At 33.2% G+C, this 72,089-nt stretch overlaps 4 protein-coding genes and 1 non-coding gene across 6 annotated transcripts; 4 read left to right on the forward strand and 1 right to left on the reverse strand.

Moving 5' to 3' along the window:
* Positions 1–29,755: 29,755 nt before the first annotated feature.
* Positions 29,756–31,723, forward strand: LOC116114256 (60S ribosomal protein L35a-1). 2 transcript variants are annotated; one of them, XM_031400427.1, is made up of 5 exons: positions 29,756–29,903; positions 30,009–30,044; positions 30,961–31,189; positions 31,281–31,323; positions 31,540–31,723. In XM_031400427.1, exons 1-4 carry the CDS (start codon positions 29,872–29,874, stop codon positions 31,320–31,322), a joined length of 339 nt encoding a protein of 112 aa, XP_031256287.1. In that variant the 5' UTR covers positions 29,756–29,871; the 3' UTR covers position 31,323; positions 31,540–31,723. The 2 variants fall into 2 exon arrangements, with proteins under 2 accessions (XP_031256287.1, XP_031256279.1); XM_031400419.1 differs by having other exon boundaries at positions 31,544–31,723.
* A 5,006-nt stretch (positions 31,724–36,729) lies between these two features.
* LOC116114206 (probable serine/threonine-protein kinase At1g09600) lies at positions 36,730–37,936 on the reverse strand. Its single transcript, XM_031400367.1, has 2 exons — positions 37,685–37,936; positions 36,730–37,207 (listed from the first exon to the last, which is right to left on the reverse strand). The coding sequence occupies exons 1-2, from the start codon at positions 37,715–37,717 to the stop codon at positions 36,974–36,976; spliced, it is 267 nt and encodes an 88-aa protein (XP_031256227.1). The 5' UTR covers positions 37,718–37,936; the 3' UTR covers positions 36,730–36,973.
* Positions 37,937–43,217: 5,281 nt separating this feature from the next.
* LOC116114273 (WAT1-related protein At4g08290-like) lies at positions 43,218–46,399 on the forward strand. The gene is made up of 7 exons (XM_031400434.1): positions 43,218–43,435; positions 43,783–43,845; positions 44,170–44,286; positions 44,690–44,930; positions 45,400–45,558; positions 45,683–45,834; positions 45,930–46,399. The coding sequence occupies exons 1-7, from the start codon at positions 43,254–43,256 to the stop codon at positions 46,105–46,107; spliced, it is 1,092 nt and encodes a 363-aa protein (XP_031256294.1). The 5' UTR covers positions 43,218–43,253; the 3' UTR covers positions 46,108–46,399.
* Positions 46,400–48,546: 2,147 nt separating this feature from the next.
* Positions 48,547–51,150, forward strand: LOC116114237 (WAT1-related protein At1g44800-like). The gene is made up of 7 exons (XM_031400397.1): positions 48,547–48,839; positions 48,958–49,020; positions 49,139–49,255; positions 49,900–50,140; positions 50,225–50,383; positions 50,468–50,619; positions 50,714–51,150. The coding sequence occupies exons 1-7, from the start codon at positions 48,628–48,630 to the stop codon at positions 50,949–50,951; spliced, it is 1,182 nt and encodes a 393-aa protein (XP_031256257.1). The 5' UTR covers positions 48,547–48,627; the 3' UTR covers positions 50,952–51,150.
* Positions 51,151–67,858: 16,708 nt separating this feature from the next.
* Positions 67,859–67,966, forward strand: LOC116114293. Its single transcript, XR_004125530.1, has one exon. It is a non-coding gene; the product is annotated as a small nucleolar RNA R71 (small nucleolar RNA).
* The last annotated feature ends 4,123 nt before the right edge of the window (positions 67,967–72,089 follow it).

The raw sequence follows: 72,089 nt of genomic DNA on the forward strand, positions 1-72,089 counted from the left end.
GATATTTAGTATTTTTCTCCTAAATTTAGACTTTTTTTTTTTTTTTTCACAAAGTAATATCAGATATGTGCTGAGTGTGTGGATATTTCACTACGCTAGAATTGAATGAAGTAACTTGTTCTATGCTTGACTTACTGATAAGACGATTGCTTCTGCTATTTTTCAATGTGGTGAACCAATTAGGCCTTTGCAAGGAGTTTGCAATTATGGGGTCAGTAGTTTCACTTCTAACTTATAAATTGTCTCTCTTTTATTTAGGTGACAACTCCATTTGGAAATAATGTTCACCACAATGAAAATGTTACTCATGGTCAATTTGCATTTACAACCACTAACAGGGGCGAATCTAGAGTGTGTGGCCCACCCTCAATTAAAAAAAAAATTAAATATATTCTATTTGGTTTGACTTTAGCCCACCTTTAATTTTTATTTTCAAATACTAAAAAATGTGGCCCACTCTCAATTTTAGCACTAAAAGTCTAAAAGTCTAGGCCCACTCTCCATTTTAATACTAAAAAACTTGGCCCATCGCCCACTTTCAATTTTTTAATAAAACTTGTAAAAGTTAACCTTCCTCTGCAGTTACAATTTGCAAACCCTCATTCTGTAGTCACTCACGTCTTCCACAACTCCTCTGCTGCTCTCCCTAATTCTTCATAGTTTAGACTTTAACAAAATTCTATCAACTCTTTTCTCTCTAGCTAGTACCAATGTTTTAAAACCTGGCCTGGCCTGGCCCAACTGGTTGAACCGGTTCAATGGAGACCCGACTAGCGAGTCGGGCTGGGTGAGGCTTAAACCCATTATTATTAGTCTACCTAGTTGCACCTACGGTTGGACCAGTGCACTGTAGCACCTGCCAGTCCAACCGTTATTTAAAAAAAAAAAAGCAGGTCAACTAATTTAAAATTTTTAAATTTAAATTAAACTCATATTATATAAATTAAACAGTTAAACCCCCTATCCGAAAGCAAATATCAACGATTCCCCCCCCCCCCCCCTCCCCTAAAAAATTTCAGGGCATTTCCCTAACTTTTGGTCTGAAACTGAAATCTTCCATTGGAGTCTCCCCTTCACCGTCGAATCTTGTTGCTTAAACCTTCACCATCAACTGCTTAGTTCGTCATCAGTTGGGGTACCGCGAATCTCCTCCCATTTCGCAATCTTTTCTATCCTCTCTTCACTTTTCTTCACCGTCGATCTACTCTGTTCATCCATCATCATCGATCTCGGAGCTACACTGTCGTTCTCATCTTCTTCTTGCTCAGGAAATGTCGCCTCTTCCTCACATTTGCTTGATCTCAGCAGTCAGCTCTTCACACTTTCACAACATATTTGACACTATTCACAGTCGAGCTCCACCTCTCCGACAATCAACTGTCAACGGCAACTCATCTTCACTAGCACCAAGTAACCATACTTTTCACATTGATTTAGTAGTTAGTACTCTTCTTGTAGTTTTGGGTAATTACTGACTCATCCAATCGATATTCTCTGTAATATATGTGTGTACAGAAGGTTGTGACTTGTGAGTCAATGGAAAACAGGCTGCGGATGATAATGGATGTGCGTGATGTAGCTAAAGGTTGAAGCCTTGGTTTTATTATATGAGAAGCCTGAAGTAGAAGGGAGATATATATATGCACAACATACAGTTGCAGAGGACAAGAATTTGTTGATAAACTTAAGAGTATATATCCTAACTACATATATCCTACAAAGTAAGTCTCTTTCTGATGAATATCAAATCAACTAACTGTATTTTTATGGTTACACTATTAATATTCTTTTTAAATCAGACAAAACATATTAAAAAATTTATCTCAAGTATCACTTATAGCTATTTCTAGTGATATCATGTGTTCACAAGACAACAGTTGTTTTTGAGTTGGCAGCTTTACTGAGGGAGGGGAGGAAAAAGTGCTAACTTCAGCAAAATTGCAGAATCTGGGTTGGAGTTACCGGCCTTTGGAGGAAACTCTTTTTGACTCCATAGAGAGCTATAAGAAAGCTGGAATCTTAGATTAAGAAAGTAGACATTTTCATATCATTATCCAATTCTATCTGATGTAAATTACACTCTGTTAATAATTATGTGAGTCTGTGTTTACACTGACTGGCAACCTTATTTGTTATTTGTGTCGCCAGGGTAGAGATCAAGATTAAACACAAAGAATATGTCATCATCTGGGTCTTGTCAACAATTTGCTTTCATGGATGTTTCACAATCTTTTCAAGGAAGAAATGATATAGCATAGGGACATGTTAATGAGGGCGTGGATGAAAATGGGAAGAAGATATTAACATGTCTTTATTGTGGCAAGACAATCAGAGATGGAGGAATTTATTGAGTGAAATTGCATTTAGCGGGTATAAAGAGAGAAGTTGGAAAGTGCTCTAAGTTCATTTCAATGTCAAAGTCAAGATTGAAGAAGCACTAAATGAAATTGGGGCCAAGAATAAATAAAAAGTTGAACTTCGTAAGAATGTCAATCCTTATGGAGTTAGTGTACAACAATTTGAGGGTGATATGTTAGATGAAGATCAAAAGTGTGAAGAGGTTTCTCCATGTCCAGCTCCAACTTCAACTTCAAGCACTAAGAGAAAAAGATCTATTGGGATAGGTGACTATTTTGCTCTGAGGACTAAGTCTGGGTCTCAGCCCTTAATTAAGAGTGTTTTAGCCAGAAAAGAAGCTAAGTGGAGAGTGGACGGTTGTTGCAAGGTTATTTTATGATTCTTGCATCCCAATTAATGTTATTAATTTAATTTATTTTCAACCTATGGTGGATGCTACAACTGCAATTGGTCCTGAGTATAAAATCTCAACTTATCATAATTTGCGTGTAAATTTATTGAGAGATGCTAGGAAAGAAGTGCAATTACTTGTTGATGGTTACAAGAAAACTTGGGAGGATGTTGGATGTACTTTAATGGCTGATGGTTGGATAGATAATTCACATAGGTCGCTAATTAATTTTCAAGTGTATTGTCCTAAAGAAGTGTGTTTTGTGAAATCAGTGGATACTTCAGATGTTGTAAAGGATGTTGCAACATTGTTCGGCTTGTTTGAGGAAATAACTTTATGGGTTGGACCAAACAATATTGTCCATCTTGTCACTGACAATGGAGCAAATTATAAAGCTGTTGGAAGAATGTTGTCTGAAAAATATAGTAGTATTACTTGGTCTCCTTGTGCAGCACATTACGTTAATTTGATGTTGAAAGACATAGTTGAGATGAGTCACATAGTTAACCTTTCGAAACGTGCATCTGAGGTTACAAAGTTTGTGTATAATCACTCCTTTATGCTAGCTTTGCTGAGGAAAAAACAGGTTATATACCTTTACCTCATATGTTTATAATTTACATTGTCAAGTCATATTATATATGTACATTTTTTAATAATTTACTAAGTACTAACATCTATTGTCTATCACTTGAATAGGGTTGGACAAAAATTATACGCCCAGGTGCAACCCGTTTTGCCACAACTTTCATTGCATTGAGCAGCCTACATCAACACAAACATAACTTGCAATCTACAGCGACAGATAGAACTTTTGTGGAGTTTCGATACACAAAAACTAATAAAGGCAAAGCCTTTATTTCCATAGTTCTAGATAACTGATTTTGGGATGACATTGGTATAATTTCAAAAGTTGTGAGTCCATTGATGCATATGCTTCGGATTGTAGACTCAGATAAGAGTCCTTCAATAGGATATGTGTATGATGGCATGTACAGAACAAGGATGGGGATCAAGAAGCTATTTAAGAATAAGAAAAATTTGTACACGCCTTATACAACAATTATTAAGATGCGCTGGGATAAGATGTTGCACTGTGATATTCATACAGCAGCATATTACTTGAATCCTGCTTTTAAATATGACGAAGATACTTTTTTTCCAAAAAACCTGAGGTCATGTATGGTTTCCTTGACACTATTGATAGTAAAGCAAGTGCATTCAAAATTAGCAAGACAACGTTGCTGGAGGAGAGTAGATTATATCGAGATCGTCCAGAAAACTTTTCTTGTGAGCTTGCTCTTCAAATTGCAAAATTACACGGCCGGGTATGTAATAGTTATTAACTTTTTAAGTCTAATTTTTAAGTTATGAAACTGTGTTTATTTCTTATGTAATTTATACTTTTATTCTCAATTAGATGAATGGTGGAGGATATTTGGGTTTAGTGCTCCAAATTTGCAAAAGTTTGCAATCAAAATTCTAAGTCAAACTTTGGCCTCTTCCGGATGTGAGCGCAATTGGAGCATTTTTTAACGCATACATACTAAAAAGAGGAACAAATTGGAGCATCCACGGTTAAATGATTTAGTTTTCACTCGTTATAACTTGCATTTGCAAAATAGGTATAAAGCCTTCTTCATTTTGTTATTTTCATTGATGTTTTTATTGGTCATGATTTGAATATTTAATTTTACTATTTCAGGAGTTGTTACAAGAAAATTACTTATGATCCTATTGATTATGAGAGTATTGATAAAACTAAATGGTGGATAGTTGATGAGGAAGAAGAGGTTGGTGAGCTTAATTATGATGAATTGGAACAATCATTATATGGAGAATGAGCTATTCCTATAGATGGTGGTGATCACCTTTCTTATTATGACTCAACAGATGCTTCAGAAGGTTTTTTCCAATTTTTTAAGCAATTTCAATATGGTAGTAGCTAGTTTATATTCAATTAGTTTAAATGGGAAGATTTAACTTATAGTTTTCCTTTTTTGCTAGAATTTTTTGTAGATGATGTTGCCGATGTTAATAATGATGACGATTATTTGTTAGATGGTGTGTGAACTGTGAATTTTAATTGAGGATGGAATGATGGATTGGAGACCATTGGGTGAAGATCATTTTTTTGTTAGAATGTTGAAGTGTTGAAAGTTGAAACAACTATTATGTGATTTCTTCCTTCATTTTGTTATTTTGATTTATAATTTGTTGTATTATTGATGTAATGATGTTTAATGATGCTTTGCTAGGGACTTTTTATTCAGGAGTTTATGATTTGGATCCAAATTCTGGAATTTTGCATTCTATGAACAGTAACATTGTCGATGTCATCATGATGACGTCATCGGTTGAACCAGCTGGTTAAACCGGTTGACCCGGGACTTGGCCAGCTTGTCTGGTTTTGTCCCGGGTCAGTTTTTAAAACATTGGTTAGTACTTTTTTTTTTTTTTTTTTTTTGTGTGTATAATGCTTTTCTTTTATTTGTATGTATTACCATAATAACATTGTGCATTGAATTTTTTATTGAGAAAACTTTTAGGAAAAAAGGGTAAGTTTTTAGATTCCAATATTTTGTGATAGGTAAATGATTGTTTTGTGGTCCCAAAATTTGAAAGAAAAATAATATATAGATAATAGAAATAGAAATATAGATAGAATCAAGGCGGCTTTTATTTTTATGTATTGTTTAAGTCTTTAAGACTTTAAGTTGATGATTGAAAAACTTTAAGTTGGAAAATTTAGAATTTCTATAGTTATTATAGAATTCAATTCGTGAGTTAATTTATTTCTTTGTATTTAGATATGGAAAAATATTTTAAAAGAAAGTCAATTGCTAAGACATCTCAACTTTGTTCAGGTTTCAATGATAATGAAAACCAACCTTCTTCAAATAAAAATTGCTTCGAAGTTGACTTGGAAAATCTTCCTTTTGATCTTAGATGTCGACCAAGAATTACGTTTTATCATCCTAATGTTCGAGACCAATAGCGAGAAGATTATCGTATTCGATTGAAAGGATCAATTCCTGCTAGTCGGCTTCTTCTTCGACAAGGATTGCTTTTTCGTGGCCATGATGAGTCTGATAATTCAATGAATCGGGGAAACTTTCTTGAACTTTTACACTATACAGCTGAGCAAAATGAAGAATATAGATTAGTAGCATTGGAGAATGCTCTTGGACATGATAAATTGATTGCTCTTAGTATCCAAAAAGACATAATCAATGCATTTGCAGTTGAAACCATCAACAAACTAATTAGTGGTCTTGGAGACGCTTTTTTTCTATATTAGTTGATGAAGCTCGTGATGGATCCAACAAAGAGCAAATGGCAATTATCTTACGTTATGTAAATAAAAGAGGATGTGTTGTTGAGTGTCTATTGAGCATTATGCATGTCACGGATATGACTGCTTTGTCACTAAAGATAGAAATCGAAACATTGTTCTCTAAATACAGTTTGAGCATATCAAGATTACGTGGACAATGTTATGATGGTGTGAGTAATATGCGAGGTCAGTTTAAGGGGTTAAAAGCACTTATATTGAAAGATAATGAATATGCCTTCTATGTTCATTATTTTGCTCACCAACTTAAACTAGCACTTGTAGTTGTGGCATAAAATGATACAAATATTGAGAAGCTTTTTTTGAAAGTTTCTTGTGTGATAAATATTGTTGGATGGTCACCTAGACGTAGGGATCTTCTTAATGAGAAACAAGCTTTGAAGGCGAAAAAAACTATTGAAAGTGGTGAGCTTTCAACAGGGCAAGGCCTTAATCAAGATACTAGTCTTAAGCGGCCAGGGGATACACGGTGGGGTTCACATTATGGGACTTTATTGAGCTTGACTAATTTGTTTTCATCTGTTATTGAAGTGCTTGAGGATCTTACTGAAAATTCTAATAATAGAGTTGAAGCAAGTGATTTGGTGGATTACATAACTTCTTTTGATTTTTCTTTTAACCTGCATATGATGAAAAACATTTTGGAAATCATATTTGAACTTTCACAAGCATTGCCAAGGAAGGATCAAGATATTATAAATGCGCTATGTCTTCGGTTCACTTGTGGAAAAGAAGATTATTGTTGATAAGAAATAATGGATGGGATAATCTACTTGATGAAGTTTCTCATTTTTGCATTGCTCATAATATAAATGTGCCAAAAATGGAAGAGAAATTTGTTGCACGAGGGAGATCGCGGCGTAATGTTTAAGAGATGACAAATTTATTTCATTATCGTGTGGAATTGTTCTATGCCATAATAGATTTGCAACTATCAAAGCTTAACAGTCATTTTAATGAAGGTAATACATAATTACTTATTTGCATGGCCTCCCTAAATCCAAGTGATTGCTTTCAAGCATTTGATAACGGAAAATTAGTTCGTTTTGCTCAATTTTATCCACTTGAATTTTCTTCTACTGATCTTATGGCACTTGAACTTCAACTTGATAATTACATTGATGATATGCGCTCGAATAGTGATTTTTCAGAATTAAATGATATTACCAGTCTTGCTCAAAAAATGGTTGAAAAGAAGAAGCATCTTATTTACTCATTAGTATATTTGCTCATCACATTGGCTTTAACCTTACCAGTTGCAACTGCAAGTGTAGAAAAGGCATTTTCTGCTATAAAAATTGTGAAGACTCATTTATGCAATCGAATGGGAGATCAATTCTTGAATGATAGCATAATTTCATATGTTGAGAAAAATATATTTGACAGTGTTGATAAGGAGATGGTCATGCAACGATTCCTCAATATGAAGCCCCGTCGAGGACAATAGTAAATGTAATTTTTTTTTCTTTTTGTGATAATATTGACTGGAAAAACAAAATATGAATGTTATATACAATTAGTTTTTATTTGGCCCACCCTAGCAGAAATTTCTGGATTCATCCCTGACTACCGAGGCTGACAATTATTTGGCATGTTTCTTGTTGGGCAACCAACAACAAGGTGCAAGCACAACTCTAAGTCTTTACTGGAGAATCAAAATTGCTGCCAAGGATTGGGACTCGGTTGCAAAGAAGGACAAGATCGAGGCACGATCCTTAAATTCTCAGTTTCCTTGGAACTACAATAATCTGAGTTACAAGAGTTACAAAACATGAGGTTATCTTACTCTTGGATCACTTATAGTCTTAGACCTCTCTACAGAACATGTGATAGAACTGGAGTGAGTGGTGCTATATGTTATTTTCGGCTCCCAATATAGGTGTGAGTGCAGTTACTATTATTATTATCACTATTTGTGATTAGCAGCAATGGTCTCGATGAGGCTTACTGTTTTTCCCTTAAAGATTTGAGTGAGTTAGATCCTCAAAGTAACTCTTACATGTAGTGGGTTGGGCCGGTTGGCTAGGATCTCCGTACCTACAATAAAGTACATAAAATAAACTAATAGTACATCATTTATTATGGACATATTTCAACAAAATATTTCCTTCGCATCTGTGACACAAATATTGTCAACTACATTTTGCGAAAGCAAGCCTTTTGGTTTACCCATCAGAGGAAAGCAACATAATGTCCTGTTACATGACAGTTTTCTGTTATAAAAAGAATAAATCTTGTTAAAGGGAAAAGACATTTATTCTGCCTAAAATTTGTAATAATGAATAATTTTATACAACTATAGCATATAAAGTTGTAATGGTCAAATTAAAAAATAATGGTTTCTAATGATACTCTAGTTTCCCTATCTCAATCTCCTTTCTTCCTATCAAGCATGGCCTTAGGGTTTCTATTAATGCTTTGAGACTTGTGTTATAGATATTCAATTTGAGTTTGAGGACCTTATAAATAAGGAGTCCTCAGATATAAAGGAGCACTCTACTTAAGCAGAATTTACAATTGACTGTTAGATTTTGTTAAACTGAACTTATTTGGCATACTGAAAGCAAAAGAAAAGAAATTAGTTGTTCAGAGGTCGATGAAGCTCTAGAATTTGCTTCTTGTACGAGTGACTGAAGGAAATGGAAGAAAATGTGGACTTAGTGACACATCCTAATAATGCATTTCGAGGTTGATACTGGTTTATATTCTAGATTTAGGTGATTTGATGATTAAGTTGCAATGGGTCCATGGTTGATTTAATGCACATAAAATTAATCACAAAGATGAAGAATCAGTTAAACGTATGGCTGTGGATAAGTTTCTAGTTTGCCATAGCATTCGGAGTTTTAGGCTCTGATTCACTATGATTTTGACTGTCATGGTGACTTTTCTTACAGATTTGGTTCACATGTGGAATGATATTCAGGACATAAGCCTTTGACATGAAAATCAATTGGAACAATGCATGAATTATACTTTGATTAGATGATGGAAGAGAAATCACCTCTGAATACTGGGTTTTGGGAAATCGGTCTAATGGAGGATCATGCTAATTGATATCTTTCATATTCCAGTCAACTTTGCAAAATTCACTAGTCTTAAGAAGACAGACATCGAACAATCTGGTATAAAGGAACTAGGCAATATAAGACTTGAGATGCCCCAAAAAATTATGAATGGGTGCTAATAGCTGACCTCAACTAGCTTACTATTGAGGCACAATGACTGCCATAAGTGCATCTTAAAATCAAACCAATGGTCTTCTTTGATTATTCGTGGACATTATTCTATCATGAAAAATAACATAAAATAAGAGTTAAATAACTTGATTTGTTCTTTTTTCCCCTAAAACAACACTAAGAAGATACTATATGATATAAAAAAGCTGAGAATAAAGTATGACCAAAAAAAAAAAAAAGATTACAGTACGCTATATGATCTATGCATGATTTGGGTAGTGACAAATATAATAATAGTATGATCAAAATTAATGCAGTGGAAGAGCCAAAAAACTGTAACTAGTGGTAGTGGGGCAAGATTATATTGGCCATCTATTGTCATTGCTATATATAAAATAATAAACAACCATTATCAATAATAGTGTGGAAAAAAGAAAATTCCAGAGACAGTATTCAAATCAAAATATCAGCCAGCTTATAATTATCATTAATTGGTAATGACATTTTGTACTGTTGGTCTAATTAAGTAATTAGGAATTCTGATTAATTTATCACATGCAAATTCATAATACACGTGTAGACATCGATTGATCGGCAAAGTAATTGAAATAAGACGATGATCAGTGAAGGAATTTGTAGTTTTCAAATACTTTCGAGATTGAAAATTATGAAAATATGTGTTAAGAAATAAAGCCTTTACAACCTCAAGGGGTTGGCTTGATAGCCAAAAGGTTTGTTCATTTCTTTGAAATTTTAGATTATCATCTTTTTCATGCGTCATTTCATCTCTGCTTTAGTTTCTTTTTTGAGTTCCTGGTTCAGTTTCGAGCCCTTTCCATTTTAGTTTTCCTTCTTTTCTTCATCTGCTTTTATGTCGTAATCTCATAAATCAATTGCATGGATGCATGCATATACTGATAGATGCGTGATCAAATTAACTTCCTGCCCTATTTCTGATCAATATCAATATCGGGATATTGCTTCATATCAGTTCTTATGAAATGATTTCTAGGGCTTTTTCATTTGCATTTGGCCGTCTGATCTTATCAACTTAATAATTCGCTCAATTGATGGAACCCTTCTGCCGTTTAAAGCTCCTCTAATTAAAAATGAATGTAGTCGCCTAACATGTAGATTAATATATTATAAAATTATTTTAGCTTTCTTTTGCTTGCAAATGAAATATACTATGCAATACGTAAGACAGGACCTCTCTTTTTTTATAAATTATCGTTTAATTGCGGACCCAAAACCAGAAATTTAATTGAGTGTTCTAATGTGAAACTCTATATGTATGTTTGTGTCAACTTTGGAACTGTTACGTCTCACCACAATTTTTTTCTTCCTTTTTTTATTGAAATATCTCATACAGCCATCTATTACTCTTTGAGGAAGCTCAATAATTAGGCTAACTCCCATTCCTTCTCCTCTCCTTTAGTTTATTCTGTTTGACACGTTTAATTTTATGACAAAAACATATCAGTTTTTTTGTTTTCTTTTTATTTGTTTAATTTTATATATATATATAATCAACGTAAGAGATGTTATTTGAGCATGCTACTTATGAATACAGTTTGCCTTAACTATTAATTATAGCTTTTTGCTTAATGATAAGCGTCGGACATATACAAGTGATATTATTGGTTGATATACTTAGATGGGGTATCGAAGATGAGATCGTAGCTTATCTACACTATCTCCAATTTGCCCTAATCATCTGGGTTATCCATGATAGGTATGATATTATTTGAATATTTAGTAGTTATATATTACCAAATCATTGTTTTAGTAACATTATATAATTAATAGATGATACCATAATTATGACCCCCTTTCATGATATAAATTATTGTAATTTAATATGAGATATGATTGAATTATTTGAAAAATCAAAATATTTAAAAACTTAATTGACAAATTATAATTAACACACCCGAACTTACAACATTTATACATCATTATACTTTTTTTTTTTTCCAATTATTTTATATCTTTGAGATAATTATATATTTATTTAAAATAATAATAGGTAATTAATAAATTATTTTAAAACTTTGTTTAAAATATCTTTAAAATCATACCAATTATTTTGTTGGGATGATAAAAGTAATTTTAGAAGCCCCACTCTAAAAGTCAGCAATAATGGGCTTCTCCAAAATGGGTCAGTTTGTGTTTAATGATAGATTGGGCCTTCTCCAAGAGACATTATAACTGTTTGTTTTGTGAGTTATTTTTATATATAAAAAAAAAAACTAAAAAAAAAAAAATCAGTAATTATTTCACCCATCATTGCAAAATTAGTTAAGGTAAAGTTTGAGAAGGTTTTAATTATAATTAAATTAAATTATGTAACATTTTTTTATAGGTTAGACTATTTTAAGTTAAATTTTTGCGGGTTTAAAAATTAATTAATTGGCGTAAAAAAAAAAATATCATCAAGAACACGTCTATTTAATTAAGACAGCTCAAAGATTATAAATTTGACTCAGAACTTGTTTCGTATGGGTTATTAATTAGTGAAAAGAGTTTATTTAAATTAGAAAACCGTTTGAATTTTTTTAAGTTATTTGATTATATTGAAATAAATGCTTATAAGATTTTAAATAAACTCATTTATAGGATTTTTGAGCTTATTTTATTGAGTTGATATATTCTTACATGTTAAAGGATTTTTTAGTAAGTTTATATTAAAAATATTTTTTACATTTGCTTAATTAAACAATTAATATTTTTTCATAAATTATAATTTAATAAACTCTTCTTCATAAGTTTTACTTAAATAAATCATTCCAAACGATTCCTTAAATACATTATACTATTATAGAATAATGACTTTTCTTAGACACCCATTGAAGTGCCTTTTTTTTTTTTTTTTTTTTTTTTTTTTTTTTTTTTTTGTAGAAGCACTTTGAACAAAAATTGGTGAACTCATATTTGGCATATCATATCCAAAGAACTATTCAACATTAAAAAGTACTTTTGCTGTTTCATATTTTCTTTCCCAAAGCAGTACGGTCAGCATAAAAAAGCATTCTCAGATCTAATTGAAGCTCTTGTCAAATCAAATCAAATCAAATATGCCTTATATAATATGTACGAATTTTGCTTTAATTACCCACAAAAATTATAAATTATATTTTTCCATATCTTTTTCACTATACGAGGTTGGATTTGATTCACTTTAGTACCAACAGAACATTCAGGACACAAGTTTTCATATTTATCATATTGGTCCAATAAAATTAGACCTGGCAAAACGGGTGGGTGGGCCGGTAGGCTGGGTCAAACGGGTTACGGATCCTTATACGGGTCCAATATTTTGCACCCGTGTCCTACCCTATACGGGTACGTGTGACCCGTTTTTTCTCTCTCCATATTTTAGTTTTCTTTACCCTAATAGTTTTCAATGACAAACACCCCAAAATTCCTATAGTTTTAATTTTTAACATTTACACCTCCTAAATCAACACTAAATTCATCATAAGATATAAACAAATATGAACCAAAATAAATAAATAACACATAAACAACAATAACATATAATACAAAACTACAAATACCAACCAAAATAAATAATACAAAATCACTAATACACAATTACACATAAAACAACAAATAAGTCAATAAACTATAAATACTAATTAAAATAACAAATACATAATCCAATATTCAACAAATAAACTCGTGCCCTCTCAAACCTCCAACTATGTACATGTTATTCAGGCTAGAAAAGAGGAACCCCATCTTGCTCCACATTCTGCCATCTTACTCCATGACGGAATGTGGTTCCAAGCATGTACCTCTTGCTAATGCAAAAATACAACTAACACCAAAAATCTAAGGAACAGCGTAGTGAAAGAGGAGAAAAAATCCCACTTTCTCGGCGCTCTCATGTTCACTCTTTTTTTCTAGGAAAATGAAAAGAAAAACTGAAATGCTTATAGTATTTGCATAAACATGATTCTGAAACCATTTGCCTTTTAAGGATCAAAAGTCCATATCATCACTATCACTGTGGTGCCTTTGATTTTGAACAGCCTTTACAGATGCACTCTCCCGAATTGGCTCTTTATTGGCAGCGGCAACGCTTTATCACTCTTTCTTCCACCTTTGCAATGTCATATGCTTTTGTAGCAGCTCCTGTGCTTCCTCTTAAAAGGCAAAATCTAATATTATTAATAATTCCAACATAACTAAAAAATGTTTAAACAATTTCATCCAAGGGTCACAAGCACACACTCAGAACATGTTAATAGTTAAAAGCCAAAAAGCACCAAATATTTGTATGATCATGGCTGACAATAGTAAGTCGTCGCAAATACTAAATACACCATATGCTCAAGTGGTTCTGGCTAAGTGTAACCATGTAACAAACCATGTTTCACTTTTTAACCTAACTTTTAAAGCAATAGAGATGAGCTACCTCACATAACATAAAGTGTAAATAAAGCTATTTGATGCTAATCCAGATCTGAATCAGCCCAATCTAAGTTTATCACATATTTTGCAGAAAACACTATTACCAATATTTAACCTCCAATTCTCAGCATGCCCAGGTACAAACAGGCATGCTTAGTATTTCTAAATATTTGACTAGCAGCTAGATTTCTGCTATACATTGATTGATTTAGAATCTAAGATACAATTTTCTGATGTTATACAAAAAACTAATGGAACAATGGAATTTTATCATCTCCTTCATGTAAAAAGCTCTTCACACTTGCATTTTATTTTCTAAAACTCAAGTGTTGCACTGAATAATCTTTTGATATTCCACAACTCATCATTTTCACAGGCAAAAAACAAGTTACCTGGATAGCATTCAGAACCTTGAAATGGTTGACAGGATAGGGAGGTCCAGGATGCATGTTTCGTGTGCTTGGAACATCAAGAACCCCATTTTGCCAGTGACCACACTCTGTCTCACGACTTCTGAAAGTATACATACCAAGACCCTGCCTTCTCCCCTCATGCCAGCCCCCTCATACCGATGTCCTCCCCAATTGATAAACTCCAAACCGTGCATCCTGTCTACAAAATATTCTCCTAAATATGTGTCCCCATTTCTGCATATGCCGTCATTAAAACCAAAAATCACAAGTAACAAGTACAATGTTTAATCTCACAAACCAATTAAAATACAAAATATTAACCATTCAAACAAAAAAGAAAACACAAAATCTGTCAAAAAAACAAAAACAAACACACAAAATTAGGGGTTAGGGATTCATTACCAGCTGACGAGTGACGAACTGACTATTAATCGAAGATGGAGACACCGAGATAGGGAGTTGATTCAGTTGAACTTCAGACAAAGAAGAATGACGAGAGATTGAGATGCGGCCGCGATAAGGTTGCTGAGAATCTGAGAGTGAGAAATCAGAGATGAGATGAGAGCGAGAGATCAGAGATGACTGAGATGAGATGAGACTGAGAGAGTAAGAGGCATGAGTGCATCTGTGCGTGAATGGCGAAGGCGTGAAAAATTAGGGATTCAACAAAAATGAAAAAGTTGATTTCTGCAAATACGGGTGCCCGCGGGTTCACCCGTATAAACCGTTTGTTTTTGGGCCGGGTACGGGTACAGGTCTAAAAAAAAGGGTTTAATAAATTGGACCCGTACCCTATATTATTTACCCGGGTACGGTCCAACCTGTGGGTCCAGACCCGTTTTGCCAGGTCTAAATAAAATAAAGGCAATAATACTATGTTCAAATTTAATGGAATGAAGGATATTTTCCCACCCAAGGTTTGGCAAAACAACACTTTTCCACCCTTTAAGTTTCAAAATGACACTTTCCCACCCTTCATTAGATTCTGTTATGTTTTCCGTTAATATTTTACTGAAAATATAAAAATACCCTTAAATATTTGACTTTATACATTTTTTTTTTTATTTAGCCAAAAAGTCAAAAAAAAAAAGTTAGTCCCTACCTAAAAAGTTAGGAGTAATGTTATACAATTGTTTAAAGTTAAATGACTTTAATATTTATTTATTTATTTATAATATCATCAGTATCTCATCACTATTATTCAATAATCTACTAAATTTATAATGTTTTTCATTTTTACTAATTAACATAGAAAATCAATATTAATAATTAATTAAATAAACAAAGGAAAAACAAAAATATTTCTTTACGCTTGAACTAATAAATAATTGAATAAAGACTTTGACTTAACTAAATTTTAGTTTATAATAAACTAATTAAGAAATAAACTTTTTAAGAGTATTTTCATTTTTTCAGTCAAATATTAATAGAAAATACTAACAAAATCTGACGAATGGTGGAAAAGTGTCATTTTGAAACTTATGGGGTAAGAAAGTATTGTTTTGCCAAACCTTGGGTAAGAAAATGTCGTTCTCCCTATTTAAAATATCTTTAAAACCATTTGCTAGACATAATCTTAAAAGACAACATAAATTAACATAACAGAAATCACAATATGCATTAATTATGCAGTTATATTAAATATCAACCATTCAAAGTGCATTCATCCAACTAGAGATTATCATCTCAAAAAACTTTTTATATGACTCGAACTCTTTCTTATAAAGAATTTATCCATAGAAGTAAGAGTCTAATAGACTATTTATTTTTTAAATATAAATTAAAAAGTGGGTTTGACTCTCTACATCTAAAAGCATCTCCTATAGGGAGCGTTTGGTTGGGGGTTAAGTGGGATTACTCGGGTTATGTCATCTTATATTACTTGATTACCATGTTTGGTTGTCAAGTAATATAAGATACCAGTAATCTTTAAATACCAATAGTGGTTACTATTGGTAATATAAGAGGTAATCTGATTACCTCCATTTTCTTAGGTATTCTAAGATTACCAGGGTTATCTTTTTTTGTTACAATTTTATCCCTTATTAATAAAAATTTTGGACAATAATACCCCTACTTTAAAACAAATTTACATAAATAATCTATTTCAATTTTACCCTTGTTAATTAAAATTTTGGACAATAATACCCTTATATTTAAAATAATTTACAGACCACCACTCACCCAGCCACCACCGCCACTGCCACCCAGCCACCACCACCGATAGCGGCCAACCACCACGGACCACCGCCGGAAAATCGTCAGAGTCCTTGAAAAGGAATGAAATTCCGTGGGAGGCTCCGGAGGCTTCGATATGGCCGTTTTCGGCCATTTCGATGCCGTTATGGCCGAAAACGGCCATATCAGGCCAGATCTATTCTGGCCATTTCCGGCCAGATCGATGGAACTGGCCGTTAACGGCCATGTCTGTGGCCGTTAACGGCCAGATCTAGCCCAGACCTGGCCGTTAATGGCCAGATCCATCGATCTGGCCTGATACGGTAGTTTTCGGCCATCGAAATGGCCGAAAACGGCCATATCAAAGCCTCTTCGTCACGGTGAGGTACTCACGGGTGCTTTCGGAGATTTTCGGCGGTGGTTTGCGGTGGTGGCAGGCGGCGGCAGGAGGTGGGGGTGATTTCGTCATAAATTAAAGTTTTATATAAGCGGGGGTGTTTTAGCTAAATCTGAAATATTGGGGGTTAAAAGAAATTATTCAAAAATTAATAATAAAAATAATCTTATATTAATATTTAAAAGGGGGACAATTTAGTAATTTAAATAACATACCGACCAATTTATTCCCCATAACCAAACATATTCATATAACATACCCACCAACTAACCAAACACATTTTTTTAAAGATTCCCAGTAATCTTCTAAGGTAATCTATCTTCCCAGTAATCTAACATTCCTGAACCAAACGCCCCCATAGTGTTATTTGTTTTAAAGAGAATATTTCACATAAATAAAGAATATCTTCATTAATTTCTAAATATAAATAAGAAAATTTGTATTCAAATTAGACTTAATAAATGAGTGTGAGAGAAAGAGACTTAATAGGAGAGAGAATTAATAATAAAATGCATAGAAACTTGTAATTTATTAAATAAAATAGGCATAGAGAGTGAAATTTGACTCTCTAGATGTAGAGAGTCAAACTCAATTTTTAATTTATATTTAAAGAATAAAGAGTCTATTAGAGCATCTCCAATGATGCTCTTTATTTTGAAGAACATTTTTCATATAAATAAAGAGTATCTTCATTAATTTTTAATTATAAAGAACACAATTTTTATTCAAATCCAATAGACTTTTTAAATTTAACGAAGATGCTCTTTATTTTTAAGAAAGAGACTTAATGGGAGAGAGAATTAATAAATAAAATGCATAGGAACTTGTAGTTTAATAATTAAAATTAAGATAAAGAGTAAAATTTGACTCTCTAAATGTGGAGAGTAAAATTTGACTCTCTAACTCACTCTCTAATTTACATTTTAAAGATAAATAGTATGTTGAACTTTTATTTTTGTGGATAGACTCTTTATAAAAAAGAGTTTAGGTCATATAAAGAGTCATTTTGAGATACTCTAAGACTTTTATTTTTATAGATAAACTATTTATAATAAAGAGTTTAGGTCATATAAAGAGTTATTTAGAGATGTTCTAAAAAGTCAAATGTTACTATCTATCCTAATTTTAATTAATAAATTATAAGTTTTTATCTATTTTATTTATTAATTATCTCTCTTATTAAATCTCTTTCTTGAAAGAACGTTTTTCCTCCCCACAACGGTCTTTAAAGTAAAGAACAACATTAGATTTGAATAAAAAAATTATTCTTTATATTTAGAAATTAATAAAGTGCTCTTTATTTATATGAAATATACTTTTTAAAATAAAGAGTATCATTGGAAATGCTCTTATAAGTTGTCATATTTTGTGTAAAAAAAATGGTGTTCCCAAAAATATTAAAAGTATAATTCAAATTTATGGGTCATATTAATTTTAGAAACTATTTTTGGATAATAAATATAAAAAAATTGTGTTAAAATAGGGTATGCGTAAAATATATTCAAGTGTTTTGATCTACAAACTTGGCCCAATTGTGTTAACAAGGATGGATAATTTTATTGTGCTTTGATTGAAGAAAAAAAAACAAGATAATTTTTATAATGCCATCTTACTTTAATAATGTAGCCACTTGATGAATATAAATATGAGTTTTAATTTGTTTATATTCACCATATAATGGGCTCAATATCTCTGGCCCATTAAGTCCATGTGTATTTCCCATTAACAGCAAGCTGGGTTTGACTTCTAAGGACCCAATAGAAAATCTAGCCCTAGAAGAACCAAAGAAGAATAGAAGCCTATTGCATGGGCCTACAAAAGCCCAATCTTTGAGTTGGGATTTTAGTCCAATTCCAACCAAGCAAAGAGGAGAAATGTATATCAGCCACCGTCTGCACACCATCCAATCAAAATAAATAATATTACACCAACAATTTTCTTTCACAAACTTTTTCTCATAATTCTAACGTGGTAACTCGCAATTGTTTAGTTTACAATGGGTCTCACATGAGTTTCGTATGAGTCTTACTAATTAATTACAAGTTGACTAATTACGAACTATAAGTAAAAAAAAAAAATTGTAAGGGTGAATTGTTAGTATAGTATTACTATGTAAAAATATAAAACAGTAAGTAGAAAGCAGAAGGTGATTGTAAAAATGGTGCACAGAGAAAAACTTTCCATTTTCATAAACTTGGCAGTGGGTGTGGGTTCATGTGAAGCTGCAGGAAAAGCTCCAGCCAAACTGCCCATGGGCGATGGGCCATGGTCCCAACTCCCAACTAGTTGAGCATCAGAACAACTTGTATTTCTAACTCAACACAATGATTGAAATATTTGTGCAATAATAATTTCTTCGACTTCACATGTATCAATGACGTGATATTTGTCAGCCTTTTACATGAACTGCGGCGAGAGTACGCCTTACGCGAAATAAGTTAGCCTATGGGTTGCAGCTGGATGCATGGAAATTAATATAAATATATATTGAGATAGTTGTGTTAGCCTATGACACCTCTTCATTAAATAAATTACAACTGGTATCCATAAGTGCATGAACATAAATTTAATATATTCACGCTTCCATCTTAAATGAATTGGGTGGTCAGTGGTCACTATCATTCTTTTTTTTATTATTATTTTTTAACAGTAGTATTTGGGCCAATTTTTTGATACTTTAATAGTCTTTCAAGTCTTAAAGTTGATAATTAGATAAATACTTTAGTGACAATTTTTATTAGTACCTAAGAAAAATTGAACTTAAAATTTTTTAAATAATACATTTAAAAATCTTTACCATCCTGCACAATCACTCACAGGTGGTTACTATTATTCAATTTTTAAACCTTCAACTTTTCTCTGCTTTCTAATTTTTTTTATTCAACATTTGATTAAAAAAAAAAAATCTTCAATAAATTATTATTTAATTTAACCCACAAAGTTATGCTGATAAGTAAGGATTCGATAATCGATATTAATATTTAAGTTTAATGTTCAACAATGCAATTAACATAAATTAATTTGAGACTGTTCTTATCGGTAGGATAAATGCTTTCTCCACAAGATCGTTATAATTTATGAAGCAAAACATTAATCATTATAATTTCTGAAGCAAAACATTAATCATCTAAGGAGGTATTTGTCTAAGCTTATAAGCTGGTCAAACTAGCCTATAAACTCTAAAATTAAGCTAATATGTTTGTTTATAACTTTTTTTAGCTTATAAGAAAAAAAAAAAAAAGTTGAGGGGAGGTACATTTTTTTTCTTCTTATAAACACTCTATTTATAAGCTAGTTTGACCAAGTATATTACCACATTATCTTGTTTAAATTTAAAATTTTATAGTATTCCCTTGTTTAATGTAATACCATTTTTAGTTATTTTTTAATAAAGTGTACTTATAAGCCACATTTTACCAAACACGTCAACTACTTATCAGTAACTTATAAGTATTTTAACCAAACACGTAATTGCTTAAAATTTTATAATAAAGTGTACTTATAAGCCACTAGCACTTGTTGCTTATAAGCTAATTTTCATAAGCTCAGACAAACACCCCTTAAATGCTTCGATTTTGTTGATATTAACAAAATATAATTACCTCGAAATAAGCATTAATCACATTTAAGTATACAGATTATAAAAAATTCTCATAATATTCTAAATATTTCTTCGTATCATATATTAAATTGGTGCAAGTAAATTAAGATCTTTTAATTTTATGTTTTTAATTAATTAATAACACTCCATGATCATACTTTGCTCCCCTTCTTTTAGGCTTTAATTAAATTATAGAATCTAGATATATTTTTTAATTAATCTATAAAAACTCTTTTCACCAACTTATCCACAATGAGCGGTGGATTAGCCATAGCTCCAAAAGATATAGGGAGAAACAAAAACCAATTAATTTCTAAAGCATATTCTCAAACTATCCTCTACTAATTCTTATAATATATTCTATTATTTTCAATTTATATTCAGGAAGAATAACATGTTCCCACCCAAGATTTGGCGAAGCGACCCTTTCCCACCCATCAAGTTTCAAAATGACACTTTCCCATCCACTGTTATATCCCGTTAAGAAAATCTGTTTTGAAGAAGGGTAGGATGGTCAGTTTTTATTAAAGCCTACCCATTCTACTTACTGCATCCTAACGCCAGACCCAAACATCTCTCTGAATCTTCGAAATTCCATTTATTTCTCCTCAAATCCTCACAATCTTGATTTCTCGTTTTCAATTCGTCTCCAGTGTTGTTGTTTTGGAGATTGAGTGAGCGAGATTGTCTCTAAGGCATCGTTTTTGGATTTCACAATTGCTGTTGAAGGCCAAATCGATTGGAATTTAGGGTTTATGTTACGAATTCGTAGACTTGGGGGTTTGAGGTTTTGGAATTGGGGGGAGTGGGAGGAAGCGAGATTCTTTTGGTTTTAATTCTTCTTCTGTACCCAAATCGAAATGACTCATTCATTTGGATACTTTGCTCTAAGTTCTTGAATTCCATTTTGACCATAAATGTCTCCTGCAACTAACTATGTAGATGTTTGCATCGAAAGAAAATCCGATAGCTTCGAGGAAGACAACAACCTCTGTAAGGATCATGGGGTCATACCCTGTTGAGCCTTCTGTTTGTGTTCTTGATCTCTTTGTCCTTCCAATGTTAAGTATTATATCTTAATGTTCGCAGCTCCTCATCTTCGCTTCTTTGAGATTGTAACTGCAGCCTGTACAAGAAAGCATGTCTTGTTCATATATGCAAATTTTACACTTCCCAGTTAGCAAGATTAAATGACCAAAAGTATATAAAAATCAAACTTGTAATTAGCTAGATACTATTAAATACCTCAAATAAAGAGCAATATAAGGAGAACATATTCTTTAAGTCTTTCAACCAATATGTTTACAAGCTCTACAATTCTATTTGAGAAGGCGAGAACCTGATACATTGTGCAGCAACGAAGCCTTTGGATTGAAGTAGCAAGACCATTGTTAACAAGACGAGCATTAGTATGAGTAAACGGGATAACCTTGTGTTCCTTGTAGTGGAGCTACCTCTCCTCTATAATAACTAGCCTGCATAAAGTTAAGCCATTGATTTTTTGATTGGGAAGGGATTATTATGTCGTTTATATATGATGATTTTGAATTATTTGTGTAATGTCCATACGTTAGCCCAAGAAACTGGGGCTATCTGTATGTGTTTTTTGCTTCCAATTCTGTAGGAGTGACAGAGAGATGTTTGGATCTGGCGTTAGGAACTTAGGATGTACCATGTAGTAAGCTGTAAGCATAATGGGTAGGCTTTAATCAAATTGACCATCCTATCCTTTTTCATAACAGATTTTCCTAACGGAATATAACAGTGGGTGGGAAAGTGTCATTTTGAAGCTTGATGGGCGGGAAAGTTATTTTGCCAAACCTTGGGTGGGAAAAAGTTGTTCTCCCTTTATATTCATAAAAATTAATTTAGTGGCTGCTGAGTATGTGCCCAAGTGGATGCCATAAAGCCTACAAATCATGCCAAACCAAAAAAATACATTAAATATTTGGCAAACTCAACACAATTATTGGTACAAAATTAAACGTCATTGGATGGATTATTTCTTGAGCAATGAGCATAATATAAAAAATTAAAAAATAAATAAAAAATACCCATTTTGACTCTTCAATAAGACAAAATTAAATTATAAATAATCAAACAACATTTTATGGAAATATAATAATTAGATAAATCCAAAACCCTAAATTAGTGACAAAAATAAATTAATATTATTATTGAAGGGGAACAAAACAAGTATTAATGCTTAATTTAATTCTCTTTTTGTTTCCTTTTATAGCACAAGGAGAGTGGCTTAGTTACCTTTATATAATATAAAGTTTGTGGATCTTTTGAGAATATGTTGAATTTTATAATGAAGATCGTCTTGAGATCAAATCTTGATAATAAAATAATGTATTATTAGCTTTCATGAACAAGGACAAAGCAAAGACGAGAGTGAGAATAGTAAATAATTTTTATCATGTCCAGTTCATCTCATCACGATGTTTGAATTATAAATGAAAGTTTATTTATTTATTGTAGACGGTGAAATCTACAGTTAAATCGAACAAGGTTGATTATATGAGAAATGAGCCATTGACAATCGTATAAACTTGTAGGAACGAAAAAAATAAACGCGAAGATGACACTTTGACGCTCAAGTTAGCATGGTTAAAGTAAATATTTAGTAAAGGTTGAGAACGGGAAGTGGTTTACCAAAAGTGTTTGGCTATGGCAAGACTATCGTAAAGTGGCCTAAGCAAGGCTTATGTGGGTAACTGCAAGTAAAGTTAGTCAAAACTAAGCTTTACGACGATGAAATAGTGACAGTTCTTGCTGCTACAGGTTGTCTGTCCATCCATAACGAGGGGATTGACAGACAACCCATAGCAGTAAATAGGAAAATCGTAATGTTTATCTATGTGGAAATAGAAACACTAGTTTATGTAAGATTATGAATCTTAGATGAATTAGGAAGTAAGTAGGACTTTGAGTCCTACTTTGCAATGAATACAAGCTCATAGGTTAGAGCCAATTTAGTTTAACTCGTAGAAATATCTAACTCGTTGAGTAGTCCAAAGCATAAGTTAACTCAATTTATAAACTGACCTTGATTGTAGAGTGATCTAAACTCATAAAGTAGCTCAGCTTGTGAAGTGGTGTGGAATAGCTCATAAAATGAGCTGACTCGTAGAATTAACTTTATTTTTCATTGGATGGTCAATCCATAATAAGGATTTAAGTGTGAGCTCAAAAGGAATTGTGCCTAGACCATGGATCGTTTATTTCATTATTAGGATTCAATATGATTTTTTACCCATTCATTTATTATTTTTAAATGTGAATCTCTTTAACATATGGTTAATGATAACAATATATCTTTTTTTAATTAAAAATTATGAAAATTTGTCTTTTACTGTCGGCTACAACCTTCAAATGATAGTTCGTGAAGAATAAGAATTGAATAATGACAAAATAAATCATATTAGTGATATACAATTGATATATTTATTTTTCGTTTTTTTTCATTACATTATTGAAAAGCTCCTAAGATGTTCAATTTTTTGTTTTTTTGTTATCAAACTTAAAATTTGAAATTAATTAACTAATTTTGAGATTTAATATTAAAATTTTTATTATGTCAACCTACAATTATTTGAAAGATAGAGGTAGTGGCTTGTGTTAGGGGACATTTGTCTAAGCTTATGAAAATTAGCTTATAAGTAACAATTGTTTATAAGCTAAAATTAACTTATAAGTATGTAAAATTTTAAGCAATTACGTGTTTGGTTAAAGTACTTATAAGTGACTGATAAATAATTGACGTGTTTGGTAAAATGTGGCTTATAAGTACATTTTATTATAAAATTACTAAAAAATGTACTACATTAAACAAGGACATACTATGAAATTTTAAAATTAAACAAGGATAATGTGATAATATACTTGGTCAAACTAGCTTATAAGCAAAGTGCTTATAAGCCCCCAAAAAACAAAAGTACCTCCCCCTAACTTATTTTTTTTAGCTTATAAGTTCAACTTATAAGCTCAAAAAAATTATAAACAAACAGGTCAGTTTTATTTTAGAGCTTATAAGCAAGTTTGACCAGCTTATAAGCTTAGACAAACACCCATTTACCCGTGTTCTCATTTTAAAAATAAATATTAGGGTGCATTAATTACATGCTTTATATTTCACATTAAAATTAAATTACTTTCCATAGACATTTATCGCAAATCTCTTGGAATTATTAATTAATTAGATTTTGCTAAGCAATAATGACGTGGAGCATTAAATATGTCCAACTCAAACTAATCCTATTTTATTAGAATAATAAATAAAAAAACCCATTTGACATAAAATTTAAATTGTTAGAATAATAAAGAAAAAAGATCGGTTTGATATAAAATTTAAATAAAATCTTTTTTTTTTTAAAAATAATGGTACAATAGATCTTATTAAAATTTGAGTTGTTTTTAAATACCATTTTTTAATACAATCCTAAAATTAGTATAGAAATAAAAAATGATTAAAAGTTGGGTTTAAAGTTTACTATGATTTTTTAATGTGAAAACATTTTGTAAATATAATATAAACCACGTTTTCAAGTACCAAAAATATTGTAATAAAACTAAAAAATTGAAAAATATTTTAGCTTTTGAAATTTATTTTTAAATCATAAATCAAACCCAACCTAATTTTTTTATCCTAATTTTTTTATCAATAAAAGAATTTTCCTGAATTTTTTACAAAAATCTTTTTTATAGAAGCATATTCTGTAATAATTTTTAATGACAACCATTTATTTCCACTCCATAATTATATATATTTAGTTTTAATTGTGATTTAGTTATTATATGTGATAATTAATTTCATTTGTTTTATTCATTTAATAACAATAATTACTTTTTTCCTTTTATGCTAATTTATTTATTTAAAAAAATTTAGAAGACAAAGATTTAAGGTACTTTTTAACTAGTGAGGCATGAATTTTGTATGTTATCTGTTATCATTTGATTACGTGTCATACTGTCATTGATTAAACTGGATAACATGTCACATGTGACAGCAGATCCGTAAAAATTTATGCAGGTCACTTTAACAGATAATTTCCCAAAGAGATTCTCTCAGGCGCGCCGCTAGGAATTTGCACACACTTTCCACATTAAAAATCTTTAAAATAATTAAAAAAAATCAATAAAACAATAAGGACCAATATTTTATGCACAAGCCAATTAAATAATACTTGCTTGAATATCCACTAAAATAATAATTAAATGTTACAAATAACGAAAATTCCTATAGAATTTTTGTTACGAGAATAACGATAAATCAAGATAAAAATGTATAAGAAACATTAAAGACAAATGTTGACACTAAAGATTGAACTTTTTGTTATTTTGTAATTTAAAAAGCAAGAATATATTAAAATATTTAAAAAATTAATTTATCATGCCTGTGGCTCTAAGAGAGAGTGACATCACGCGCGGGAAAAAAGAGAGAGACAAAAATAGCTCACTCCCAGTGGTGAGTATTCCCACATTTGGCCACAAAACGAGGGTAGTCACAGCGTCAAAGCACTAAATAACCGCCACGTGTACTTCTCAATACCAGCATCAATTCCTACTCAAAATAAACTCCCCTAACGCCACTCCTCTTTTCACTACCACCACTCTCCACCCTTCTTCTTCTGCTCCTATAAATTCTCCCTTCCCCCTCTTTCTACTCTCACACAACCCTTATTCTCGCACCGCTCAGTACCCGTCCCCTCGTTTCTCTCCCTCGCCCTCTCGCCTTTTCCTCCATTGTTTCCAGATTCTTCGTCTTCTAAGAGAGAAAAAGATTCTGTTTTTTAATAGTATTTATAGAAGAATNATACACCAAACATAGTATAGTATAAAAACAATACAATACAATATCCAATCAAACATCATATAATATTTTGTATAATACTATATAATGCAACACAATACTATACCATACAATACAATATAAACAGTATATTATAGTGTGTTAAACATGCCTTGAATAACTAATTCGATTATTCTTCTCTCTCTCTCTCTCTCTCTCTCTCAAAATTTGGAGGTATAGATATTTTTTTCTCCAATAAATATAAATTTTCGAATGATAAAAGTAAGAAGAATATTGAATACGTCAAGGTGCGTGCAAAGCCGCAAACTGGTCTGGACACTCTGTTTCAAAAAAGAATAAAGATATGCTGACAAACACATCTCAAAATTTTCTCTTAACAAATCACACACATGACACTTGAGTTGACAACTCCCACTAGAATGGTCACAAAATGATTTCGACTAGACCTAAGAAATGACCGCATCTTCATAAGGAACGACCGTTATCAAAGAGGAATGACCGTTCCTTGGATGAGGAATGGTCATTCCTTGGATGGAATGGCGACCATTCCTTAGGACAAAATGGCCATTCCACCTAGAGGAACGACCATTCTATGATGGAATGGCCATCCTTCCTATGGAATGGCCATTCCTTCCTCATGGAATGGTCGTTCTTTATACGATGAACGGTCGTTCATCCCTAAAGAATGGTCGTTCCTCATATAATGAATGGTTATTTGTCCTTAAGGAACAATCGTTCATGTTTAGTTAAAGTCGTGATTTAAAATAGTAATGTCAACTCAATGCCACGTAGGCGTTTGTGAAAGAAAGTTGTGAGATTCGTTTGTCAGTGTAGCATTCCCTTTCAAAAAAAGTATTGAATTCTCTTTATGTATACATATCCGATGTGTGTACTAAGAAAATGGCTAATTTTGCCGATTTTCCCCAAAGATTTATACTAATTTTCAATATGCCCTGAACTTTAGGAATTATCACTAAACTTCCCTAAATTTTCTCTAATATGCCCTAAACTTTTGGAATTAACATTGAATTCCCTAATCTTTCTCTAATTATTGACAACATCCCTCTCTATTTGGGATAATTAGCAAAATTAAACAAAATCATAAACCAAAGTACCAATACTTATGATTTATGAAGGACCTGGGAGGTCAATATCACTCAATAAGTCTGAAATCCAAAGTTGGTTTGTATTACATGAAGGAGGCGTTTGGATCATATAATATTTTATTATAGGGGTATATTATATTAACGGAAAGAAAGATCACCTCGAAGATTATTGGAAATGTTTAGAAAATGTGTTTGGTTGGTTCGAATAAATTGGTGAATAATATGTTTGGTTGGGAAGATAAATGGGTAGGTATGTTATATAGATTACTAAATTGCCCTCCTTTTTAAATATTAATATAATAGTTTTTTTATTATTTTTTTTTTTGAATTATTTTTTTTAACCCCCTACATTTGAAATTTTGCTAAAACACTATAGGCATATAAAACTTTAATTTGTAGTAAAATCACCCCCACCCACCCCAAGCCACTGCCAGCAGCCAGCAAACAGCGCCGACCGTTGTCAGCAATCGACAGAATGGCGCATGACTGGCTGTATGTGGTCGGTCGTGCGCTGACAAAGCCGAAAATGGCCATGGATCACAAATCCATGGCCGAAAAATGGTCATTTCATGACCAAAGATGTGGCCATGAAACGGCCATAGAAACGCCAGATCTGGCTGTTTTTTGCCATGGATCTATAATCCATGACTAGAAAAGGCCTTACCGGCGCATGACCAGCCAAATCTCGCCGGTTGTGCACCATTACGGCAACTGACGCAGGCGGTCGGTGGTGGTGAGTCACAGCCGGCGGTGATCTTTGGTGGCTATGGGTATTTTGTTAACTTTTAAACTTTTTTGTGGTTGGAGTGTTTTAGCTAATTTCTCAAATATAGGGGGACTGGGTAATTGTTATTTGGTAGACATTTGAAGGCAATTGTATTCGAAATGGTTTTTAATTAAAGGCAAAATGGGAAGAAAAATCATATTACCCCGGTAATATTTTAATAACACCCCCTAACAAGGTAATAAAATTACCCCCCACATTACCAACAGTAAACACTATGGGGGCGTTTGGATCATATAATGTTTTTTTATCTTAGTAATAAGATGACTAGAAAGAAAGATTACGTTGTAGATTACCGGATTTAAATTATTATTGTGTTTGGTTCAATTGGGATGTATTAATAATTAATGTATTTGATTGACAGTAATAACAGATGTCCTGAAATACCCTTTTACTATAATGCTCTTGGGATGATTACTTGTATTACTAATTAATTTGTTTGGTTAGCTGTAAGAATAGATTTCTTGATTGCATTTTACTAAAATGCCCTTTAGATACGAGGTATAAATAATTAATGTGTTTGGTTAATAAAAGAAATGATCAATTAACAAAATTCTTTTTCTTATATTTGTCGGGAGCAAACAAATGGAGATGAAGCTCGAGGTTGCTACAACAAAGATGGTCGACCAACGGCAGAGGGAAGAGGGAGAAGTTAGGCTAACGAACGCAAACAAAAAAAAAAAAAACAAAAAATACAATGGATAAAGGGCGAGGGACTTACTGAAAATGGCGAATGGAGTGTTGTCTAGATCAAACAAATAGAGACGAAGACCTGAGGCGTTGCGACGAAGATGGTCAACCAACTGCAGAGGCAAGAGCAAGATCTTAGACTAACGAATGCAAAACAAACCCAAAATGAAATATACAATGGAAAAAGGGCATTTGACTTGCTGGAAAATGGCGATCGGAGTGATGAAGTCGTGAACGAGATCGAGAAGAAGAAGACCAGCGGTAGGGCAGAGTCTTGGTCGAAATGTGTATTAAGGTTGAGAATTTTTTTTCTTTTTATATTGTAGTTTTAGTGAAATAAAATGGCATATTGGTCACAATATGCAAATATGTGAGGATAATATATGCATACCAATATTTCGTGGCATTTCTGAAAATGTTAATAATAAGTAGGGTAATTTTGTCCGAAAAATTAAAAAACTGATGACAAATCCGTGTTCTTGTGCAAAATGGGTGTTTGGTAATTATTAACAAAGCCAATGATATTTTCATCCACATTGTCCATTGTTTTGGGGTAAAATTGGACAGAAATTTGGATTACCAGAGTAATATTTTAATAACACCCTCCCCCCAGGTAATATTATTCTTGGCGATTTATCCCTAATTTGGCACTGTTTGACATTTTTTTTTTTTTTTTTGAGGAATGTTTTTTTACAAAACAACCAAATATGGTTATCTACGCAATTTAAAATATATTACCCCCGTTATATAATATCAACTCGATCCAAACGGCTCCCCTTATATGCAATAAAAGATTATGATAATATTTTATTACTTACAAACCAAATACAATAATCTTATAAAATAAATGAATATTAGCCTCCTTATCTTATTTACTCTCATCCAAACGGCCCTAAAAGTAGGGGAAGTATAAAATTATTCCTAAAGAAAATAACAACTGTGTTTCTTTGAGAATGTACTTGGGCTTGAAATAGAGCCAAGCCCATATTTCAACCATATTTCAATTGTAGAAACTATTGCTTAACGCTTATAGATCAAACTTATCGTCCATAAGCCCAGGTTCCCTCTATAAAATACCAAGTATAAGAAGCTAGGGTTTTAGGTTTGTGTCTCTCGCTCGCAGTAAGCGCCTCAGCTCAGCTCAGTTCAGATCACTTTCAGAGATCTTTAGCCACCGAGCCCAAAATGGTGAAGGGACGCCAAGGAGAGCGAGTCAGGTCTCTGATCTAACCCTAAACCCTAACCCTAGTTTTCGTTTAACCACCGTGAATCTTTATTTTTTCATTTCGATTTTTGAGGCTTTTTGTTGTTATTCTTTGCAGACTCTATGTCAGAGGAACCATTCTCGGATACAAGAGGTAATCTTTTAATGACTTTCGATTTATCATGCAGTTACTGTTATCGTTTTTTACTTGGATTTTGACTTGCTTTGCTAGCAATAAGTTTGGTTCATTTAGATTAAGCAATGAAATAATGCTAAATTTGAATTGATTTTTGTTTAATGAGTTACTAAGAAATTGAAAGCTTATCTTAGAGTTAGCTTCTGTTTGTATACAAGATAATGTTTTTTGGGTTTTTTTTTTTAGTGAATGGTGTTTTTGTTTTGCATTGTCCTGAAATATGAATGATATGTATTTGTATTGCTTTGATTTTTCTGCGTTGAGTTTTCTATCTTAGAGCTCTGTGTACATTTGGTTGCTAAGAACAATAACCACGAGAACTGGAATCAGCAAGTGTTGGGTATTCAATGTTCCATTTATTCGCTCAGTTTGCTTTTCAACTTCATGTTTTATGAAGTTTGTAGAAGAGAAATCTACTAGTGTTGGTTATTCTATGTTTCATTAATTAGCTCGGTTTTTGTATTATTATTTTTTATGAAGTTTCTTGGAAAATGGTATAGAGAATAATAACATTAGATATTTGCTCTTCAACTTAGTGTTGATTGTGGTTAAGTTTTTTTTTTTTTTTCTATTTTGTATAGGATAATAACAGTAGATATTTGCTTTTTGAACTTATTGCGTTGTGAAACTAATATGATCATGATTGTTAAGTTTTCTTTTTAATCTATTTTGTACAGAATAATTACATTAGATATTCACTCCTCAACTTCATGTTTCATGTAGTATATTATCGGGATTGGAGTTAGGTTACCTTTTTTTATTTTGTTGGGAAATAGCTTTTTTCTGTTCCTGCATTTCTTTTGATGATGAAGTAAATGATTTGGACTTCTGTTTTACTGAATGGTTTTGGGACTAAATGTTAATGGATGGTTAGGTCAAAGGCAAACCAGTACCCAAACACGTCTTTGATCCAGATTGAGGGAGTTAACACCAAGGAAGAGGTGGCATGGTATGCTGGAAAGCGCCTGGCTTACATTTACAAGGCTAAGGTGAAGCAGAACGGGTCACACTACCGTTGCATTTGGGGTAAGGTCACCAGGCCTCATGGTAACAGTGGTGTTGTTCGTGCCAAGTTCAAGTCGAACCTGCCCCCAAAGTCCATGGTATTGAAACCCTATTACTTTTCTAATTGTTATTTAATGTTATCCTGGATATTAGGTTTTTGATTTTTGGAGTCTTTTTCTATCCGTGCAGGGTGATAGAGTTAGGGTCTTTATGTACCCCAGCAACATCTAAGGTACTTTTACCATTTCTATATTTTCCATGAGGCATTTTTGTTAGGTATTAGGTTGGCATGTTCAATATGGGTTGTTGTTTCTTGGTATGATGTAATTTTGTTAGGCTTTATTTTGACAAATGTATGTGTTAGTTGCCTCCAAAATAAGGGTTTATGCTGCTGTTTTAGGTCAGTAAATTGTATCAAGTAGTTCTAATTTATCTCCTTTTTTATCATGCAGGTCCTCTCCAGTCTGTAGATGCCGGATTGAGTTGAGTGATGATTAGATGAAAAATGAATTTTATTTGTTTTTATAAGTTAAGGTTGAAATATCTGTGTTTTGAGCTGAATCCTTTTTGGTTATTTAGGATGATAAATGGAACATTGTTTAAATTTACTAATGTCAGGATTTTTCACCCTATTTGTTTCTTGTATTTTGAATATTTGGGTGCTTGACATCTTATTGAATTAAAATTTAAATAGGTCTATTATCCGTGCATGCTTGCTTCTTTCCAATTCTGAAGTTGCTTATTATTTGCTGAGTCCAACGAGTTATAGAATTGTCGACTTTGAAATGTTGGTTTGGTTGTGGTACCATGAGATGAGTCCAATTTTATGATATTATGCATGCGCACCCATTTTATATGTGAAGGATTTTCTGCCTGATTTATGGTTTTGGACAAGTTTCGTCCCAGTTTCTATTGGTAGGTTGTGAGGTTGCCATAACGCTAATTTTTTTTTTCAAAATTTTGGTACCAAATAATAGTGGATGGTTAGATACTTCTTATTAACTACTCGACTTTCATGGATTTGAGCAATTTGTTTCATGTGGCATTTGTTTACCTTTGCTGACATTGCCTTCAATGTTTTGCTGATTATGGACAAAGACAAAGATTGAGGTTGAGCATAATAAGTCCTTATATTGATCAATTTAGGTCCTCCCTTAGGTCATCGAAGTGTATTGTATATTCTATACATTCATTTGAGGTCCAAGAGAAGTGTCGGGGGGCATGATGCCTTAAATTAAGTAATGGGTTATAGCTGGATGATATGACTTCTTGATGGACAGATGGGTTTATGATATGTGTTTTAAACAACACATATGCTTCAAGCTTCATTGAAGGCGGCTATAATTGTTTCATAATCTAACTTTTATTTTCAGTTTTTCACCCTATGTCACGTCATAAGGACCTTCTCTTCTTCCCAAACAATCTCTATTGAATCTTGACTCTTGATTTCATTTCAGAAGCAATTGATTCAATCAGACATGACTTGATTTGATTCATTAACGTTGCCAATTTTTGGGAAAGGTAACAGATTAATTTACACAAAATGATATTAAGATAAGGGATTTTTTTTTTTTTCTTCAGTATCTATTAAGTCACAAATCTGATACGTGGTTATTTTGTGAAATTCGTATCTCTGAGAAACTAAAGTTGTCATCCGGACACAACCGTGATTAGATATGGTTTTTGAAGTTTAAGACACATTTTATTTATATATATATTATGATTGTGTTTGATAAATTAAGCTCTTAAACTCTTGTTTTGCAAAAACAAGAATAAACTTTTATCCAATTTAAGCACCTTTATGGCAAGTAATCGCAACGTAAAGCACTCTCACACCTTGTACTAAACGGTTTTCAGTTTCACCTATTTTTATGCTTAAAGTGTAACGCTCATTGGATGATTTCTTAAAAATAAAAATAAATGATGAAGTATTAGAAACGTTACCAAAATAAAGAGAACAGAAAAACGTTCAGTGGGATGAAGAAAGTGTGTTTGTTTTGTTATTTGAGTAGAAATTTAAAAAAAAAAATTAAAGAAAATGTGTTGGGTTATTATATGTTTTAAAACGGTTTACAACAATACATAAAAGATAAAACACTAATTTTAATAGAAATTTCAAAAACGTTTTCAAGATATATTAGAAAAAATGGGGTTTACAAGATAATGCCAAACATGCCCTTATGGTCCCTATTAATAATTCTATATTTGAAATTATCTTCATTAAGTCAATTAAAAATGTTTAAAATACACATGAAATAATATATAATAATAGAAAAAGTAGGCAACGTTAATTGCATAGCTCATGTTGTTATGTCGATAACAAGTGCGAAACATGTATTCTGTTATGTATACCAAATTTGACTTCCCGACACATAAATAAATTAATTAATTTTTGAGTTAACGATTTTTTTTTCTACTCGAATAATGACTTGATGACAATTTCCCACCTACAGACGATTATTCCCTTTGTTTCATTTTATGACCTTGCACAACTTTTAAGAAAATAAATTTCTCTCTCCTCATACCGACTCTTTCACTGAAATTGCAGTGGAAAAATTTTGATTCTCCCGTTGCTCTTCGCCTGCATTTGAAAAAGAAAGAGAGAGAGGAGATAAGAGGCAGAGATGGAGAAAGAGAGAGAAGAGATGAGGGCAGAGAAAAAATGGAATACAAAGGAGAGGAGAATTCATCGAGGAAGAGAGAGAGGATGGAGTAGTCAAACGACTTTTATTTTGGCAAAAAAATACTTTCATAAAACGTCTATTAAAGTGAAACGGAGGGAGTAAAATACTATTTTACTACCCAAATTTATATTCCGAGAACGAATAAAGAGCAAACCCGTTCCAGGTTGTTAGGACTTTTGAAAATAGGAGGCTGATAAGTATTTTAGTGGTAAAAAGTTGAATTTTGATAGTTGAGATTAATTAGAATTTGACTTTGGAGGAACAATTGTGTAAACCTTAATTGCTCGATTGTTGGTGATTGACAGAGTTGTCAGGAGTAGGGTTTGAGGGGTTTTGGTGAGTGATGATCAGATAAGAGACTGGTGGTACTTTAGAGTCGCAACTATGCCGGAATCGGAAACGAAATATAAATTTGGATAATAAAGTAGTCTTTTAAAAATATGTGGATGAGAAAATATCATTAATCCATTATTTGAGTGGGAAAAAGCCGTTGACTCTTAATTTCTTGGCAAGAAAAATTGGAAGAAAATAATTAGCGAATGGATCAAATTTTAGGCACATTATAAATGCATAAATAATAACAAAGTCAAAATTAGGTAAAAATTGTGGTAAAAGTTTTGCCGCACGTTGTGGCTGAATTACTACAGAAAGAATTAGGCAAAAGGGCAGGAGCAGCCTTTGACAAATCTTAACACGAGATTTGAAAGAGCTTATGGACCGGTCTAAAACCAGCTTTTGACAATTCTAACTTTCTTGTTTTGTTNTTTTTTTGAGTTTTTTTATTCAAATCTTGATGTCACTTACTATAATAACATTATGATTTATTTGATTCTATGAACTTATAGAACACATCTCAATTACCAATAATAATAATAATAATAATAATAATAATAATAAAGCCTTTATGATTTGGTGTTTTCGGCTTTCGTAAAGCAAAGTATCTGATCGATTATCATTTTTTTCATGCGTCAATTCATATCTGCTTTAGTTTCTTTTTTGAGTTCATGGTTTCAGTGTCGAGACCTTTCCACTTTGTTTTCCTTCTTTTCTTCATCTGCTTTTTTATGTCGTAATCTCATAAATTGCATATAGTGATAGATGCGTGATCAAATTAACTTCCTGCCCTGTTCAGGTTTTGTGTACGCAAAAAGGATAACAATAATGCTACAATCATCGTGATAAAATCCTGACCATCTATTAATATTTAGTTAAAATTAATTAATGGTCATAATTTTATCACGTTATTAAATGTATAAATTTGACGTACTATTTCAGTGACTGTAACATTACTTTTATTTTATTTTTTGCATATACAAAACCTGAACAGAAATGTAACCATCCACTCATCTAATTATATGCTTCCTAAGCAACTGGGTGATCCAAAAAAATTTGTTTGAGTGTTTTAATATGAAACTCTATCTCTATGTGCGTGTCAACTTTGGAACTGTTATGTCTCACCACAATTTTTGTTCTTCCTTTCTTTATTGAAATATCTCATACAGCCATCTATTACTCTTTTAAGAAGCTCAATTATTAGGGCTAAGTGGCTAACTACTCCCATTCCTTCTCCTCTCCTTTATTTTGTTTGACACGTTTAATTTTATGACAAAAACAGATCATTTTTTTTTTCTTTTTATTTGTTTTATATGGGGTTTCATTAATAAATAAAAAATAGTATGGATTCTGTTGGTGGGTGGCCAGATTAATTAATTAAAGTTCTTCCACATATTAAATATGTGATGGAGTTAGGTGACACGATCAGTCAATTGCCATCATATTATAACTAATAAAATGTCTAATCAAAATCAATTATCTGTGTAATTAATTGTTTATAACAAAGTCATTAATTATTTTATAAAAACTAGTCCTCAATTATTAAGGCTATGACGTGCCATGCACAACTTGTTTATGTGTTTTGTTTCCATTACGTTCAAAGGGAAAACTACAGGAGCAGCAACAGCCATGAATCACGATATCTCTAGATCGTCTATTCAATCATTCTAAAAAAGTAATAGAAATAACATTAAAAAGAAAGTTTTCCCACTTTTGACTGCTTTATGCTTCATGAAAGATTTTTGAAATTTAAACAAAATAATTCAATGAAAGATTTTGATATATACACCATTTACGTGATCATTTTTTTTCTTTATTCCCATGTGTTATGCCTAAAAAGTTATACTGATGTCAACTAAACATGTGCCTAAAGACAAAGTGTACTAGCTGTCAAACCAATACCACCTCAAAGATATTTTATACTAATCCTATCTCATTTTAAGATAAGGATGAATGAGAGCTCTTAATATGTTAAGACAACTTGTAAAAGCACTCATTACATTGACCTCAAAGGTGTATAAATGAGCACCTCTCTTCGTAAAAGGATGAGGCTGGACATATGAGAGCAAGACATAGATTTGAGCTTTATTATTTTTCTTTGTAAACAAAGTTTTTCTCCATCTTTGTATGTCTTACGGGTAATATCATATAAATAGTCAGAGAATAGCAAAATAATAGTGGATGTAGGATTCGCTTTAAGCATCAGAACCACTTTAAAAACCTCTCTTGCCAATCTTTTATTTATGTTTCTGCAACATATATAATCTCAGCATCATATTCAAATCTCATGAATCCATCACGTGTAATTTCTAAGACTCTCTTAACACTTTGCTCGTGTGAGTTGTCATTGGTATTAAAATCAAGCATCAACACCAATAAAAGAAACTGCTAAAGAAAATTGTTCTAACACGTTTAGTAATTTATTCATAATCTTGAAATTGCATAGTATAGGATTAGCCGTTTTACTAATAAGTGTTCAACAAATTAAAAGAAAAACTGATAAAACAACAACCTAAATATCTGTCAACCAAGATTCTCACTCACCAAGCAATCAATTAAGAGAAAAACTGAGGAAATTATATTGATTAACAGGAAGCAAATACAATAAAGAAATGTGGAAAATGATAGTTCTAGCAGTTATAGCAGTTTCCAAGTACATTTATGAACTTAAGGAGAGAGGAGAAACAAAAACTGCACAGGAATAAAAGACAAGGTATTGCTTGTTCCCAAGTGATGCAAACTCCATTATCCAAAAAACTTGAGAACCAATAAGCCCATCCAAAAACATCCTCCGACAAAAATATTTGGTTATTAAACATGTTTGCTCAATTGAAGAACTGTGGCCATCATTTAAAAGATTCTATATCATATTTCACTCTTCAGAGCAGAAGCTACAGATCCTCTATCAGCTGGATCAATTAAAAGAAGGGTCTCCATAAGCCCTAAATCTGTTGTAGGGAAATCCTTAAATGTTTCAGCCACACAACGTTTATACGGATGTTGAGGCTTAAAGATTGTAGCATGCGGCAACTTTGATTTTCTCCAATAATTCTCTGAAGGTGAACCACAAAGCCTAAAATTTTTATGCAACTGCTCCACCTAACAAACAAAAAGATACAAACTTTTGAATAATTAACAGAATAACTTCAAACTAAGCAAACAAATGATTGAAAAGGAAAATAGAAAAGAATAAGAAACTCTGCATTAGATCTCTCCTTTCACATAATCCTGCAATTATGGGACAAAAGTATGGACATATTTACTACTCCTTGGAGAGGTAGAAATTGGTTAAAGAAAATATCGTCCAACAATATTAAACATGCTTGTGCATAGAACAGCTTCATGGAGGAGCCCCTTTTGCAGATCACTTGAATGTATTCATCCATGAAATTCCAACAGAGGCTAAGTCCAACATATTATTGGGAACTCTCATCATGACCCTTATTTCTAAGATGAAATTGATTGTTATGCAGCAAAAAAGAGGACAAAGAAAAGAGAACACAGACGTGCCAGATAAAATAACGTGTGGGAAAGAATCTAACTCTAACTGGTGGCAGCAAACTCCATAATTTATACCTCAGTTTTCAGGCATGATAGGCTTGCCAACATACTTGGACGAAATGTTAGGAGGAAGATGAGGCGGATCTTTGACAGGAAGATGTTAATGGCGAAGGAAGAAGAAGATGTAGAGGAGGGGCTTCGATTTTGCTAAGAACAAACAGCAACAGGGGGGCTATTCCGACGGTAATGGCGGGAGGGAGGGCAGCAATTTCTTTGATTTGGGTTTGTGTTAAAATGCAACAATTTTAGGTTTTTGGAGATAAAGTATAATTTTTGAAAGATTACTCAATGCCTTCATTAATCCTAATTAAACAATGATTAGTGTTTAATTGTTATTAGTTTGTATTAATAAAAAAATAAGGTCATTTAGTAAAGACTGAAAAACTACATGACCTTTTAATTAAATTCAAGGCCAATATGGCCTTCTAATTATTTGCCCCATAGTTTGCTATATATATAATATTGTACTGTTGGCTGGGATTTTTGGAGAAAAATTGGTATGAAAATGTGAACTAGAAGCTTACTTTAAGTATGTAATTGTTTGCTGTTTTCATATTGTATTGTTGGGTGGAGTGGACATTTCATTATCATACAAGGCAGAGCTTAGTGAGTGTGTTTGTCATTAGTTTACTAAAAGACACTTGTTTGAAGTAAGCAGGAGGTGTATGTTTGGTGTATTTTGTTCTATGATGCAACCCCTCTTTATTTCAGCTTTTTGATCGAGGAAATCTGTCAATTGTCATCATGTAATATTTTTTTTTTTTTTTTCCAGGAGCTTGAGCTCGAATTCGAGCTCGAATAAAACTAGATTAATACTCGATTAATCGAGCTCAGATTCGAAGGTTCGTACTCGATACTGTAGCAACCGAGTCGAGTTCAAGTACCCAAATAGTCTACTTGACTAGACTCGATTTCATCCCTACGCTTGCATCTTTGATTGTTATGTTTTCCATCTATGGTAGATGTTATTGATAATGTTGTTAAGGATGGTTCATATCCTAAACAAAGAACTCAAGCTTCTACTTTGTAAGAGTTTATACAGTCTTTTGATTTTATATTTATCTTACATTTGATAAAGACTGTGTCAGGCATTACAAGTGAATTAAGAAATGTCTTACAGAGAAAATATCAAGATATTGTTAATGCAATGAAATTTGTGAAGTTATCAAACCAAGGGCTACAAATGTTAAGAGATGATGGATGAGATGGTTTTTTAACTAAAGTTTTTTCATTTTCTAAAGAAAATTGTATTATTAACTTATATATGAATGACAATTTTCAAATGAAAGGGCTATCACGATTGATCCGTCTTGCTCAGTTTTATCTATGTGACGTTTCATGAGTGGAGCTTGTGTTACTAGACTTCAACTGGATACTTATATTCTTAATATTCGCCCTGATTATGATTTTTTGACATTAGATGGAATTGGTGCTCTTGCTGAAAAGTTGGTTCAAACAAAGAAGAACATGGTGTATCACTTGATTTGTTTACTTATGAAATTAATATTGATATTACCTGTTACAATTGCAAGTGTTAAAAGAGTATTTTCTATGATGAAAATTGTGAAAAATCGACTACGGAATTGAACAAGAGATCAATTGTTAAATGATTGTCTTATTACATATATTGAGAGATATGTTTGATGGCTTTGTCAATGAAACAATTATGTAACGTTTTCATAATATGAACAATCGTTGAGGACAATTATAGAATTGATAATTTGATATATATAATTTTTAAAATTAATTTTTTAGATTATATTTTTTTATATTTATTACTTTAGTATATATTTTATTATAAATTTATCTCTTAGACCAAGGGGCAGGAAATGAGTCTTGGACATTGAGAGGCAGCGGGCAGCAAATGAGATGAAATGAGCGTTAATATATATATACACTTGTTTGAAGTAAGTAAGAGGTGTATGTTTGGTTTATTCAGTTTATTTGATTCTACCCCTCTTTATTTAAGCTTTTTGATCAAGGAAATCTGTCAATTGTCATCATGTAATTTTTTTTTTTTCCAGGAACTCGAGATCGATTAAAGCTTGAATAAAATTAGATTAATACTCGATTAAAAACTCAATTAACTGAGCTCGAATTCGACTTTTAAGTAGTGAGTTTGAGTTCGAACTCGAACTCGGTACTATAGCAACCGAGTCAAGTTCTAGTACCTAGATACTCGACTCGACTAGACTCGATTTCACCCCTACACTTGCATCTTTGATTGTTATGTTTTCCATCTATGGTAGATGTTCTTGATAATGTTGTTGAGGATGATTCATATCCTAAACAAAGAGCTCAAACTTCTACTTTGTAAGAGTTTATACAGTCTTTTGATTTTATATTTATCTTACATTTGACGAAGACTGTGTCAGACATTACAAGTGAATTATGAAATGTCTTACAACGAAAAGATCAAGATATTGTTAATGCAATGAAATTTGTGAAGTTATCAAACCCAAGGCTACAAATGTTAAGAGATGATGGATGAGATGGTTTTTTAACTAAATTTTCTTCATTTTCTAAAGAAAAATTGTATTATTAACTTAGATATGAATGACAATTTTCAAATGAAAAGGCGGTCATGATGCAAAGTTCATCAAATTACAAATTTACATCATTATCAAGTGGAATAATTTACATCATTATCAAGTGGAATGTTTTTATGCTACCACAAATTTGCAACTCCAAGAGCTAAATAGTCGTTTTAATCATTTGAATACAAAGTTGCTTCTTTGTGCGACATGTTTAAGTCCAAATGATTCATTTTTTGCTTTTGACAAAGAAAAGTTGATCTGTCTTGCTCAGTTTTATCCATGTGACTTTTCATGAATGGAGCTTGTGTTACTAGACTAACTGGATACTTATATTCTTGATATTCACATACTTATATTCTTGATATTCGCCCTGATTATGATTTTTTGACATTAAATGGAATTGGTGCTTTTGCTGAAAAGTTGGTTCAAACAAAGAAGAACATGGTGTATCACTTGGTTTATCTACTTGTGAAATTAACATTGATATTACATGTTGCAATTGTAAGTGTTGAAAGAGCATTTTCTATGATAAAGATTGTGAAAAATCGACTACTGAATCGAACAAGAGATCAATTATTAAATGATTGTCTTATTACATATATTGAGAGGGATATTTAATGGCATTGTCAATGAAGCAATTATGCAACATTTTTAGAATATGAACAATCATTAAGGACAATTATAGAATTGATAATTTGATCCCACTGACATATTTTATTGTAAATTTATCAGTTTAGATCTTTTGATTCCACTGACAAGAAATCCTGGATACGCCCTTGGTTGATGGGTTGATTAAACTTGAAACCATTAATACAATGCTAATATGATAAACCTAAAACTAATAATTAATTAATATTATTATAATATCAATCCGAATCCAATGATCAAAGATAATCTTTAAAAAAAAAAACCAAAATATATGAAAATTCTCCTGATCTGCCAAGTGAGGCAAATATTATCACGTTCTTAATTTACTCAATTTTTTATTAGCATACTGCATATGATTAAGAAGAAGAAATAGAATAATATCATGGAGATCTATCTTTTAGAACTTGGGGAAATTCAACATCATATTAGGGGGTGTTTGTCTAAGTTTATAAGCTTGTCAAACTAGCTTATAAACTCTAAAATTAAGTTGACATGTTTGTTTATAACTTTTTTGAGCTTATAAGCTAGTTTGACAAAGTATATTACCACATTATCCTTGTTTAATTTTAAAATTTCATAGTATACCCTTATTTAATGTAGTACATTTTTTAGTCATTTTATAATAAAATGTACTTATAAACCACATTTTACTAAACATGTCAACTACTTATTAGTCACTTATAAGTATTTTAACTAAATATGTAATTGCTTAAAATTTCAAATGCTTATAAGCTAAAATTAGCTTATAAACACTTGTTACTTATAAGCTAATTTTCATAAGCTCAGACAAACACTCATTTAGTCTTGGTCATTTCACCACCCATTGCCTTTCCGAAAATTCCTAAATATATTCTGTGTAGTGTAGCTGACAATGGGTTGGCGTTGAGAATTTGCATATATCTGTCTAGTAAGATAAAGAATATCATAGATATGAAGCAATACAGAGCATCCATGAGGTGATGTGTTGGAGCAAAATAACATATCAGAAGAAGTCAGAACATCTTTAGTTGATTCCCATAACGAAAACTGTTTCTCTTATCCTAACAATTTCATTAAGCCGGTCATAAACATATAATTAGGTAAAAATAAAAATGTTCTCATACTACTTGATAGATATTTATATGAAAAGAATCAATTCTTTGGTATATATGTTAAGATAAAATATGAAAGAAGAAATTCTAATTAACCTTCCAAAACTGTTAGAGACCAGACCCATAAGATTGTGATACTGATCGATCACTGACGTGGAGAGCTCAACTTTATATAATTCCATGGAACCATGGACAGAAATTGCTTTCCTTAATTATTCCTGTCCACACGTTATTGTGCAATCTGAATGGGAAAGCAACTAGAAGTAAAATTTCTACTGTTATTAACGAATGGAATTATAAAATATATTAAAGTTGGAATCACTGACACATCCCAGTATCTGGGGGCCGACGGGAATCTTAATCCAATATTTCTTCTTTCTTCCAATTGTTTCTTGTATATTTTTGCCTACATTTTTGGTATACGTTTCATGTGGATCACATTCATTTAACGTACGTATAACGTATCTATATATTTCCAAGATATTTCGAAATGGAATCACTTTGATGCAAAGTAATTAAAGCAAAATATTAGGCTGCTTTACAAAAAATCATCAAATAGGTTATAGCTAGGAATGTGTGGATAATTATTTTAGGATGGTTGAGTAGGACAGCTCTTCCCACTTAGCAAGACAAAACAATCGATTAAGCACTCTTCCCTCTTCCGCAAATGGCAGCTGATCTCAAAATGCACTTGCACCAAATAAAATTATCCATGTTATTCTTTTATAATATATAGTATTTCACTTTTCTTCGTCAAGAAAAATATATAAAAAGAATCATAATAATATTATATAGGATTAGGTTACTTTACATAAATTCAACATTGTGTAACATGAATAATTTTTAAATCAGGTTCATTAATTACTGCCTGGGCAATATGTATTCGATATTTCATCATGCATATGCAAATAGAAATATAAACAAAAACTTTATATAAAAGGAATTATCGAAAGATATAATTAAATTTGTTAAGCTGGTAGAAACTGTATAATCTTGAGTTGATTATTACTTGCATTAACTAAGAGCGTAGGTTTGGACCGAAAACAGTGATGTTTTCCACTCCCCAGCACTTGATCAAAAGAATATTTGTGTAGTCTCTGGAAAAATTAATTATATAATTAATAAACAAGCGCACTCAGAATCAGAAGTAATTACATTGATTGATGACATAAGCAAGGCATAATATTTTGAAATATATACGTAAGGTTCTACTTTTGGTGGGTATAAGAAGGGTAGGCAGTTGATTAATTCTTTGCATCTTTCAATCGCAAAGAAAGAGCATCTCTTTATTAAAATTTCACTTCAAGCATGGCAAATTTCGATAAGTTGAAACCTTATTTGCTTATGGTGTTCTTGCAATTCGGGGCAGCTGGTATGTACATAGTTAGCATGGTCACTCTCAACCATGGCATGAACCGTTATGTGCTCATCGTGTATCGAAATGCCATTGCCACTCTTGTCCTTGCACCTTTTGCACTGGTTCTTGAAAGGTGGATCTTCCTTTCCTTACAAAAAAATAACCACAAACTATACTCTACTCTTCTTTTTCCTTTTTTTAATAAACGCTTCTATACACTGAGGCGAAATTGATTTGTCAGTATAGAAACTTTCTGCTAATTATATTGCTATTTTATTGAGGCGACGTGAATTTGAAACTCTTCTTTCTTTTTCGCTGAGCCCATTTTAACGATTAAGAAACTATATACTTATGAAACAAAATGAAGCACTTTATATATGCACACTGATATAGTTACCTTTAACAAATTATTGCCATTATATAATTGATATAAATCTGAACTTTATTCTTTCTGCTTCCTTGCCAATTTCTTTCGTGCAGGAAAACAAGGCCGAAGATGACAATTTCAGTCTTCCTACAAATAATGATGCTAGGATTTTTGGAGTATGCTTTCTAACCCACACACGCGCGCGCACACACACACATATACATATAGACATAATACTTTACTAGAGTGAGAAAACGAAAAAAAACTATGCATGATTCGAATGAGTTTGTCTCTTCATACAACTATGCATGCAAAACCAACTCTTTTTGAACTTTAATATCGGTTACAAACTGATAGATATTGAAATGAATTGTTAAGATCCATCTATCTATAGTAAAAATTAACATTATATTAAAGAACATGATCATGCTTCATTATCTCACTAAAGCCTTACGGAAATTAGACTTATATATGCTTATTACTTGATATATTATTAACAGGCCAATCCTGGATCAAGGCTTCACATTCTTGGGGATGAAATGGGCATCGGCATCATATGCATCTGCCATTATGAATGCAGTTCCCTCTATCACTTTTGTCATTGCTGTCATTTTTCGGTAAGTCCATATCCATTTTAAATCGATCTGCTTAATCTTTGAGAAAGTTAATTAATTAATTTATAAAAATAAGGAGAATATCTTACTATATATAAATTATTAAACTATATGTTGGAATAAATGGAAAACTATACCAGAATTCCATGCATGTGGATACGGTGGACAATTTTAAAACCACTTTATGCGCTAGAATGTACTAATATTCAAATAACTAAATTAATTAGCGACACTGTAAATAACTTTTATTTCTTTTATCAGAGGAAATATCTAGATTCAGTGCTTGAATGAAGTCATCTTCCATTTCAATATGTAAAATAAATTAATTATTTGATAATCTTTATTTGCTAATAATCATATAGTAAAATAAAAATAAAAATATTTGAATTAATTATTATGAGCCCAGATTAGAGCGCATAAACATCAAGGAAACATATAGTCAAGCCAAGGTGTTGGGGACCGTAGTGACCCTTGCAGGAGCTTTGTTGATGGCACTTTACGAAGGCCCTGTTCTTAATATGCCGTGGTCGCATACAGAAAGCCACCATGAAAGCAGCAGCAGTGGGTCTTCAGATAAACACATGGTCGCCGGGACTTTATTAATTCTTCTCGGCTGCGTCGCTTGGTCCTCTTTTTACGTACTTCAAGTAAGTCTTCCTATTTCACATATATGCCGCCAAATTCCATAAATTTTTGGATGCATATGATTATAGGATTACCTATGATTCTGGCTACAAAAATTATTATGTTTTATATATTTGTACTAACTTTATACGTTTGGGACCCAATTTAAAATATTAATTATCAAATTAGATATGTTTTCTACTTTTTTACATAAGGCCAAAGTTAAGAATCCAACTTTTTATTATTCTAATTGGAGTTGTTACCTTAAATAGTACAGCACTGTACAGATTCTACAAAGTCTAAATTAAATATTACTGAAAATGAGAACACCATTCTTCTAAGCCGTTGTATTTGGGATTGTATCCTTATGCTCTGTTTCATCTGATCTTTAGTGATCGTTTTATAACATCTTATTTAACACTCTGTCTCATGGCATATTTGATATGACTGTTAAAGTTTCTTAATAAATTGAATCTAATTCACATGTTTCAGTCGGTCACGATTAAAAAATACCGAGCAGAGCTCTCTCTATCCTGCTTGATATGCTTCTCTGGCACCTTGCAAAGTGCAGCAATAGCGCTCGCTGTAGAGCGTCGCGCCAGTGGATGGGCAGTGGGCTGGGACTCCAGGATTTTAGCTCCACTTTATACAGTAATTACCATCAAACTCTTCATAAATATTTTAAATGTTGAATAATTAACTATAATAAACGACTGTTTACGAAAGGTTAAGTTAACAACTGGTTTATTTGCTGCATTAATTCATAAAACAACAGGGAATTGTTAGCTCCGGAATAACATACTACGTGCAAGGGCTTGTTTTGAGGACAAAGGGCCCAGTATTCGTCACAGCCTTCAACCCTTTATGCATGATCATTGTGGCTATTCTAGGCTCCATTATCCTACGCGAAAAACTTCACCTTGGAAGGTATTCCATTCATCATAATTTAAGATTGAAAAATATTATATATTCAGACTCAAAAAGATTAAGTTAATGACGAATTTGGGTTTCTCTTTTCTCAGTGTTCTTGGAGGGATTATAATCGCAATCGGCCTCTACGCTGTTGTGTGGGGTAAAAGCAAGGACTATTCAGGTTCAGCACCGACAAAAGAGGATGCCCAAGAACTACCAGTTACTGCAAGTGATGGATCTAAGTCGGTCACTGCAACAATGAACAATGAACAGAAAGCTGGAGCATAGCATAAGATTTTCCCATTTCACCATTCAAAACTAATCTAAGATCTATGTATAGCCTTCCTTTAATTAGGCTACTACTCTTCAATTTCGTACGGGCAAATAATAGTGTTCCATCTCATGTGTGAACAGTGTTAGCCCGAAACTTCGTAAATATTAATTGGAGCCGAATTATAATTGATGGAAGTGGAAGTTGTTATAATTAATCAAGTCGATCTTCACAATCACAACATATCACCCTGCAGGTGATCGTAGCAAGGTGATCTTGTATATCTTATCAATACATTGGGAAAAAAATATACATTACGGTTCTATCAATCATATTCATACTATCGAATCTGCATGTGTACCGTGATTTTTCTATATGTCAAATTTTTGCATGGAATTAAATTCCAAGATTCCTGTTTTTTAGAGCAATGAAACTTCTCTCTCACTAAATTTTTGATGTGAATATGGAATAAAGTAGCTTATTAGCGTAGTTTCTCAAAAAGAAAACAACAATGTTAAAAGAAGGATTAGAAAGAGGGAACAAGCCCACATCTAGTAATCAAAACAAAGTACTACATGGGATGTATATCTCAATGGTCCTTCAATTTATACCTGAGATATATATATATAAAATGCAATATTTGCCTTCTGTAATTCAATTAGATCGATGTCAACCTTGGTTTACATGTGGACGGTGTAATATGCTTGCTTTGTCAGGCATGTTGTGGGATCGAATATGACTGATGCACTTACCCAAAGAATCATTGGTAGTGAAGAGATATGACCGCAAGCTCACCAAACTCAATACAGTTGTACAGTTGTTCCATGAGATCGATCAGTCTCTACAGGTTACTGTATATATTATATTCTTTCCACAAATTTTGCTGCAACTGGAACTCAACCTAAGAGAAATATAATTAATGAAGAGAAAATTGTCAACATATTGCGCGGCCAATAATGTTCTATGATGAGTAAGCGAGCAAGCAAGAAAAGTTTCTTATCGAAACTGTTGTCTAGTTCTAGATTATTCCTAACCACATCTATCTAGTTGTATAATAATAATTTCGAGAAAATTTTTAATGGTTTCTTTATAAGATATGCTTTGCCTACAAGCACATTTACTTGACATATCTTTCTAATGTTTCCCATTTCTCATAAGATGGGATTCCACCAACCCGATTTCTCGATGGATTCCAAACATGAAAGCACCATCGTTTTAATTGTCTCCTCGTGCTGATAACTGATAAGTATATATATTATCATGCTTAAGTTTGGGACAAATTAGTGCACTGTTCTTTCAGGTGGGTCGCATACCTGGTGCCAACCCATCAACGGCAATTGTGAATTTATTCTGTGGTTGGATGTGTGTATGAAAGTATTATTTTGGTGAATATTAAAAGAATGTTCATGTATTTTTCAAATGGGCTGATTAGACATATGACACAATATGGAGATTTTTTGAAAGATTTGAGCATGTGTAGCTGCAAAATTAGGCAGTCGGAAAGTAGTGAATTTATGGGGTCTAAAGGAAAGAAGAGAAAGAGAATAAGAATTTTTTTTTTTTTTTTTTTGGAAACAATCATTCAATCGTCATTTCTGCCTTCATTTTGCCCAAAGGACGTCGAACTTTTCTTTCTCAAATATTATGATCATTTGAAAGCAATGGAACAAAACAAGTTGTTCGATTATTTCCGCTTCACATTAGGTCAAAATTTAATGCTTAAATTAATTAATTAGCAAAGTAATAGCATGACAGAAACGTAATTATTTCAAGTGACCATTAAAAGAAACGACATACGATTAAGGTCAAAATACGGAATAATCACAGAATAATATTATACTAACAATTCTCTCTCACAAACTTTCTCTCACAATCCTGACGTGACAGTTCGCAATTGGTCAGTTTACAATGGGTCTCGTATGAGTCACACTAATTAATTGCGAACTGTCACGTCAGGATTGTGAGAGAAAGTTTATAAGAAATGATTATTGGAGTAGTGTTACTCATAATAACAAAGGCAAAATTTCAAATCAATGGAAGTAATTAGTATCCGAAGTCAGTCATGCAAACATCTATTTTCATAAATGGTTTCCACTCTTCATTTCACCCACACTCAAGCATTATAAAAACCACTTAATTTTGAATGTAATTTATCCTACGTAGACCACTATGCCTAACTATTATTTGGTGGTCAATAAATCAAATCCCCACTTCTCATAATACAACAAATGAAAAGAGAATTAAAGCAAGCAATATTATCACTTCAAGAGTCCAATAAACCCATCTCTCTCTCTCTCTTTATTATTTTATTTGATTCTATTTTAAGGGGAAGAGATCGAGGATTCTAGTTGTTGCATGATGGATAAGGGAATCTAAATTCGACGTGTATACGTGTAGTGTTGAAATGCTTTTTCTCTTTATTTGAGCTTTTACTTGTCTATAAGAAGGACCTTGACGTTTCGTGCTACAAACCACAGAAGTAAAGTATTACTTGAGAGAAATTAATTAAACACTCCCTGCTTCTGTAAGAGCGAGAAATGGGAGACCAAGCTCCGTGTGGGATGTTGTGCATAAAAGTGAACAGAGTTAAACCTTACCTAGCAATGGTCTCCCTACAGTTTGGCTATGCAGGGATGTACATAATCTCTTTGGTTTCTTTGAAACATGGCATGAGCCATTTCGTTCTTGCTGTCTACCGTCACGTTGTTGCCACACTTGTCATGGCGCCCTTCGCCCTTGTGCTCGAAAGGTCTCACCTCTTCCTCCATCTCTTCGATCTCAAATCTCAATATGTTATTCCATCAAACGTTGAGGTTGTAGTTTTTCTTATATATCTTATTGATTGCTTTTAATTCTTAATTATGCAGGAAAATAAGGCCAAAGCTCACACTCTCGGTGTTCTGGAGGATACTGATTCTTGGTTTCCTCGAGTAATACTCCACCTCCTTTTCCACGTCTTTACCTATATATATATATATATATGCACGGACCAGATTCTTTATACTAGCGTTCGTATCTTTAACAAAATATATATAAAACTGTGAACAGGCCAGTGCTTGACCAGAACCTGTACTACCTGGGGATGAAGTACACCTCCGCAACTTTTGCATCTGCCACGGTCAACGTCCTTCCTGCCATTACCTTCATTATGGCAATTATCTTCAGGTATATATATTTTGATTTCAAAGTTCAAACAAAACATATATCTTAATAATAATCATATTTATATGAAAATAAATTTATAGCATCATAGAGAGTTTTTTAACAATAAAATACTAATATATTAAAAGTATAAATCAGTCTTTTTTTATAAATAGATGATGGTGCAGAATCTCTTTACTGTATGCATCTTTTAAGATATACTTATGTTGGTTAATTAAGAGGACAAATCACGAATTAGTGCACCACGAATTTCTTAAAAAGTTTGCACTAGGACCACCAACTCTTAAAGCTAGTAATTATATGAGTGTAATAGTTTGTCCAGTTACATCAATACTAACATCGCACTTTAAACGAACGTCATCATGATCCTATTATTAGGATAATTGAATTGCTTTAATTTTAAAGTATTTAAAAGTGAAATAGACAGTATTTTAAAAGAATTAATAACGCAATTTCTGCAGCAGTTATAGCATGTATAAGAGATTGCACCAATTGATTTTTCGACGTTGACAAATTAAATCCGTCGGGTCCTAATTGCGTCATGTATTATTATCACTAGCACCAGTACTGCAAGAGTGGAGCTAATTAATGTTTTCTTGTATTAATTTAATGATGTTTAATATGATAATTATCTTATAATTAATTAGGTTAGAGACCGTGAATGCGAAGAAGTTACACAGTCTAGCCAAGGTGATCGGAACAGTAATCACAGTCTCAGGAGCTATGGTGATGACTTTGTACAAAGGTCCACTCATCGATTTTATAAGGTCTGGTGGAGGTAGCCACCACCAGGGAACCACCACTGACTCCTCTGATAAGCATTGGCTCCTGGGGACACTAATGCTACTAGGCAGCTGCACTGGCTGGTCAGCCTTCTTCATACTACAAGTGAGTAACCAACTGGTTAATTAAACAACACTTTTGTGATATCATCAGTCATTGAATTAATCAAATTTTTTGTGATTCGATCAGTCATTTACGTTGAAGATGTACCCGGCAGAGCTCTCTCTTTCAAGTTTGATATGTTTAATGGGCGTGGTGGAAGGTGCAGCCGTGTCATTCATTATGGAACGCGACATGAGCATCTGGAGAATTGGGTTCGACTCAAGACTCCTCGCTGCTGCTTACTCAGTGAGTAACTCTTCAGAAATTCTTTCGCAACTTAAACACATATATGGTTTTGGTGTTTGACGCTTTGAAACTTGTAATTGGCAGGGAATAGTGTGCTCCGGAATTGCATATTATGTGCAAGGTGTTGTGATTAGAGAACGAGGGCCCGTATTTGTGACATCTTTCAGCCCTCTATGCATGATCATTACCGCCTCTTTAGGAGCTGTAGTGCTGGCTGAGCAAGTCCACCTTGGAAGGTAAATATGCTAAACTTATCCCCATAATTTATATTTTTTAAACTAATCTAACAAAAGTTGACAATGGCGTGTTTATTCTTTGTGTATGTTTCAGCATATTTGGAGCCATTCTCATTGTGTTTGGACTTTACACTGTGGTTTGGGGCAAAAGCAAAGATGGTCGACTTAGCTCAGCACCATCCTTGGCCCTTGAGAAAAGCGGTGCCCAGGAATTGCCGATTACAAACGGAGATAGATCAATCAAATTTGATGGTAATGACAGCATCGATGGGGCTGATGGAGTTGTCAGCTTGAAGATTCAAGCTAAGAGTCCCATTACTCAAGGAACTTGAAAATAAGTCCTGAAAATTTTGGAAGTTTTCAGCTGAATTTGTGCACCACGAATTCTTAAAATTAATGTATTATTCATATTCCTAAGCCCTCTGTTTGTCTCTCTCCAACTGGGACTACCCAGTTTTTTAATTTGAGCTCACATTTTAATGTGAGAAACCAAATTATTATTAATCATATATATCTATGTTCTTATTACTACATTTCATTTCCTCTTTTACTTTTTTATGTTCATTTAGCATGACTTTCTATTTTTACCATGCATAGTGTTGGTGTCTTTCGAATATTCTCTGCAGTCTTGTTGCTAGATTTTATCAATAGAATCAAATTCTAGGAGAAAGTGAAACTTGCCCATGCCAACCTTTAGATCCTACCTAGATTAGCAAGGAATTGTTCCTTTTAGATTTCCAATGACGTTTTCAATTACATAAACTTATATTTTCACCTAGAATAATGTAAATATCAATGCAGTTAAAAATACAAAATAAACGAGACCAAGAGAAATATATATTTGATTCTGTGTATTATCAGTTTATCACCATATGTATGTTCACTAATGCGCTGTGAAATATGTTTGTTTGAAATCAGGAGCCAAAATTACGTGGGTGACTTTAAAAAGATCTAATCACCATTTGATGGTTTGATGGTAAAAGAGCAAAGAGGTTTAACATGGATTTCTAAGTTTGAGTTCTCCCAGACAATAACAAGGGGCTATTGAAGAGATTTTCAAGACTCCAAAGAATTAGTTGAGGTATGCACAAACTAACCCAAGAAAAAAGAAAGGCTTTAGAAAGAGTTTATTGACATAAATTAGAGACCAATCCGCAATGTTGTTGGGCCTTACAGCTTTGCAAATCAAGCTCAAATCCAAAAATAAATACGAACTGCTTATGTAAAGAATCTTGCCCAAAAGTCTAATGGGCTATTGCGAGAGAAAATATAAGATAAGGAGACAGAAATAAAACTATTTTAGTAGAAAGATACTTTTAAGTTACTCTTTTTCTCTGTTTTATTTTATTTTTTTAACATAAAATAGTCCTTGCTTCCATCGAATAATGTAAACCAAACTATTGTAATTGAGATATAACTCAATCAACATTAAAAATATTGGATGATGTTTATGAATTGTAAATAATAGAAGCAGATTTATAAATAGGAAGTCCAGATGTCTCAATATAATTGGTCATAGTGATTAGTTATTTAAGAGAAAGAAATTAGTTGTAAAAAGCAACAGAATCAATTGAATAAAACTTCTTCTTCCCGACTCTACTTTACTCTCTCTGAAACCTACATAGTTTGTAACATGGTATCAGAGCAACTAATCTTGGGTCAAAACCACCAAATTTCTACCATATTTTTTCAGAATCGAGACTGAATCAACTCGATTTTTTCGTCTTCACTCAATTGATTCCCAATTTTTCTTCTTTGTCACAATTTTTTTCAGTAATGGAGTCAAACAACTCTAGGTCTTTTCCTGCTGCAATCATGGCCGCTGATTACAACAATCCACTGTTCATACATCCTTCGGACACGTCGGGAAGTCAGATTGTAAGTCAAATTTTGATTGGAAGTGACAATTATAGTACGTCGAGTCATGCGATGAAGATCGCATACTTGCGAAGAACAACTTAGGGTTTATTGATGGAACCATTTAGCGTCCTACTAATCCTCTCCAAGCACAACAATGGGATCGTTGCAATGCTACGGTAATGTCATGGATCATGAACTCTATTTCCAAAGATCTAGTAGCTAGGGTCATCTATAGGAACAGTGCTATGATGGTTTGGCAAGATTTTCAGGAGACTTTTGACAAAATCAATGGTTCACGAATATACTCAATTATGCAAGACATTGCCACAATGCAGCAAGGTTCGGCCTCAATTGCTATTTACTATACAAAATTGAAGGTTCTTTGGGGTGAATACTCATCTATTGTACCTACCCCGACTTGCACTTGTGCTTCCTCTACCATCTATAAAGAACATGAGAAAACTCAAAAGGTTATGCAGTTTTTGATGGGATTGAATGAAGGATATGCTGTTGTTCGTAGTTCTGTTCTTTTAATGAATCCTTTGCCTTCGGTGAATGTGGTATATGGGATGCTCATTCAGGAAGAAAAACATAGGGGAATTACCCATTCTACTCAAAGTCAGTCTCATGCTGCGGCTTTTCTTACTCAGGACACTATTACCCATTCATCTAATACAGGCAATAAAGATTTGCAATCTAAGAAGAAAATAATGCAATGTGACTTTTGCCATTTGAAAAACCACACAATTGATTTTTGTTGGAAGCTTCATGGCTATCTGTAATACCCAAGATGTTAAAGGTATGTTCCTAACTCAAAATAGTCCTTTAGATGTTAATTTTATGTTAAAAAGCATAAAATCTAACTAAGGGCAAAATAGTCGATTCATTTGGAAAGGTATGAATCAATTATCCATAGAAAGGCATTAGGGGCAAAATAGTCATTTTGCCCATGGATAAGCATTAAAAAAGTCAAGGATGAGTAGGCTTAATTGCATTTAATGACATTAATTAAGTAATAATTATGTCTAGTGCGAAATGACCAAAATGCCCTTATATGAAGAATTAAGGACTTATGAGTTATACAATTAAAATAATTGGGCCAATAGCATAATTTTGGAAAATTAAGGAAATATTTTCCTATAAATGAGATGAAATTCGTTCAAGCCAAGGGAGAGAGCATTTCTTCCATTTTCTCTCAAATCTTCCATGAAACAAGCTTTTTGTTTCTAAGTTTTAAAGGAGTTTTGCATAATTTTTCAAGGAGAACAAGATAGGACCCTTGGATCTTCAATTTGAAGGGTTTAAGGTAAGGATTAAAAACCTTAGTTTTGATGTGATCTGAAGATTTGAAGTAGATGTTGAGGTATAATGTTATATATGTAGGATTAAGGTGTAAAAGAAGACAAAGGCAAAGGATTTGTTGGAGGAATTCTTTAAAAAGGTAAGGAAAAACCTCCAATGACTTTAGGGATTATGCTAGGGTTTGTAGATTTTTATGAAACCTTAAATTAAGGCTTTAAGGCATAGAATTAGTTGATGGCAAGTGTAATTGAACTCATTTATTCTACTTATTGCCTTGAATTCATTATACATGAAGTTATTGCTATTTATGTTTTATGAGTTGTTATGCTTGATTGAAGAAAATGAAGTATGGATGTTGATTGTGGCAAAACTTGTAGTATTGGAGGCCACATGGTGTTGAATGGTTGCTATTAAAAGTGTTGAGATGTTGTTTGCATTAGCTTACAATGTTATGACAATAATGGATGATTATGGGAATAAGATTTTACACTTCCTTTAAGATGTTAAAGACTATTAAGGGGAGGTTTATTTGATCCATAAGTTGAACTATTAGTTAATTGTCAATAGGAATTGATGTGGCATAGTTAATATGAAAAATTCGGATTTAGTAAGCTTAGGGGTTATGTTAAACATACTTCAGTATTTTGACCACAACTTGAGTTATAAAAATCAAAATGAGATGATTCTTGAAGCATTAGAAAGTTAAGATACAACCCTATAACTTTTATGTTTATGCCAAGAGCCAATTCGTTTGAGAAATAGATGGAAAATGGCCTGAAGTATAAACTGGTTATTAAAGTTTAAGATTTAACATGATCAATTCTTATGATTATTAATGTATTATTGTAATTATGCCATGTATTGTTTACCCATTAGTTAGATGATCTTTGAAAAATATACATGGTCATGATGTCAATGCATGATTAATGTTTTGAAATGACATAAAGATGCAATGTACTACATGTTTTAAGATGATGTATGTGAGCAAGAGGTTTAGGGTAATGTAAATGGATTGATAATCCATAGATGAATTAAAAGTATTAAGCTCACTAAAATATGTATTTACATGCCATAAGATGTTAGAGATGCATATAGACATGATGACAAACGCGTAAGCATATCCTCGTATACTGGTTGAGGAAAGATGAATATATGCTTTAGATATTAAATAACGCATAAGCACGCCTCTCGATAATATGAGCTCTATATGAATTTGAGGCTAGATGATATGAAGTGCTTAAGACGCTAAGAAAAGTCCGATCGACTACACGTTAAATGCTTCATATGCATTTAGTTGCACTACATGAGTTATGATGTTATTTACATCATGAGATGATTTATACTCATGTTAGATGATATTTAAATGTTATATCATGACATGTAATGTGTGTGTACTATGTTTACATACTTATTTGTATATGTATGCATTGATGTTTATATAGCCATGAGATAAAATGATGAAAGACATATGAAATAGAAAGGAAAAAAAAAAAGGAAAGTATCCTTAGATGTAAAAGATAAGTGGTGTGTTAACAAATATGTTTAAATGAGGGTCAAATAGCACATTTAGAATGCAATGGATCATTCCTTATTGAGCGATTAGCACTCACCCTTTCATTGTTGATTGCTTTGCTGGTAGACCAGAAGCAAAGGATGCTAGAGACAACGGGACTCCACGTGAGGGGAGATGATTTATTGTCATCTTGATGTTTTTATCTTGATGTAAATAATGTAAATGATAAATGTTTGTGAAACACCTTTGGAAGCTTCCACCCTATAAATATGTTTTGATTGTGTAATTTAAGGATAAATTCTTAAAGTTAATAAAATATAAGTTTGGATCCTGCGTGACATTTTATATGCATGTTTTGGATATTATTATTATTATCCTTACACGGATTTTTTCTAAATACAACTCGTTCTCCAGACATGTATCTCCGAGATTCTCATTGAGGGATATTCAGAGGATACTTGACTGGAGAGGGGTTTTACACTATCTTGATAATCGTCATAGGAACAGCAATAAGAAAAGTAGCACTAATAAATCGCCGACAGCTCATAATACTGTATATACACCAGAAGAGCAATCTTCAATTTCACTTCAACCTTCTCAGCCTTCTGCAACTATCAGTAACCCAATCTTCTCTGCTGCACAATATCAGGAAATTTTGAAGCTCTTGGGCAAAAATGGTTCTCCTATCATTGCAAATGTTGTGCAAGGTATTGATTCCTCCACCAATGTTACAGGTACTTCTGTTTCTCTTATGGCCTTTGCCCTGACCTTGAGTAATGCTTGGATCTTAGATACTGGAGCTAATGAACATATGACATGTGATTTCTATTGCTTGAATAATGTGCAACCATATGCTTCTTCCATACATCGTGATGTTAGATTACCAAATGGTTTGTCTGCTTCAGTTACTCATATTGGTGATGTTTGTCTATTTCCAAATCTTATGTTACATAAAGTCCTTTTTATACCATAATTTAAATACAATATGTTATCCATCTCCAAGTTTTGTAAAGATAACAATGTCCATGTCATTTTTTTCCCAAAATTCTGTCTATTTCAGGACCTATGGAGTGGATCGACGATAGCGATTGGTAAAGAGCACCATGGGTTGTACTATCTGATTCAACAACAAAATTCTAGTCTGTTTTCATCTTTCAATAAAACCATTACTGCATGTAATTCTGTTTCCAGTATAATATGGCATCATAGACTAGGTCATGCTTCTATTTCTAGGTTGAAATTGATTTCTTCTTTAAATGACCAGTTTATCAAAGATCCTATTTCACATTGTAAAACTTGCCCTTTGGCTAAGCAATGCAGACAAGTTTTTCCTACTCGTGTTTCTTCTACTAATGCCATTTTTGATTTAGTTCATATTGATATATAGGGTCCTTACAAACATTCTACTTACAATGGTTTTAGATATTTTTTAANAGCATATTTGCATGTCATGAATGCATATAAGAAAGATTTTAGGCATGAGCCATCCATATGCATATGTTTAATTGAGTAATCACATGAGAAATGAGAAAGAAATATGAGAAATGAGAAAGAAATATGAGAAATGAGAAAGAAACACTCTATGAATAGAGATAAAGAAAAGAACTAATTCTCTTAGAATAAAGAGAAAGAAAGAACTAGCACTAGAGAATAAAATGATTATTAAGTGCTACAGAAAAGAAAAGAAAATAGGTCGTGTGATGGGGAACCCGTGAGTGTAGAGTTACCCGCATGTAAACCACCATGAGAGAGAGCGGTCTCCGCCATGAGAGAGCGGAATGAGAATGAGAAATAGAATTTGTATAGCCGTGAGAATACATGTGGATGAGGGCTATACACAAGAGAGAGAGTACACTCATATGACCAAGGGTTCCAAATCCATGCATCGACCAAGACCGGCAAAGAATAAGAATAAGAAAAGAATAGAAAGAAAATGCATTGTTATACTTTAATATCTCATCCATGTATGGTTATGATATTCTCCATGGGTGATGAGAATAGAAAGAAAGAAAAGAATGGTAAGAGTTAGAAGTAGAGAAAAAACAAGAGAGAGTGAACTAGAGAGAGTAACAAGAGTACGAACAGATTTGTACGAGGATTATAGAATAGAAGATTTACTTACTGAGCATCTTTGTGCTCACCCCATTGTTTTCTCTATTTTTCAGGACATAGGTGAGAACATGGTCGGATGGACGTCGGTAAGTGGAGAGACTTGACTGCACTGTCCACTGTCTGTTTGAGAGTCTTTTCTACAAATGATGTTGTACTATGTAAAGAATGTATTTATTAAGTAAAGAAAATTTTTGGACCCAACCTTTTTGATAAATATACTTGTCTTTTTATTGATATATTTTATGAATATGATAGTAGAAAGAAGTTGTTACAGTGTACCTCAAGATGATGAACTAAGGAATAAAATCCTTAGTAAGGCGCACAATACACTTTATACAGCCCACCCTGGGAGTGTAAAGATGTATCAAGATGTGAAGAAAAGCTATTGGTGGTCAGGTATGAAAAACGACATTGCTGATTATGTTGCCAGTTGTTTAACGTGCCAACAAGTAAAGGCAGAGCATCAGAGACCATCAGAATTACTCCAACCCTTAGAGATTCCTAAATGGGCCCTTCTCCAAAAATGAAGTTATCCCCGTGGTCTAGATTAAACTTGACTTTTTTCCTATGACAGTCTATCTCTGCTCTATATCTACTAAGAAAGTCCATCCCAAGAATGATGCCAAAGTCTGGCATATTGAAGACAATCAAATCTACCATCATATCTCGACCTCTAATAGTCACTAACTCCCCCATTAAGACTTCATTGGTCACTGCACCCTAACCATCAGGCAATTCAATCCTAATGGCTTGTTCTACTCTAATAGGCATTAACCCTAATCTCTTAATCATACCATAGGAGATGAGTGAATGAGTAACACCAGAATCAATCAAGGTATACAAGGGAGTATCACGGAATAATAACTGACTAGTGACTGCTGAAGGGCTAGCATCTGCTTACATCTAGGCCACATTATATACCCTAGCTGTCGTGCCTCCAACTGCAGGTACTGAAGTTGTAGAACCAATGGGGCAATCTCTAGCAATATGACCTAGTTGGTGGCATCTGAAACAAACATTAGTCCTCACTAGACATTCACCCCTGTGTCTTCTCCTACATTTCTTACAGTAACTGACCTATAACTTTTATGTTTATGCCAAGAGCCAATTCGGTTGAGAAATGGATGGAAAATGGCCTGAAGTATAAACTGGTTATTAAAGTTTAAGATTTAACATGATCAATTCTTATGATTATGAATTGATTATTAATGTATTATTGTAATTATGCCATGTACTAAGGTTTACCCATTAGTTAGATGATCTTTGAAAAATATACATGGTCATGATGTCAATGCATGATTAATGTTATGAAATGGCATAAAGATGCAATGTAATACATGTTTTAAGATGATGTATATGAGCAAGAGGTAATGTAAATGGATTGATAATCCATAGATGAATTAAAAGTATTAAGCTCACCAAAATATGTATTTACATGCCATGAGATGTTAGAGATGCATATAGACATGATGGGAAACTCGTAAGCATATTCTCGTATACCGGTTGAGGAAAGATGAATATATGCTTTAGATGTTAAATAACGCGTAAGCACGCCTCTTGATGATATGAGCTCTAGATGAATTTGAGGCTAGATGATATGAAGTGCTTAAGACGCTAAGAAAAGTCTGATCGGCTACACATTAAATGCTTTATATGCATATAGTTGCACTACACCGTAAATGTATATTTGTGGGTATCCAAAGGAGACCAAAGGATACTATTTCTACCACCCAGAAGAGCGCAAAATTTTTGTTGCTCGATCTGGTGTCTTCCTAGAAATAAAATATTTTCTAAGAAGTACTAGTGAGAGAAAAGTAGAACTTGATGAAGTTCTAGAACCACAAGATATACTAGACGAAGGACAGGATGATGTGCCACGAGAAGTGGTTGAACATCAAGAAGAGGATACTCCATAACTTGTGGATCAAAGCAAACCACCTCAAGTAGCACAGGCGTTACGTAGATCTAGGAGAGTACACCATGAGCCCGAGAGATACTGTCATCTCGTGACTCAACATTGTGACATACTAGTTTACCAAGACGATGAACCCAGAACCTACGAAGATGCTGTATCGGATCCAGATTCCATTAAATGGCTTGAAGCCATGAAATTTGAGATGGACTCCATGTACCAGAACCAAGTATGGTCTTTGGTGGGACCACTTGAAGGGGTAAAACCCATAGGGTGTAAATGAGTCTTCAAGAAGAAGACTGACATGGATGGCAAGGTGCATACTTATAAGGCATGACTGGTTGCCAAAGGTTTCAAACAAATTCATGGAATTGACTGTGAAGAAACCTTTTCGCTGTTGCCATGATTAAATCCATCCAGATTATGCTTGCGATTGCTACATATCATGACTATGAGATTTGGAAAATGGATGTCAAAATAGCTTTCCTGAATAGAAAGCTTGAAGAGGATGTGTATATGACACAACCCGATGGTTTCATTCTTGATGGGCAGGCTGATAGGGTATGCAAGTTGACGAGGTCCACATATGGACTCAAGCAAGCTTCAAGGAGCTGGAACATTCGTTTTGATGAAGCAGTAAAAGAATTCGGTTTTATCAAGAACGAAGACGAGCCCTGTGTTTACAAGAAAGTGAGTGGGAGCGTAGTGGCATTTGTTGTATGTCGATGACATACTACTAATCGGGAATGACATACCAAACTTGTAGTCTGTAAAGACTTGGTTATCCTAGTGCTTTTCCATGAAGGACTTAGGGGAAGCAGCCTACATCTCCTTGGAATAAAGATCTATCGTGATAGCTCGCGTAGGTTGCTTGGCCTAAGTCAGAGTGCATATATTAACAAAGTACTGAAAAGATTCAGTATGGAAGAATCCAAGAAGGGATTTCTTCCAATGTCACATGGTGTTTATCTCTCTAAGGAATTGTGTCTTACAACACAAGATGAGAGAGATAGGATGAAGAGGATCCCATATGCATTAGCAATTGGATCCATCATGTATGCCATGCTATGTACTCGAATTGATGTCTCATGTACTTTAAGCACTTGTAGTAGATATCAATCGGATCTAGGTGAGCGTCACTAGATGGCTATCAAGAATATTCTTAAGTACTTGAATGGGACTAAGTATATGTTCTTGGTTTATGGAGGGGAAGATGAGCTCACTGTAAGAGCATACAGTGATGTTAGTTTCCAAACGAACAAAGATGATTACTGATCGCAATTAGGGTTTGTATTTTGTCTTAATGGGGGTGTAGTGAGCTAGAAGAGCTCTAGGCAAAGCACTATAGCGGACTCTATAATAGAGGCTAAGTATAATGCATTAGCAGATGTGACCAAGGAGGTAGTTTGGATTAAGAAGTTTGTTACTGAACTTGGTTGGATCCCACAATTGTTGATCCTATAGACATCTATTGTGACAACAATGGATCAATTGCTCAAGCCAAGGCACCACGGTCTCATCAGAAGTCCAAACACATACTTAGACGATTCCATCTCATCAGAGAGATAGTTGAGAGGAAAGATGTGCAGATCAGTAAAGTGCATACTGACGACAATCTCACAGATCCACTGACAAAGCCTCTAACACAGCAGAAGCATGAAAGGCACTTGAGATCATTTGGTATTAAATACATGAATGATTGGCTATAGTGCAAGTGGGAGATTGTTAGAGTAGACGCCCTAGAGCCAATCAATTATTGTAGAATTCACTTTTTGTAATAATGTTCATCGATCAATAAAAGGCATTTTATACTATATCACGTAAATCATCATTGCATGTATTGATTGATATATGTCCTTAGAATGGTAGAACCATGACGAGGGTATCAAGTATTTCAAATCTTGATAGTGAGAACCCTATGAGCACATATGGTGGCCATTCTAGAAACATCTGTAGCCCCAGTATTATTCTAAAGTAAGGGGCACAGATAATACGGTAAAGCTATCATAGTGTTGAATGACCCTGTTGAAAGGCAGTAACTGATCTCACTTGTCAAGGTTGTTTGTTGACAACCTGGTGCAACACATGGGTGCTTGCTGTAGGCAAGTTCACTGGACTGACCCACCAGAGGATTCCATATGGATGGTAACCCCAGTGTCTATGGAACAAATCCTCTAACGAATGGTGGTGCATGTGATCCTTAGACTTGAGATCACCGGAGCGCCTTGTGCACCGATTGGTACAGTTTGACACTAGCCTAACGCAGTTCTATTCAGAGCTGTCAGTACGGTGGTGATTGGCTATATCAAGGAGTGTATCAAGACTATGGTGGATTGACAGAGGATTTATCACTCCCGGGTACGGGAGAAAGTTATCTCACGGCGCAATTCAGTATATGGCAATGACACTAAAACTGTGGCCACAGTGGGATTGAGTTGTTGCTCTATCCAGTTTATAATACGGGTCATTGGTCCAGAAACTGAATAAATAATATCGAGAGTAACCGAAGGTTGACACTATTTCTATGCCTTCGTCTCGTCGAGATAACGTATGATGAAAGGATCGAATTGCACGGTAACCATATCGTTGACAGGTAGCTACTTTGCTGAATCCGAATCTATCGGGTGGCCATGATGCCTTGCTAGGGGCCAATCTTGGTCTGTGTATTAGTGAGACGATTAATTGGTGTTAATCGCAATACTATACACTGCCGATATGATGAGGAGCCTAAGGGTCACACACATAGAAGACAATTTAAGATGCAAGAAGAAAGAAGGGCGTTTTCGTCTTTTAAGGCGAAAGGGTATTTTGGTAATTTCATAGTGCAATTAAATTTGCTGAGGTCGTAGCCTTTATTTAATTTGTTAGAAAAATTAAATAAGTGAAATTACGTTTAAATATGTGTTCACACATATTTAAATATATTATCATTATTGTTAAATGTTAATATATATATATATATATTTTAAATATATATTAATTGAATTTAATTGAGATAATGATAAATTAAAATTAAAATATCTTAAAGAGGATGTTTGGATACAAGGGGTGTTTGGGTTGGAGCCCAAGCCTAGTCCACGATGGAATAGGGTATAGTGTACACTATATAAGTGCACACTTTGTGAAATTTTTTTTTTATTAACTCATTCAATCATTGGAAGAAAAAATTCCAGCCCCTTTAAACACTCTCCACGCTAAATTGCATTCTTTGCTAAAATCATATACACTTTGTTTTCTTCTTGGTTCTTAAAGGCTGAAGAGGATCTAGCAAATCCCTCTTTAGTTCCTTGAGGTTATCTTTGTGTGGACTACATCAGTTCAATCCTACACTTGGGTTGGTAGCGAAATACGTGCAGAGACAAGTTGGAGGACCCTCCAAACGTGCGTATGATTTCTTAAACCTCTAAACTAAAATCTATAGATTCTTATTTAATATATATAAACTGTAAATTTGTACCCTGATCTTGGTTCTAAGGAACAATCCATGTTGTAAATGTTTTGTTTTTCCGCTGCCATGTATGATCATTTCCTAACAATGTTCTCTATCGACTGATTCCTAGCAGTGGTTTCAGAGCCTAGGGTATCTGACTATTATGTTTAATTTTGGTTGAGAAACATGTGATTTGTTGATTACATGTTTTTGTTTGATTTTGATTTGATTGAATTGAATTAAAATTGATTAATGAAATTTGTTGATGAATTGTGATTGGGTTAATGATTACGCGTTGTTGTACGCAATTTTACTTGAGGATTATTTGAAGTGTGTTGATGCACATTTGCTAAAATCTGGTGGCCCAATTGATTAAGTCTGTCAATTAAGACTAAATTGCAACGTTTAAAACCTATTGGACCTAAAAGGGGTATTGTAATTATCTAATTGAATCAAAATATGCTTTTGCTTGTTTGAATGCAATGCTTCTATGTATTTTATTGCATGATACCTGGTACATGAGCCTTAGACCTAAGGGTTTATGTTTTAATTGAATTTTTTGGAATGTATGTTTGTATATTTTATAATAGGGCATACGTACGTTGCATTTCTCTCATCTCTATTGTACATTATTTTCTCACCTCACTCCCCTTGAATATAACTCGAGGTTTCCAAATTTATCAATGTAAATTAGAATTGTTTTATTTTAATTTCTTGTAAATTTGTATTATTATGTACTTGAAGACGGAGCAAAGGAGCAACATTCATTCCCCAAGACTCAAGATTTGTATTGTTTAGCACAGGACCCTAGGTTGGCCCACTGGTTCCTCTAGGCTCGAGGAGATGGATTTTTAGTTAGGCCATGTACCGGCACATTAAATTTATGCTTAGAATGCATGATTAAGGTTGAACATTTCACATGCCAAATTATGTATTAATAAAAATGGTGAGACGCCTAATATAAAAACCCCTCAATTGGATATTAACTCAAAAGGAACCTCATTCCTTCCATCACTATGGGCTTAATCAAACTGTTAGAGTAGATGCCCTAGAGCCAATCAATTATTGTAGAATTGACTCTTTGTAATAATGTTCATTAATCAATAATAAAAGGCATTTTATTCTATATCGCGTAAATCATTATTATTGCAATATGTATTGATATATAGTTTAGTAGCATTACATGAGTTATAATGTTATTTACATTATGCGATGATTTATGCTCATGTTAGATGATTTTAGATGTTATGTCATGACATGTGATGTGTGTGTACTATGTTTACATACTTATTTGTATGTGTACACATTGATGTTATATAGCCATGGGATAAAATGATGAAAGACATATGAAATAGAAAATATATATATATATATATATATATAAAATAAAAGGGGAAGTGTCCCTAGATGTAAAAGATAAGTGATGTGTTACCAAATATGTTTAAATAAAGGTCAAATAGCATATTTAGAATGAAATAGATCATTCCTTACTGACTGATTAGCACTCACCCTTTTATTGTTGATTGCTTTACAGGTAGACCAGAAGCAAAGGATGCTAGAGACAGCGGGGCTACACGTGAGGGGAGATGATTTATTGTCATCTCGATGTTTTTATCTTGATGTAAATAATGTAAATGATAAATATTTGTGAAACACCTTTTAGAATATTCCACCCTGTAAATATGTTTCGAATGTGTATTTTATGGATAAATTCTTAAAGTTTTGAAATTATATGTTTGGATCCTGCATGACATTTTATATGCATGTATTGGATATTACTATTATTATCTTTACACATATATTTTTTTCTAAATACAACTCGTTTTCCAGACATGTATCCTCGAGATTCTCATTGAGGGATATTAAGAGGATACCTAACTGGAGGGGGGTTTTACATTCTTGGTCTTCTTTCATCTCTAGCACAATAAAATCCAAGGGAAATATGAATTTGTCTACCTTCATTAACACATCTTCAATTATTCCCCGTGGTCTCTTGATCGAATGATCTACCAACTGTAAAGAGACTATAGTTTCCTGAAAATAGAATATGGCTTTAAATTCACACTTGCACCAAGATCACATAATACTTTATCAAAGTAAAAATCACCAATAGTACAAGGTATAGTGAAACTCCTTGGATCTTTTAATTTTGGGGGTAGTTTATTCTGTAAGATCGCACTACACTCTTCAATTAATCAAACTGTCCCATGCTCTTCCATCTTCCTCTTATTTGACAGGATCTCCTTCAAAAAATTTGCATAACTAGGCATCTACGACAAAGCTTTTACAAATATAATGTTAATTTGTAGGTTTTTTTAAATATCTAAAAATTTTGAAAACTATTTATCAAGCTTTTCTTTTTTCAGCTTTTGAGGATAAGGAAGAGGAGGAACATATTTCCTCTCTATAGATTTTTTACCAACCAAATTACAAGCTTTTTCAAGGCTAGTTGCACCACAAAATTTTGGCTCTTATTTTTTCTTAGTCTTTTAGCCTGCTCCTTTTTAAGTTCATTTAATCCTTCAACTCGCTTGGGTTCTTCTAATTGTTTTCCACGTCTCAACATGATAGCCTTTGCATGTTCTTTTGGGTTTTTCTCTATGTTTCTTGGTAACACACCTTGTGTCCTTTTTTAGACTAAATTGGCAAGTTGTCCCACTTGAACCTCCAAATTCATAATGGAAACTTCTTGGTTTTGAAACCTTGATTTAGCAGTGCTTAGAAATTTGGCCATCATATCTTCAAGATTGGATTTCTTCTCTTGAGGTAGTTGGAACCTTGGTGGTGATGGTTGAGCAGCATTTTGGTTCCATGAGAAATTTGGGTGATTTCTCCATCCTAGGTTGTACGTGTGACTGTACGGCTTGTTTTGCTGCCTGTTAAAATAAGAAAAAAAAAATTAGCTTGCTTAGAAGAGGGTGCAAAAGAATCACTTACCTGACATTCATGATTTGGCTGGCCTCCCCCGCAATAGTCACAAACAAGAGTCTAAATCATCACTGCAAAAACATGCATGTTATTTGTCTTCTTATTCAAAGCCTCCATTTGCACTGCTAAAGACGTAATAGCATCAACATTATGAATTCCTATAGGTCTCCTCACAGCTAATCTATCGGCAGCCCATTGACAACTACTAGAAGCCATTTCGTCAACCAATTCATATGCTTCTTTAGGAGTCTTCTTCATAACTGTGCCCCCTCCTGCTGCATCTAACATGTTATTGTAAGTAATTGATCTACCATATGCAGTGGAAAACAAAAATTTAATCGATAAATCAATTACCTTTCTTTGCCTGGATCTAAGTATAGATTATATTGTTTACATGTTTATAAACAAAATTATGTATAAAGTAAATCCATTCAAGGATTAGAATACTTGCGTACGTTTGGAGGCTCCTTCGAATATCTCTGATTTCAGACAGGAACACTATTCATAGTTACTATTCACCATCTACTGTTCACAGTTACCGTTCACTATCTACTGTTCATGTGATTTTTCGCTAATCGATCCAAAGTAGGATCGCACTCATGGAAGTCCACACAAAGATAATCCACAGAACCCTTGATTATTTTGCTAGAACAATCAAGGGCTTCAAGAATCAAGAAAGAAAAACAAGAAAAGTTTTCTTCTTGAGAGAGAGAGAGAGAGAGATAGGGTGACTAGGGTTTAGTCAAATGAATAATTCTCTTTATGTTTTAATTTTAAGTTGCACTTATATAGTGCAACAATTAAAACCCTATTCCACTTAGGAATAGCCATGGGCTCTAACCCTAGTTCACCCTTGCAACCAAACACACCATAAATGGTATTTTAATTAATTAATTATTATTATAATTAAAATCAATTAATAAATAATAATATATTAACATTCAAATAATAATAATAATTCATTTAAATATATACATAGATATATTTAAATATAATCTCACTAATTTAATTTTAATATTGAAATTAAATACAGGCAACAACCTCAGCAAATTTAATTGCACTGTGAGATTACCAAAATACCCTTTTGTCCTAAAAGATGAAAATACCCTTCTCACAAATTGATTCTTAAATTATCTTCTAAGTGTGTGATCTGTAGGCTCCTAATCATATTGGCAGTGTGTAGTATTGTGATTAACACCAATTAATCATTTCACTACACACAGACCAAGATGGCTCCTAGCAAGGCATCATGGCCACCTAATAGATTCGGATTCAGCGAAACCGCAGCCTATCAATAGTACGGTTATCGTGCAATCAAGTCCTTTCATCAACTGTTATATCATCGAGACTGAGGTATAGAAATAGTGTCAACCTCATATATCCTTAACATGTTTGTATTCATTTACTGAACCAATGACAGGAATATTAAATTGGATTGAGCATGAACTTAATTCCAATATGGCCACATATTTAGTGTCATTGCCATTTACTGAATTACTCAGTGAGATAACCAAGAGTGATGAATCCTTTGTCAATCCACCATAGTCTCGATACACTTCTCAATGTAGCCAATCACTACCATATTGATAGCTCTGAATATAACAACATGGGGCTAATGTCAAACTACACCAATTGGTGCACAAGGTGCTCCGGTGATCTCAAGTCTAAGGATCACATGCACATCCATCCGTTAGAGGATTTATTCCATAAACACTTGGGTTACCATCCATATGGAATCCTCTGGTGGGTTTGTCCAGTGAACTTGCCTCTAGCAAGCACCCATGCATTGCACCAAGTTGTCGGCAAACAACCTTGACAAGTGAGATCAGTCACTGCCTTTCGACAGGGTCGTTCAACACTATGATAGCCTTATCGTATTATCTATGTCCTTGGTAAGAATAATACCAGGGCTACAGACATTTCTAGAATGGCCACCATATGTGATCATAGGGTTCTCACTATCAAGATTTGAAACACTTGATACCCTCATCACGGTTCTACCATCCTAAGGCATATATCATTACATACATGATATAGAAGAATATGCCTTTTATTGATAAATAAACATTTATTATAGATTCAATTTTACAATAATTGATTGGCTCTAAGACACCTACTCTAACAGTTACAGGTAGAGTTATTTAAACCATTAATAAATGTATGTACCTGCAGCCACATTGGCAATCCATGATGTGGGCACTTGCATAATAAATCCTCGAACTGGTCCCATGCCTCATACAGTGATTCCATATCAGCTTGCAAAAACATTGTAATTTCGTTACGTAACTTTGTAGTTTTTGTAGGAGGAAAATACTTACGAATAAATTTTTGTGCCATTGCATCCCATGTAATGATGGATCCTACGGGCAAAGAAAGTAACCAACTCTTCACCTTGTCCCTTAGAGAGAATGGGAAAGGTCATAGGTGAATGGCATCATCTGAAGCTCCATTGTGCTTGAAGGTATCGCAAATTTCCAGGAAATTGGGTATATGAGAGTTTGGATCCTCTTGTGTCAAAACACCAAACTGCACTGAATGCTGAATCATTTGAATTATCCTTGGTTTGATTTCAAAAGTATTGGCTTGAATGGTCGGCCTTCTAATGCTTGATGTTGCTTTATTTAAATATGGCATAGCATATTCTCTAAGCGGTCTCGCCACTTCTACGTTGGTTGCTACTACATTATTCCCTCCACCTTCATTGTTAATCTCTTCCATTGCTAAAACTTGTGTTCTTCTCAATCTCCTCAATTGGTGTAACGTGTGCTCAATCTCAGGATCAAACTTTTCCATTTCTTCTTTGCTAGAGTGGGTCATGCATTATGGGAGAAAAACCTGAAATACAAAAAAAAAAAAAAAAAAAAAATTAAAATTCTCAAAGTAACAAGACAAGTCAACGTAAATGTACATCTAATTTTTCAGTTTCTAGCAATGGCGCCAAAAACTGGTTATGACTATTTTGTACACTAGCAAATGCACTAGTCGACAAGTAATAAAATGATGAATAAAGTGTCAAACCCCACAAGGACTAAATGCTAAACAAAAAAATAAACTGACTAATCTTAATTAATATTTGAGATAACAAAATTGATGATGTGAATTTAAAATAAAAACAAGAAATTAAAAAAATTAAATAACAAAGACAATTGTGAAATTCATTAACGGTTAGGTTCCGCTCCTACTTAAAACCTAAACTAGCCACATAAACCTCATAAGACTCTCTCAAGTATCCTATTCATTCTATGATTTATGATATTTTAATGACCTAAAGTGATTTCACCGCTCGGTTTATCATCACATCAATAAAACAGTTAAACACAATGAAACACTAATAAAAAGATTTCTAATCAAACTTGTAACGCCCACATCAAGGTATGTAGCATTACTTATGCCCTAATACCCTTAGTTGAATTTTGTTAAAGTTATCTTGAACAAGTGCGAAGAAAATTCCCTAAAATTTCATTAGGGGCAAAATGGTCTTTTCACTCATAATTAGTTGAAAAAATGGGGACTGAAAAGAGAGAATTTCATGAAGAATGCAATAAAAAATAAGGGCACTTTGGTAATTGACTAAGGGACATAGATGGAATTTCATAGAGAGTGCAAGGATAAAATGGGAAACTATAAATAATATTTTGTTATATCAAGAGTTAAAGAATGAAACCCTAGCCATTTCTTCTCTTCCATTCACGCCACCTTCCACCAAAGTTCTCTCAAATTTCTTCAATCATTTTTCAAGGAAATTCATAGATCTTGGTTTATTTTTAGTGGAATTTCAATCCCAAGCATCCTAGGTAAGATCCTTGCACTAAGATATGAGATTTAATTTTTAAAGTGTTAAATTCTTATGATTTGTGTTCATAGGATTTAAGAGAAAGAGAGTTGGATCAAGGAAAACTACTAAAGTGTTGGATTGCGACCCTAGTTATGATTGGAGTAATATTGTGTAGAGAATTTCTTTTATGCATGTATGTGCTTATATATGAAGAATTGTTGATGGAATGGATGTTGAATGATGGTTAGAATTTATCCATGAGAAGTAGTGTTTGTGTACTTGATGTTTGATGAGAGTTTGGATGAATTATGGAAGAATGGGAGTAGAATTTATGAAGTGTAAATCCTAGCCAGGTTTGACATTAGTGTTTGTGTACTTGATGTTTGATGAGAGTTTGGATGAATTATGGAAGAATTGGAGTAGAATTTATGGAGTGTAAATCCTGGACAGGTTTGATGTTAATTTTGGTGAATTTTATTCCAAATTTTGGTGGCTTTGAAAAGAGGTAGAAGTGTAGTCAATTTAGAGCTTGCGTATGCATATAAATTATTTGATGAAATGTCAAAGAGAAGTGCATGTATAAGTATGATTTTTTGTTATCTTGAATGAGTTTGTAGATGGTAGAGAATGGCATGTTTACACTCCATATTGCATTATTGCATCCAAACATGTGAATTTAGAAAGAATAGTAAGCATAAGTCCATCTACATGCATACATACTCATAAGAGCATTAAAAAGCATTAAAGAACATTAAAGAGCAAATAGAAAGAAACGAGAATATTAAAGAAGTTCAAATCTGAATTTTTATTTAAAGAAGTGTAAAAAGATAAAAGAAGAGAAGGTTATTGCGATGGGGAACCCGTGAGTGACATAGCCCTGCATGCACGCCGCCTTTAGTGAGCAGCCTCAGAATTAGAAAGAAGAATTGTACAATCCGTTAGAAGTGCATGTGGATGAGGATTGTACCCAGAATTAGAGAATACACTCACACGGCTAGGGTTCCAAATCCATGCCTCAACCGAGTCCGATCAGCAAGAAAGAAAGAAAAGAAAAGAAAGAATAGAAAGAAAGAAAGAAAGAAAGAAAGAAAGAATAGAAAAGAAAAGAACAGAACAGAAAGAAAAGAAAAGAAAAGAAAAGAATAGAAAGAAAAGAATAGAAAAGAATAGAAAGAAAGAAAGACTAGAAAAGAAAGAAAGAAATACAGAGAAAAGAAACAGAAAACAGAATAAGAAAAATAAGAAAAATAGAAAAGAAAATGTACATTTTATGCATTTGTGCATTTGCATCATACCTATGCATGATACCATGCCTATTATCATGAGCAGTGAGAAATTAGAAATTGAGAAAGAACAGAGAAGAATAGAGAAGTGTGATGTAAGGAAAGAAATTCAGAATTTAAACAACGAAGAGAGAAGGGTAGCATAGCGGGTTCACTTACTAAGCAATTAGTGCTCACCCTGTTGTTTTCAACGTTTTTGCAGGTAGTAGGTGAGATGTGGTCGCTTGGAACGTTAAGAAGCGGAAGGGTTTGGCAACACTGTCGAGTTATTGTTTTGAGACTTCATTATATTACGCAAAGATTTGTATATAAAGAAAAAATTAGTTATGTACCCATTATTTTATACTCATCTACATGTATATTTTCTTATATATATTTAATGAGTTTTACTGTTATTTTACGATTATACTGGCTAAAGAGAAAGTATTACATTTTTGGTATCAAAGTAAAGGCTTTGGGATTTGACAGTGTGCCTCTCCCGCTGCATTGATGTTCTGCAGCCGACCGCTATAAGTTATTTCTTTCCTTACTTGTAGTAGATGAGTTAATTAAGTTGACTAAAAGTGTTGGTGTTATGTAGATGAGACGTAGAACTCGAGGAAGTAGTAAGAAGTTAATAAGTATGGGTGAACCATCCAACCTTTCAGAATCTACTCCCCTTGTCCTCGATGAAGCGAGGATCCGTAATATTATACAACAAGTCTTGGTAGAGAATCGGGGAGGCTTTGTACCGAAGAGAGTTAAGACTCTAGTTATTGTACCGACCCCTAAAAAGGAGAGGGAGAGATCGGTACCCCCGATAGTGCAGAATCATATTGAGCTGATATATGGGTTGCCTAGTCAACATCAGCCATCAAAATTTAGGGGTACGACAGACCCATTAGTGGCAGAAGAGTAGTTTAGATCCGTGGAGCATATGACATCACTTTTCCCTATGACAGACTGGGAGAAGATTCAGTATGCAAGCTTTCTGTTTAGGGGTGATGCCTATATATGGTGGGAATTGATAGAGGATTCCCACGATGACTTGGGGGGATTTCAAAAGATTGTTTGAGGCAGAATACAGAACAGTTGATTGAGGTCATGAAAAGGTTAAGGAGTTTATCAGTTTACAACAGGGGACTATCTTAATGAAAGAATATTCGGTGAAATTTAATTCTCTGGCAAGGTTTGCGCCAGGTGTAGTGAGTACACCATAATTGAGGAGGGATAAGTTCGTGCATGGGCTGAAACCAAAAATAGCCAGAGATGTGATGGCCAGTGCGTAACGCCCTCAGACATACAATGAAGCTTTGGAATGAGCCTTATGGGCAGAAATATTTGTGAATAAGCTAACCCCAGCAACTCCATCAACA

Source organism: Pistacia vera, unplaced genomic scaffold (genome assembly GCF_008641045.1).
Source record: "Pistacia vera cultivar Batoury unplaced genomic scaffold, PisVer_v2 Contig1214, whole genome shotgun sequence".
NCBI classification, from domain to species: Eukaryota; Viridiplantae; Streptophyta; class Magnoliopsida; order Sapindales; family Anacardiaceae; genus Pistacia; species Pistacia vera.

What these genes read in the sequence shown, in the direction of transcription:
- LOC116114206 (XM_031400367.1), bottom strand. Translation starts at nt 37,717, where the DNA reads ATGTTGGCAAGCCTATCATGCCTGAAAACTGAG. An exon ending in TATCATGCCTGAAAACTGAG is followed by an intron (nt 37,208 to 37,684) that starts GTATAAATTATG and finishes TTTGTTTGTTAG; the next exon opens with GTGGAGCAGTTGCATAAAAA.
- LOC116114273 (XM_031400434.1), top strand. Translation starts at nt 43,254, where the DNA reads ATGGCAAATTTCGATAAGTTGAAACCTTATTTGCTTATGGTGTTCTTG. An exon ending in TTTGCACTGGTTCTTGAAAG is followed by an intron (nt 43,436 to 43,782) that starts GTGGATCTTCCT and finishes TCTTTCGTGCAG; the next exon opens with GAAAACAAGGCCGAAGATGA. An exon ending in ATGATGCTAGGATTTTTGGA is followed by an intron (nt 43,846 to 44,169) that starts GTATGCTTTCTA and finishes TATTATTAACAG; the next exon opens with GCCAATCCTGGATCAAGGCT.
- LOC116114256 (XM_031400427.1), top strand. Translation starts at nt 29,872, where the DNA reads ATGGTGAAGGGACGCCAAGGAGAGCGAGTCAG. An exon ending in CGCCAAGGAGAGCGAGTCAG is followed by an intron (nt 29,904 to 30,008) that starts GTCTCTGATCTA and finishes TATTCTTTGCAG; the next exon opens with ACTCTATGTCAGAGGAACCA. An exon ending in ACCTGCCCCCAAAGTCCATG is followed by an intron (nt 31,190 to 31,280) that starts GTATTGAAACCC and finishes CTATCCGTGCAG; the next exon opens with GGTGATAGAGTTAGGGTCTT.
- LOC116114237 (XM_031400397.1), top strand. Translation starts at nt 48,628, where the DNA reads ATGGGAGACCAAGCTCCGTGTGGGATGTTGTGCATAAAAGTGAACAGA. An exon ending in CTGATTCTTGGTTTCCTCGA is followed by an intron (nt 49,021 to 49,138) that starts GTAATACTCCAC and finishes AACTGTGAACAG; the next exon opens with GCCAGTGCTTGACCAGAACC. An exon ending in GAGCAAGTCCACCTTGGAAG is followed by an intron (nt 50,620 to 50,713) that starts GTAAATATGCTA and finishes TGTATGTTTCAG; the next exon opens with CATATTTGGAGCCATTCTCA.